This window comes from Sus scrofa, chromosome 2, assembly GCF_054392235.1.
Source record: "Sus scrofa isolate SSC_HxYL_T2T_F1_AM1 chromosome 2, Sscrofa_HxYL_maternal_Yorkshire_Landrace_v2.0, whole genome shotgun sequence".
NCBI lineage: Eukaryota > Metazoa > Chordata > Mammalia > Artiodactyla > Suidae > Sus > Sus scrofa.
In genome coordinates this window covers 8,763,735-8,816,796 of record NC_139384.1, presented here as the reverse complement: position 1 = coordinate 8,816,796, position 53,062 = coordinate 8,763,735, and the positions used below count along the sequence as shown (strand labels likewise).

Below are 53,062 nucleotides of genomic sequence, written 5' to 3'. Positions count from 1 at the left end.
AAATGTGTGAATCTGTCAGATAGAGGACAATAGGGAGTGGTGAGGCCTATGAGGATTTGAACACTCCAGCTCTGCCCCACCAAAAACATCATGATGGGAAAACGAAAGCTCTGTGGGCCAGTTTGAAACTCCCGGAGAAGGCTGAGCATAAGGGATGTGAACTAGTTTCCTATGGCTGTTGTAAAAAATTTCCACAAAACTTAGTGTCTTTAAACAGAACACACTGGCGTTCCCGTTGTGGCCCAGCAGCAACAAACCTGAGTAGTATTCATGAGGCTGCAGGTTCGATCCCTGGCCTTGCTCAGTGGGTTAAGGATCTGGTGTTGCCGTGAGCTGTGGTGTAGACCGGCAGCTGCAGCTGGGATTTCACCCCCAGACTGGGAACTTCCATAAGCCTCGGGTGTGGCCCTAAAAAAGTAAATATAAAAATACACAGCACAAATTAATTTTCTTATAGGTCTGTAGGTCAAACGTCTAAAATCAGTGTGTTGGCAGGGCAATGTTTCTTCTTGAGGTTTTGGGGGAGGATTCATTTGCTTGCTTCTGGCAGCTTCTGGAGGCTGCTTGCAGTCCTTGGCTTGCGGTCCCTTCTTATAGTACTCCAGCCTCTCATTTCTGTTGTGGCATCTCCTACTGTTTACTCAGATTTCCTGCCTTTGTCTCTCTCTTGCTTTTGGGATAAATTTATTTTTGAAAATTAAAACAAATTTTTTGAAGTAGAGTTGATTTACAATGTTGTGTTAATTTCTGCTGCACAGCAAAGCGATTCAGTTATAGGTATGTATGTATATGTATATATACACACATGCATTCTTTTTAAATATACTTTTCCATTTTGGTTTATCATAGAATATTGATTATAGTTCCCTGTGCTCTACAGTAGGACCTTGTCGTTTATCCATTCTATACATAAGAGCTTATATCTGCTTTTTCAGTTTTTTTTTTGGTCTTTTTGCCTTTTCTTGGGCCGCTCCCGCGGCATATGGAGGTTCCCAGGCTAGGAGTCCAATCGGAGCTGTAGCCACAGGCCTATGCCAGAGCTACAGCAACGCGGGATCCGAGCCGCGTCTGCAACCTACACCACAGCTCACGGCAATGCCGGACGTTAACCCACTGAGCAAGGGCAGGGACCGAACCCGCAACCTCATGGTTCCTAGTCGGATTCGTTAACCACTGCGCCACGACGGGAACTCTGGAGCTTATACCTGTTAATCCCAGCCTCTCACTCTATCCTTTCCCCAACTCCTCCCCCTTGGCAACCACAAATCTGTTCTCTATATCCACGAATCTGTTTCTGTTTTGTAGATAGGTTCATTTGTGTCATATTTTAGATTCCACATGTAAGTGATATCATATGATATGTATGTGTCTTTCGCTTTCTGACTTACTTCACTTAGTTTGATCATCTCTAGTGGCATCCATGTTGCTGCAAATTCTCACCTCTCCTCTTCTTTTTTTTTTTTATGGCCACACCTGCAGCATGGACGTTCCCAGGCTAGGAGTCGAATTGGAGTTGCAGTTGCTGGCCTACGTCACAGCCACAGCATCGTAGGATCCGAGCTGCCTCTGCGACTTATGCCACAGCTCAGGCCAACGCTGGATCCTTAACCCACTGAGCGAGGCCAGGGACTGAACCTGCATCCTTGTGGATATTAGTTGGGTTCTTAACCCACTGAGCCACAAGGGGAACTCCCTGCCTTTCTCTTAAAAGGACTCTTGTGATCACATCGGGTCCGTCCAGATAATCCAAAATAATCTCCCCATCTGGAGCTCTTTAACTTACTCACATCAGCAAAGCCTCGTTTACCCATTCACAGGTTCCAGGGATTAGGACACGGATATCTTTGGGGGTCCATTATTCAGCCTACCACATGAAGAGAAAGCTTAACTGGCTGTGCTCTCCAAGGGGCTACGTAACTCCTGGGAAGTGGGGAGAAGAGCCTGAGTTGTGGACGGAAGGAGCTCGGGGTAGACTGAAGCCTGGGCTGCAAGGGTGGAGCCCCGGGACGGTGGCTTCCAGGGAGCCCTCTATCGGGGTTGTGCAGTTGAAGAACCTCCGGAGTGTGCCATCCTGGCCGGGAAGTGCTCAGGGCTGCAGGTAGAGAAATTGAGGGTGACCTCAAAGGCCCTGCCAATCCTGGCTGAAGATAAGACCTGCGGCCAAACTGGGGACAGTGTCTGAGGCCAGCAGGGTGATGCAGGACAGTACTAGAATTCCAGCTCAGGGCCAAGGCAAGCCGAAGAGATGTGAGCCAGTGTCTTGGGGCTGACTCCTTGGGGAGACATGGTCAGAAGTCACCTACGGGTGACTTAAGAGAGGGAGGATGGTAGAATTCCATTTGGGCAAAGGCATGGGGTGAGTGCAGGAAGTCTCAGACCAGGAGTTGGGGAAAATGGCACTTGTGCCCATGGATTAGCTATCCGAGTCAGCAATGGGACTTTACCAGTTGGGGGCATGTGCAGCTGGGGCAAGCCAGCAGGTGGCTCTGGTTGAGGCAGAGGCAGGTACCGGGTGATCTAAGCACAGAGATGACAGACCCACAGGAATTAGAACATGGCAGAGTTGCTAGCTGGATATGGAGACAGGGATAAGCCAAGACCCCTAGATCTGCAGAAGCAGAGATGCCATCCTAGGGGCCTCTTATCAGCCATGAGGGCAATGTTGCCTGAGAAAAAGCAGCAGCCGTGGGGCTGGTGGCTCTCCCACATCTACCGGGTCCTAGGATGGCCAAGAAATCCTTGGGGAGCATGAGGAGTGTCAACACCATCGGGGAACACCAAGGCTTCAGATGGTCCAGGATGTGGGTGAGGTTATGGTGATTTCAGGTCTGCCCAATGTGTCCCCTGGCTCTCTGAACTTCCCTGAGCTCTTCCAGGGCTTTGTGTTTTTTTCCAGGGAGCTGCAGGCCACCTGCCCCTTTCCAAGTTGCCCTGACTTGGCTCCAGCCCTCAAGTCTACCTGGAAGGCCACGTGTACAGGTGGAGCGTGTGAACTTTCCCCAGGGGATGAGGGCTGGGGGGCTGGGTTGGCTGCCGGGGCAGTGTGCCAGCACACAAGCATGACTGAGCAAGTACATGTACTAGAGGGCATGGCTGGCCCCCTTATTCCTGCCACCGGTGGGTGTTAACGGGACTATCTCTTCCTACGGCCCTCAACCCTCGGCTTCCCTGCATCCTGTGCTGATGCAGGTAATCGGATATTCCTCTTTTCCTGTGACCCCTAAACTGTCTTCTAGCCCTCCTTTAGCTGGTTCCTACCATGTGATTCCGTCTTTCCTCCCCCCACCTTCTCTGTCTCTTCTCATCCCAGGAGGGAGGAGTAGGAGAAGCACAGCCCCGGGGGTGGAAGGGGCCAAAGTCTCAGTGCCTCCCAGCCCAGGGCATTCAGGGGTCAGGCACGCACCTGCTAGACAGTTTGCTTCTAACTCTGACTCTGCAGGTTTTTTTTTTTTTTTTTTCTTTCTAGGGAGCAAAAAAAATGGAACATTCCCAGGCCAGGGGTCGAACAGGAGCTGGAGCTGTTGGTCTATGCTCAGGATCCGAGCCTGAGTCTGCAACCTACACTGAAGGTCACGGCAACACTGGATCCCCGACCCACTGAGTGAGGCCGGGGATTGAACCCGCATCCTCATGGATACTAGTCGGGTTTGTTACCACTGAGTCATAACAGGAACTCCTGTTCTTGATTTCTTTGTCTGTAAAATGGGGGATAAGAGTACTTATTTCTAGAAAGTCACTGGGAGCATCGAGTGCGTTAATATATGAGAGTTTAGGAGAGTGCCTGGCATCAAATCACTCAGGACTGGCTCTGGGGCTGGGTTCCACCCTCCTTTCCCTTCTCCATCCCCTCCACCAGCCCTGGGGCTTGAAGGAAGCAGAGCAGCAAAGAAAGGCCAGGAAGTGAAGTGCGGAGGATTAGGGGAGCGAGCGGGCTGAATCTCCAGTTGCAGAGCTGGAAGTGGCAAACTGGACCCTGCTGGAATCCAGAGGAGCAGGGAGCAGCGTCCCGTTGTCACAGAGGCTCTTTCTTCTCTTCCTTTGTTGCCAGAACTTCCCATCCGCTTTCACAGAGGGGGAGGAGCCTGAAACAAAGCCTCTGATTGGCTGCTTTCATTTTAGTCCCTTGTCGATTTCCAGCCTGATGGGGAAGGGGAGGAGTGTAAGGGATTTCAAACCCAGAAATATTTAGATAGGTTAGGGAAGGAGAGAGGGAAGAAGGAGGAAAGGGGAGACTCGGGAGGAGGCTGACGTAAGAGATTCTTCTCCAGTTGCCTCGGATGGTTTGTAAAGTCCTGGGGGTTGAGGGCGGGAACCAGACCCTATGCCCTTTTGGGCTGGCAGCTGACTGATGTGGAGTGGTTGTTACATTTGAGACGAGAGAGACAAAGGGAGACGCTGCACACGACAGACCTTTTAATGATGTGGTCTTCGCGGGTCTCTTCGGAGAGGGGGACCCAGAGAAGGGGACCCCTGATCCACAGCCCCAACGCTTGGGCTACCATCCTCCCTTCTCCCTTCTCTTGTGAGTGGCCCAGGACCTGTGGGACTCTCACTTCCTCTAGGGTGCTGCAAGGCTCCCTTTCCGTGCTCAGAGTCCATTCTTCTCTTATGCTGAGGCTTGGAGTGGGACCATCTGTTTCTGCTGCTCCTGCTGCTGCTTCTGCCTCCTCCTTTGTCTTTTCCTCCTGGGGGCAGGGCGGGGGGCGGGGGCGGGGGGGGGGCAGGAGAGTGGTTCCTTGGGTATGTAGCCTCCGGGCCAGAGCTGGGAACTGGGGGCTCCCAGGATGCTCTTCATTCAGCGGTGCCCAGCTACCAGCTCTCTGTCCCAAGCATCCACCACTCCCTGGAGCCACAAGCCCCAGGAAGAACTCCAGGAGACACTTAGCCCATTGGGGAAACAGGGACAAAGAGCGCTGGCCCCGGGGGAGGAGGTCTGGGTTTGCGTTTCAGTGCCACCCCAGCCAGGATGTGTGACCGCGGGGCGGGGGGGGGGGGGGCGGCATGTCCCTGCCCCTCTCCGGGTGGGGGCCCACCTGCTTTCCACGTCCTGCACCGTGTCTGGCAGTGGCTGGCCCAGGGTCTCCGGCAGGAGGGCAGTGGCAGCGCTGGCAGCCACAGGGACAGCGCCGTAGATGAAGAGAGGCATGGAGGGGTAGAGCTCGGCGGTCATGCTCACCAGCGGGCTCACGATGCTGCCCACTCGGGCCAGAGTGCTGCCCATTCCCAAGCCTGTCTGCCTGTGGGCCCGGGGCGGGGGCGGGGGGGTCTGTTAGTGTTCTGGCCTGAATGCTGAGGTTCCAGCTAAAGTGAGGACCAGGGCATTTCAGGCCCAGGAGACGGCCTGGTGCCTGCTCTGTTCCCTATTTGCCTAGCTAACCAATCTGGCACTTGTTTCGGATTTTTTTTTTTTTTTTTTTTTTTTTTTTTTTTTTAAAGGTTGGGAAGGGCTCTGGCCAGTTAATCAGGACATTGAATTTTGCCTCTGCCCTGAACTTGCCATGTGACCTTGGGGAAGTCTCTGTTTCTCCCTGGACCTCACTGTCCTGAAACATCAATTAGACCATCGAGTTTGGCCAATTGATCTCATGTTACCTGGGGGATTTAATTTGCAGTTGCCCCAACCCCACACAGACCTATTGGATTAGAACCCCTAGGGGAAGGAGTTGGAAATGTGCATTTTAAGCAATGTCGAGAACATTCTTTATGAGAGCAGAGGTAAAAGACTATGACTGGAGAGATAAACTGCTTGGATTCCAAGCCAAGATTTCTGACATATAAGCTGTGTGACCTTGGGCAAGTTACTTAACCTCTCTGTGGCTTAGTTTTCTCATTTGGAAAATGGGAATTATCATAGTACCTGCCTTACAAGTTTGTTTTGAGGACCAAATGAGTTGATATTTGGTCAATGGTTGGCAGTGCCTGGCACACAGCACTACTTTATGCTGTTGTTCTTTGAGCTGAAATCTCATGAAGCTACAGGGCACTAACCATGACCCCTTGGGGTTCTCATTCTGAGCAGCGGAAGGTAGCCTGGCATTTCTTTCACATCTCATATGAATACTGGATCTTTTTTTTTTTTTTTTTCTATTTTGGTTGCACCTGAGGAATATATAAGTTCCTGGGCCAAGGTTCGAATCTGAGCCACAGCTGGGACTTATGCCACAGCTGAGGCAATGCCGGATCCTTAACTCACTGTGCTGGGCTGGGGATCGAACCTGTACCTCTGTGTCAACCCGAGCTGCTGCAGTTGGATTCTTAGCCCACTGTGCTGCAGCAGGAACTCCTCCTGCATCCCGTTCTTAACATAGGTTTCTTGTGTCTTAATGCAAAAATGCCCCTCCCCCAACGCTAGCACTCGAAAAAGCTGTATGATATTTATCCATACAACTACCAGTACCACCGTTATTAAGTGTGGCTCTTGTGATAAAAAATTACTTTTGGAGTTCCTATCGTGGCCCAGTGGAAACAAATCTGACTAGCATCCATAAAGGCGCAGGTTTGATCCCTGGTCTTACTCAGTCGGTTGAAAATCCAGTATTGCCATGAGCTGTGGTGTAGGTCGAAGATGCAGCTTGGATCTGACGTTGCGGTGGCTCTGGTGTAGGCCAGCGGCTACAGCTCTGATTTGACCCCTAGCCTGGGAACCTCCATATGCTTCGGGGGCAGCCCTAGAAAGACAAAAAGAAAAAACAAAAAACAAAAAACTGCTTTCACGTTTGTGGTCTTCAGTTTCAGACATACCACTTGGTTTAAAGATGGAATTTAGATTCAGTGGCAGCTTCTAACTTGTGCTTTGGAGATCAAGGGGAGACTTCAATTACTTGCCTCGGAAATGTGTCTCCTTGGCTCCCTACCCTGCCCCAGGGTGGCTCCTTTGGAGAACTTTTCTTCAGGTCACATAAGGGTGTAGGGGTGGCCTATGTGTGTACCGAGTGGCTGTTGTAGACCTTTCCCTGCTGGGTGCTGGTGGGGGGCTGAGCCACACTGGGCTGTGCTCTGGGGTCCAATCTGGGTGTAGGGGGAATGTTTTGGCCCCAAAGCCCCTCCCATTAATTTCCCACTCACCGGATCATTGTGGGGTACAGCTCCCCAGTGTAGAGGAAGATGCAGTTGAAGGAGGCAGCCAGGCAGCCCTTCCCCAGCACAGCAAGGGCGGTTCGGACAACGGACTGATCTAGAGAGGAAGGAGGGAGGGCGTCAGCGGGATGCGGGGAGGGAAGGCTGAGAAGTCGGGTCACGTCTGGGGATGCGGCTGACGACAGGGACCAAGAGGCTCGTGGGTGCTCACCCTGGGGTACCACCCCATTGATCAGGATGCAGATGCCTGCCAGCAGCAGTGAGGCCATCTGGGCAGGCCGGCGGCCCATGGTGTTGATGACAAGGAAGCCCACAAGCTTGGCAGGCAGGTCCACAGCACCAAAGATCACCTGGATTAGGTAAATGCTGACCCCAAAACCCTGGAGGTCCATGACCAGCCCGTAGTAGGCAAAGCTAGTGGCAAACCTAGTGGGGAGGGATGAGGGGTATGGAGTTTGTTAGGGAGGTTAAAGGGTGAAAATACTTATCCATACGGGGGTGAGCTGCACGGGATGCCCTGCTTGAGGCTCTGGCATCTGCCTGGGCTCTTGTTTCTTCTGGCAGTGTACACTCTTAGTTTTGGGCTAGTCCTCCAAACCCCCAAATTTCCCAGTCTCCTGATAGCATCCCACTGTATCAGGGAATGTTCACTGAGTGGCTAGGTAGGATTTACATAGTTTTCCTCTATTGAGATGGGAAGGCAGGTGGATCTCCAAGTCACATCTTTAGGGCCAAGGGGTTCGGAGAGGCCAGAGTTCTCCAGGACCTGCCTGTGGTTCTGGGATGGGTGTCGTGCTTCTTGAGATGTCAAGAGCCCAGAAAAAAATAACACCCTGGGTATCGAATAGGCCCCACAACCTGGGGTGAATCCCAAGTTAGAAGCAAAGAGTTCCCTGGGAGGAGTGTGGCTTGCGACCGTGTTTCTCTTCCCTGTCGTGGGGCTGCTGTGGGGATGGGCTGGGGAGGGTGGCATGTAAGAAGGGTGGGGGGGAATGTTGGGATGGGAAAGGAGGAGTTTGGGCTGATCTCAACTTTGACCATCGTGTGCTTCAGAGAGGAGATTTAGGCATCGTATTCCCTGTGCCGGTGTTTCTGGCAGGCACCACAGGGCCAGTAAACTCTCTGAATGTCTTGCAAGCCAGTATGGGCTCTGCCGGCATGACAGAATTCTGTCGACTCTGGGGCCCACCAATCCGGATGAGGTGTTTCCAGATTGGAACAGAGCTGATACAAGGAGAAGAATGTGGAGAGACAGATGCCCAGCTTGGGGACCGGAAGTGAAGCGAGGCTTCAGGTCATCTGACTCTTTAAAGACCTTCTCTGGGGAAGGACTCTTGCCCCTCACAGCTATTCTGCTGACTTCCTCCCCCTTGTCTGGCTTCTTCCACCCACTCCGTCTACTCTCTCCCCAAGCAGCCTTTTGCCTCTAGGTCTGTCTGTCTGGGCCTACCACAGCAAGGAGAGGCAGAGGAAGAGGCGGCGAAGGACAGGACAGCGCAGCAGCTCCATGGCCGAGGCCTGGCCCTTGTCCATGGTCAGCTCCTTGTTCAGGCTGGCCCGGAGCACCTGCCGGGATGGACAGGGCTCAGGGCTTGTCCTCCCCCAGCGGAGCCCCTCCCTCAGAGAAGTCCTCTGCGTCCTAGTTTAAGGATGGAGCCCTGCTGGGGTGTCCCCCGGGGGTCCCGGGGGTCTCACCTCCATACTTAGACTGGCCCCCTCTTCCCGCTTCCCATTGATCCAGGCCACTCTCTGCAGGGCCTTCAGGGTGAGGTCCAGTCTCCCAGAGGAGGAGTACCAGCGGGCCGATTCGATGAAGAACCTGGGAGCAGGAGTGCGCATGGTGTGGCTTCCATTCCAGTCCTTTGGGCTGGGGGTAGGGTATGGACTTCCCAGAAGCCAGCAGGGGGATTTTTCCCCAGGACTTGGCCACATCCCCTCTCCCTGGGACCACAAAGCAGTGCCTGGCTTGGTGATGGTTACTCGCCATCACAGGAGCTCAGCTCTTGGGTGCTGGGCAATGGGAGCAGGGCAGGCAGGCTGGAGAACTGGGGGAAGCTGGAGAACCGGACACACTGGGGGAAATCCTTCCACCTCATTCCGTGTCCCTGGCCTGGGTCTGACCCTCTCAGGTTCTGTGGGGTGGGGGTGCGGTGAGATCTGGGGGAAGGCCCTCGCATCCCTCTGGGCCCCACGCACCAGGAGTAGATGAAGAAGGCAAAAAAGGGCACGGAGACGAGCATCTGCAGGTGGCGCCAGCGGGGCACAGCGTAGGCCACACCAGCCAGGAGGAACTGGCCCAGGCTGTAGACGTAGCCTATCAGGGTGCCCACGCAGGCCCGCGTGTGGATGGGCATCCACTCCACATCTGCAAAGAGGGTTAGAACAGAGGGGTACAACGGACTGGATGCCGGGTGGGTGGAGACCCCCGGGCAGGCCAAGACCCCGCTCTCCATCCAAACCTGGTCCCAAGGCTCAGGGGAAGATGCATCGAGTGAGGTTGGATGTTACGGTAGGAGGAGCAGGGGGCTGGGGGCGGAGGCGGTGACGAGGAGGGAGCTCTGGAGTCCCCAGGAGTTGTCCCCCGTCCACTCCCCTGCTGTGAGTTTTTGCTTCTCCCCAACCTACTGTCCTGGCCAGGTCCTTTTTTCCCTTCGGAGCATCTCTGACCACTCCAGTCCATCCTCAGCAGCAGCTGCTCCTCTGCTCTTCCTCAGCCTGGGCTGGATTCCAGCCCCAGTGGCCAGAGCAGCTCAGAGGAGGCAGTGGCCTTCCTCGGTCCTGGCGAGTGGAAGTGGGGGGTGGGACCACCTCTCTGCCGACGTCTGCCGAGGCCCAGCTGCCTTCCTTGTGAGCTCCTCATTCAGTAGCTGGGGCAGCAGCTTGAAAACTCAGACTGGGCTTTGGGGCTCGGTTCTCTAGCAGTCCCACCCCAGCCCTGGTCCTGTCTGGTTAATTCCTTTAACCTAGGGAATCTTAAATCCCTGGATGCCCCTCTGGGCTTGAGGAATGACCTTGGATAACTCCTTTCTCTTCTGCCGAGTCTCAGGTTCTGGAGAAACAGGAGGAGGGGGACCTAGCAGAGGATTCACTTACGGTGCGTGGACAGGCCATGCTCAGCCCATAAAAGTGTTCGGTTTACATAATGCTGGCTTGGCCTGTGCTAAAAACAGGGGCATTAACTGCAAACAGTAAAAACTGGGATGTTGGAAGTTCCTGTTGTGGCTCAGCAGGAACAAGCCCGACTAGTATCCATGAGGATGCGGGTTCGATCCCTGACCTCGCTCCGTGGGTTAAGGATCCGGCATTGCCATGAGCTGTGGTGTAGGTCGCAGATGCGGCTCAGATCTGGCATGGCTGTGGCTGTGGCCCGCACCTGTACCTTCGATTCAGCTCCTTAGCTGGGAACTTCCATATGCCATAGGTGTGGCCCTGAAAATAATAAAAAAAAAAATTGGTATGTTTTAGGAGTTCTCTTGTGGCTCATTGGGTTAAGGATCCGGCAGTCACTGCTGCTGCTCAGGTCGCTGCTGTGGCATGGGGTCTATTCCCTGGCCCAGGAACTTTCACATGCCATGGATGTGGCCACAAAGAAAAAAAACTGGGATGTTTTTACATGAATGAAAAGGAGGAGGGAGACCTGACAGCCTGAGACTTTTTGCCTGGAGTAGCTGAGTGGCTGTGGCCCCCTCTGGATGGCTGTAACTCTCCTTTGAAGACAATTCTCGCCACTCCCTAATGCCTCCTGTCTGCTCTCAGGCGTTTATGGGAACTCCCGGACCCTAACAGTGGAGTGTGCAATCCCACGTCTAAATGAGAAGTCAGGAAAAAGGCTGTGATGGGGCTGGAAGGGCAGACCCAAAGGACAGGCCGAGTGCAGGGAGGGTGGGCTGGGAGAGGAGGCTGCAAAGGGGCTGTGGGGTGGGGTGGGAGCCGAGAGTGGGTGGTGACCCGCCCTGCCCTCCGGGGCCTCCCTCACTCAGTGTCATGCAGCTGAGGGAGATGCCAGCCAACGACATGCCGGAGAGGAGCCGGAAGGCACAGTAGACGGGGAAGTTGGGGGCGAAGGCAGCGCAAGTTCCTGACACAGCCGTCTGCAGGTAGTTCAAGATCAGCACCTTCCGGCGGCCCAGCCTGTCGGGGGAGGGACGCCCTGCAGGGGCCAGGCTCTCGGGGGAGAGGGCGAGGCCCTGGGGCGGGGGTCTTGATGGCTGCAGGTTCTCAAACCAGCCCCAGCTGGTGATGCCAGCCTCCCTGAGCCCAGCCGAGGAGCTCCCAGTCCCAGCCCGGCTCCTTGGCCCTGCCCAGGACTGACCTGTCTGCCAGGTACCCGAATATCATGGCTCCGAGAAGCACCCCCACCATGTACAGGGACTGGGCCAGCTGGCGTAAGGCCCTGCGAGAGCACACGAGGTCCCACTGCAGCATGGAGTGGGGGCAAGTGTCAGGCCGAGGTGAGCCTGGCTGCAGGGCAGCCCCTTCCCCTCCATCGGGCTGGCCTTCTGAGGCCTGTGTCACCCTCTTCCCCCGACACGTCTCTTTGGTCCCAGGGGCCGAGAGACTTTTCTTGACCCTGAAACTCCCACATCCCCCTTTTCTGCAAAGGACCCCATCTTGAGGCCCTTTCTCCATTTTCCCATCTTGGCCTCTGGAGAGCCAAGACTGTGTGTGTGTGTGTGTGTGTGTGTGTGTCAGAGGGCAAGGCACAGCCTGGATGGTGCCTGGGGGGGCCCAGGGGTCCTCACCTCAGTCACGATGGTGGAAGGGAAGGTGCCGGGGTCATAGATCCAGCCATTGGTACAGGGCTCCGTGGTCCCCGTGCCGTTGGTCCCTGTGCCATTGGGAAAGGGCGGCCCCCGCTGGGGGGACGTGAAGCGGAGACAGGATGCAGGCCGCCCCTGGCTGTCCCGGGGCAGCCAGGCCTCCAGCTCCGTGTCCCTGCTGAGGTTGGTGTCAGCAGGTGGGCGGCAGTGGTGGGCGGGGATGGCGGCCGTGAAGTTCTGCAGGGTGTTGTGGGAGGCCATGAGGAGCAGGGGGAGAACCACCAGAGTGACCTGGATCTGCTGGAAGCGGCCGACTCCCCCCACCTGCAGCAGGAGGTCATTGAAGGCCATGGGGCCAGGCCTGGCCGAGCGGCTGGGGGCGGAGGGCATCCAGTCCCAGGCTCTCCGTCCGTGTGTGTCTGTGGGTCTGTCTGCCCGCTGCCCTTTGCTGGAGGAGAGGGGCTGCCGTTGCTTCCGCGACCGAGTTGTTCCTGGATCTGAAGCTGGGCTGGCTCTGTGGGGGGACAGCGCGGGCCAGGTGGCCCCTCCTTCCTCCTCTCCCCGGGTTCTGGCCCTCCCTTTCTTTGCAGCCTCTCCTCACTTGGTGGTGGGGTTTGCTCAGCTTTCAGGGTCTGTCACAGCCCTGACCCCTACATGGGCAGTATTTAATCCTTGGCCTGGAGGGAAGGAGTTAAAATGTGACTTGGTATCAGAAGGATTAACCCTCTGAGTATCCCTCTACCTGTGGAATTTCTCCAAGTGGGTATAAAGGGCAGGAGAGGGTGGACAGAAGTGGGGGTGGTGGGAGGGGATGTGCCCGAGGGTCCACCTGGGCATCTGGGGGCAGAAGCGGGGGCCCCATTTATTTTCCTTTTAATGAAGAGTCTGGGCTCTGGGAAGTTGCTGGCCTCTTGTGGGGCTTCTATCCCTTTTAGTGGACAGGATCCAAATGGACTGTCTTTGGGAGGGGTTACCAGGGAAAATTCAGGATGGCCATTGGATTTTTCAGATCCACAAAGACAAATTTGTTGTTTAATATAAGTATGTCCCTAATAGTAAATGGGATGTAATTATACTAAAAAACATTCATTGATGTGAAATCAAAGTTAACTGGGAATCTTTTTTTTTTTTTTTTTTGGCTCTTTAGGGCCACACTGCCAGCATTTGGAAGTTCCCAGGCTAAGGGATGAATCGGAGCTGCAGCTGCCAGCCCACGCTGGGATCCGGGCTGCGTCTTTGACCTACACCACAGCTCAAGGCAACGCCAGATCCTTAACCCACTGAGCAAGGCCAGGGATCCAACCTGTGTCCTCATAGATACTAGTCGGGCAGGTTACTGCTGAGCCACAATGGGAACTCCATACCCTGCATTCTTATTTGTGCATTCTTATTTGTATCTTCTTCCACGTCAACAATCTCAAGTCTTTTTCCTGGAGGCTAAGAATCTTCTTATCGCTTAGCTGATTTTCTGGGGGTTTTCCTTTCTCCCTCATCTGAGTTATAGTTCTCTGTCTTTTCATTTTTATAGGATTTTGGTGTGGTGACCTTTTTTGCAGATGATAGAGTTGTAGCCTCTCTTTCTTCTGGTGTCTGCCCCCCTTGTGGCTGAAGTCGGTATGGGGAGCTCGCTGTAGGCTTCCCGATGGGAAGGGCTGATGCCTGCCCCCTGGTAGGTGGAGCCGATTCTAATCCCTCTGGTGGGTGGGGCTTAGTCTCTGGGTGGGATTAGAGGCGGCTGTGTGCCTGAGGGGTCTTTAGGTAGCCTGTTTACTGAGGGCTGGGGCTGTGATCCCACCTGGGTTGTTGTTTGCCCTGGGGCTTCTCAGTGCTGATGGGTGGAGCCAAGTTTTCCCGAAATGGCCACCTCCAGAGAAAAGCAGGCTGCTGAAGATTCCCGAGAGCTTTGCCTTCAATGTCCTTCCCTCATAACAAGCCACATTCACCCCTGTTTTCCCAGGAGGTCCTCCGAGAACTGCAGTCAGGTTTGACTCAGATTCCTATGGAGACTTTGCTTTGCCCTGGGACCCAGTGCATGTAAGTCCGTGTGGCCTTTTAAGAAGGGGGTCTCCGTTTCCCCCAGTCCTGGGGAGCTCCTGCACACAAGCCCCACTGGCCTTCAGTGCCAGATGCTCCAGGGGCTTTTTCTCCCAGTGCCAGGTCTCCCACGTGAGGGTTTGATGTGGGGCTCAGAACGCTCACTCCTGTAGGTGAGTCTCTGTGAACCAGTTACTTTCCAGCCTGTGGGGCTTCCCACCCGGGAGGTCTGGGGTTGTTTATATCAGGAAATCGCCCCTCCTACCTCTTGATGTGGCCTCCTCTTTGTCTTCTGGAGTAGGATATCTTTTTTAAGGTTTCCGGTCCATTTGGGTGGAGAGTGCTCAGCCTTTAGTTGTGAATTTTGTTGTTTTTAGGAGAGAAGTTGAGCTCAAGTCCTTCTATTCCGCCATCTTAATCCGCTCTCTCCAGGGACCATTCTTCTTGCAAAATATCTAGAGCTTGTTCTGCCAGTTCCCAGTGGCTGATATTTGTCTTCGCCTTGCGGAGCCCTCATTTGTTAAAATTGGCCACCTTGGTCTTTGGTCTTCTGGAGACAGCTTACATCTTATAGGACCATGGCTTTGTGCAATTAGCGACAGTAGATGTCAGAGGCCGCTTTTGAGGCAGCGGGACCTACGATCAGCATCATACATGATGCAGATTGATTCTTCCAAGTCTTAGCTTTTGTCTTCTTGCTTATTCTGATTCAGACCCCCCCCCATTTTTGCTTTTTTTGCTTTTTTTCAGGGCCTCACTCTGAACATATGGAGGTTCGCAGGCTAGGGGTCAAATCGGATCTGCAGACACCGGCCTATGCCAGAGCCACAGCAACGCGGGATCCGAGCCGCGTCTGTAACCTACACCACAGCTCATGGCAACGCCAGATCCTTAACCCACTGAGCAAGGCCAGGGATCGAACCCGCACCCTCATGGTTCCTAGTCAGATTCATTAACCACTGAACCATGACAGGAACTCCGCAACTTCTCTTGTAAGGTGTCAAGATCCTCTGTCATCATCACGCAGTGACACAAACTACTCTTTTGTGCATTAAGTTGGGAGAGGGTTTGTTGTCTATCGAGGTCCTGGGGTGCATGAAGTCTTAGACTGGTTCAGACTTATTCTGTCTAACTTCAAATCCAAGTTCTTATTGCTACTCTAGAGGTGTGGACTGTCCAGCTAAAGAGGTCTTGGAGACTCTGTGTCCTCCTATGTACAGAAGAGCACAGGAGAGGCCCAGAGAAGGTTATGGCTCAGCCCAGCCTCCCTCCTCTCACCCAGTGTTGGTTCTGGGCTGGGACCCAGTGGGTTTCCAGATGCCTGACAACATTTTCCATGCCAAGGTATATAAGAGCCTGGTGGCCTGTGAGGACAGCTGGACAAACAGCTTGGGGGTTCTGGGGTCAGTCTCCTGCCAGGACCTGAGGCCCTCATGGGGGAGTGGGTGGAGGGCTGAGGGCAGTGGGGGAGATGGGGGGGCCCCTGCAAGCTCTCTCCTTTTCTGAGCGTGTGTCCAATCCTTCCTGGAAGAAGAGCTCCCTTCCCAGTGCCTGACCAGTGCCAAGCCAGGCTCACTCTGGAAAAGGCTCAGTGGGAAACTCTAAGGACCGAACCGTGGTGGGTTCCTGGGAGCAGCTGGCTAGTGGGGGGATTCCCCAGTGCATGGAGATCTTTCTAGATGAAAAGATCTTCCAAGGTTCCCATGGAAAGGGATAGAGCCAGAAACTATCCTTCAGGGACTTTCTGGGTCACTAAACCCTGTGCTGCCTGGATTGTGGACTTAAGTTCTGGCCATGCTCCCTGAGAAGGGGTCAGATCTGAGGACTTCCGATTGGCCAAGAGCCCGGAACCACATGCTCTTGGAGATGAATGCAGTCACGCGGGTGAAAACTCACTGTGCAGAGAAGGAGACCGAGGCCCAGAGGAGGCAAGGGATTTGTCTGTGATCCCACAGCAAGCTCAGCCGGAACTCAGCCTTCTTGATTCCATCGCTCTTTCTATCCTATGAGCAGCCATCATATAGCTCAGTTTTCCTGAGGCATCCAGATGTTGTACAATTTTATTCTATTACATAAATGGGATTTAAGGTGTGTAACTACCTGTGATTTTGATTTTGATTATTTTGTGAGACTTTCCGAATAAATAATTTACAGGTAAAGAAAACACTCTTGCCCAGATGACATGCCCTGCATGTGAGTTTGGAATGATTGACTTTGGAGTTCCCGTCATGGTGCGGTGGTTAACGAATCTGACTAGGAACCATGAGGTTGTGGGTTCGATCCCTGGCCTTGCTCAGTGGGTTAAGGATCCGGTGTTGCCTTGAGCTGTGGTGTAGGTCACAGACAAGGCTCGGATCTGGTATTGCTGTGGCTGTGGTGTAGGCCAGAGGCTACAGCTCTGATTTGACCCCTAGCCTGGGAACCTCCATGTGCCGCGGGAGCGGCCCTAGAAAAGGCAAAAAGACAAAATAAATAAATAAATAAAAATGAAACGATTGACCCGGACAGAAGTCTGGTAGACGCCAAGTGCCTACCAAAGCTTCAACAACATTCTGAGCCAAACTGTGAGCTTTATGCCTTGTGGCCTGGCTCCCCTGGCCAATGGGTGGTACCAAAATGAGAAATTCATCCAAAGACTGCCATTTAAAGGCTGAACGTGAGTCTAGGAACCAATGAGGTCACAGTATGAGGATGCTGCCCAAGTGGGGTGCTCCACCTTGGATGGAAATTCACAGAACCAGCTGGCAGCCCAGCTCAGGGACAGAGAGAAGGGAGCAGGGAAAGCAGGAGGAGCTGGTGTTGTAGAGGAACAAGCAGAGAGGGAGGCAGGGTGGACTCCAGATGGGGGATTTGAGAATGGCAAGAGGACTGGGTCCTCGGGGGACAGTACCTCCTGACCAGCACCCATTTCACTGGAAGTCCTGAACCTGTGACTTGGAAGTGCTTTCCTGGGCCCCTTCCTTGGGTGTCTTTGCAAAAAAAAACCCTGATAAGCAGTACAGGAATGCTCATAGCTAGGACATCTTGGAAGCCCCCCTGAATGCTGGACAACTGAAAGATGGGGGTGGGGAGAGAGCACCAGTGTTCTTCAAAAGCCCAATTCATCTCTCTCTCCAGCTTGAGACCCATCAAGCCAGGGAAGGCACTGGGGGTCCCATTGTCAGCCCCCCCCCCATGTGATGGGGATGGGGTGGGAGAGAAGGCAGGTGCTAGGCATGCATGAAGGGCAGGCATAGAGAAGGTGGTGCAGCCTAGGAACTGAAAGAAGTGAAAGGAGGCTGGATTTCAGGGTGCAAGGTGGAGGGTGTGAAAAAACGGAAGCCCTTGAGAACCCGGTGGGGCGTGATCATAACGGGGCCTTATAACAGTTTTCATGGTATCCCAATGGGATGTCACCAAAAAAACTGAAGCAGGGGTGCAGTGTGATCTAGTTCATGTTCATTAAGCTTTTTCTCACAGATATCTACCTACAGGGAGTTGAAATGAATCTGATTAGGATCCATGAGGATGCGGATTTGATCCCTGGCCTCGCTCAGTGGGTCGGGGATCCTGTGTTGCTGTGGTTGTGGTGTAGGCTGGCAGCTGTAGCTTCGATTTTGACCCCTAGCCTGGGAACTTCCATATGCCTTGGGTGCGGCCCTAAAAAGCAAAAAAAAAAAAAAAAAAAAAAAGATATCTACATATAGATTTGAGCGTAATTAGCTCTCTGGCTGATAAATTGAAACCCTGCCATGTGTCTGAATATGGTATGGGAGCTGCTAGTTGCTACTGGACGCTTGAACTGAACTAATCTGAATTAAGACAGGATGTGAGGGTAAAATACACATTGGGTTTTGAAGACTTTATGAATTAGAGGCTATAAACTACCCCATTGATTACTTTATATTGATTACATGTTGAAATGGAAATATATAGATATATTGAGTTAAATAAAATATATTATTGTAGTACATAATATAGTATTAAAATTAATTTCATCTTTTTAACTTAAAAAACAGACTCTAGGTTTTTTTTTTTTTTTGTCTTTTCTGGCCCACATCTGAGGCATATGGAGGTTCCTAGGCTAGGGGTCGAATCAGAGCTATAGCTGCCGGCCTACACCACAGCCACAGTCACGCCAGATCTGAGCTGTGTCTACAACCTACACCATGGCTCACGGCAACACCAGATCCTTCACCCACGGAACTTAGCCAGGGATCAAACCTGCGTCCTCATGGATACTAGTCAGCTTCCTTAACCACGGAGTCATGATGGGAACTCCTAGGAATTTTTAAACTACGCAGGTAGTTTGCATTATATTTTCACTGGACAGTGCTGGCAAAGAAGAGGTCCCAGGAAAGGGTTTTGAGAAATGTCGGCGTTAAGAGATGTTAACGGAATTGCTTCTTTTTTCCCTCTTTATTTATTTATTTTTCCTACTGTACAGCAGGGTGACCCAGTTACACATACAGGTATACATTCTTTTTTCTCACATTATCATGCTCCATCATAAGTGACTGGACATAGTTCCCAGGGCTACACAGCAGGATCTCATTGCAGGAATTGCTTTTGAAATTGTTTGGTAATAAGGAACAGAAACTTTTGAGCTTAGCTTTTTTTAAAAAAACGTTGTTGATTCAGAGACTTCAAAATATTTGGAGAACTCAGAGGGCAGAAAGTCATCCAGGGCTGAGAGGTAACTGGGATCTGGAATCCACACACACCACTGTATGAAATAGGCAATTAAGGAGTTCCCGTCGTGGTGCAGTGGTTAACGAATCTGACTAGGAACCATGAGGTTGCGGGTTCGGTCCCTGCCCTTGCTCAGTGGGTTAAGGATCTGGCGTTGCCGTGAGCTGTGGTGTAGGTTGCAGACGCGGCTCGGATCCCGCGTTGCTGTGTCTCTGGCGTAGGCCGGTGGCTGCAGCTCCGATTTGACCCCTAGCCTGGGAACCTCCATATGCTGTGGGAGCGGCCCAAGAAATAGCAAAAAGACAAAAAAACAAAAAACAAAAAAACGGCAATTAACAAGAACCTACTGCATAGCATGGGGAAATCTACTCAATAGCTTGTAATAATCCATTGGAAAAAAGAATGGATATATATGTATATAATATAGGTATAACTGATTCACTTTGCTGTACGCCTAAAACCAATACATTGTAAATCAACTATACTCCAATGGAATTTTTAAAAGCAGAATCAATGCAAATGGTCTCACCGTTTGTTTATCTGCACCCACGTTGTCTCTCTTCTGTGCACCTGCTCGATTCCTTCTCTGCAACTGATTTTCTCTGTTCTGCGTTCATCTGGGCCAGCCCACCCTCATGCTAACTTGTCTTCCCAGGGCAAGAAACAAGAGATGGACCAGAACCTCCATAACCCAAGTCCCAGCCCAGGAGGGACCATGGGATGAATTGAGATTTGGATCTGGAGGGCCCTCTGGTCCAGTCGATCATGACCAGAGGTGCAGGGTCATGTTAACCGTTTACTTAGCAGGTGCTGGGGAATGTAGGTCCTTGCGGAAGGGCTGGGTGCAGGACAGATAGACGCCGTAGCATGTACAGGAAACCACAAAGCAGACTGAGAGGGTGCAGCCAGGGTGTGAGAGGCATCTGCAGGCACATGGCGTCTCAGAGACCAAGGAACGAGAGCATGGCTGATAGACCCAAATCTGATGGGCTGTCAAGCAGGAGGAGGGATGACAAGTGGCCTGTGGACTGGCACGCGGTGGGGGGGCGTGGGGCGGGATGAATGTCAACAATGAAACAATTGCTGACAGTTTCAGAGGGAGGTGGGAGCCAGAGCACAGCTTGGGTGAAGTCAGAAAATGGAGGCAGGCGAGGCAGACAGCAACTTTGTGAAGTCTGGCTGCAAAGGGGAGAAAGAGACGGTGTGGCCCCTGGAGGGAGATGCGGCACCCAAGGTTTGGTTGGTTTGTGTTAAGAGAGGAGAGGCTTGGCTTTATTTAACTGTTGATGGGAAGGAGCCAGGAGAGAGGGATCCAACACAGACCCAAGGGGGAAGGCACGTGGCTGCTAGCAGGAGAGGCTGGATGCAGAGCCCATGGGAGGACTGGACTTTCTGCTGCGACTGGGGGATGCTCTGGAAACATGGGGGCGGACATCGACAACCTTCAGTCATGGCTGTATTCTTGCAGTGAAATCGGAGACAAAGCTGTCTGGTGAGTGCAGGGCTGGGACATGAACCGGAGACTGAGGGCGTATAGCCAGAAGGAGTTTGGAACTGGAGGAGCCCCCAGCTTCCGTCTGCAGCCACTCTGGGCTTGTCCAGTCAAGCGTGCACATGCACAATGGGACACGTAGGTACACATGTGGCACTTCCATGCACAGGACTTGTTATAGACTGCTTGGTATCCCTGCCAGATTCATACACTGAAGCCCTACCCACCCCACATGTGATGGTTTTAGGAGGTGGCCCTTGGGGAGGTAATTAGGGTTAGATGAGGTCACGCGGGTGGGGCCCTTGTGATAAGGTTGGTGCCCTTATAAGAGGAGAAACCAGAAAGCTTATTTCATCTCTCCGTCTCCCACCATATGAGGATGCAGTGAAAAGACATCTGACTGGCACCTTGATCTTGGACTTCCCAGCCTCCAGAACCATGAGGAAGAAATTGTTGAAGCCATCCGGTCTGTGGCATGTTGTTACAGCGGCCCAAGCCGATTAACACAGGCTTGGTGTTTACCCATCTCTGCATACTTACACAGCACACACGTGTTCACTTCAGCCCAGCGTGCATGTACCCGTGTGCCCATTCCTGCATGTGCATGCACGTGCAGATGGACGGATGTCCCTGGTCACCTGTCCACATGGGGGCTTCCCCCGCCTTTCCCACTTGCATCCCTGAGCAGCGTGGCTAGAGTTCTTCACCACCGTTTATTGAAATCTCCCATTGGAGAAAGGAGTGGACTCCAGAAAGGGAAGTGGGTGGGAGCAATGGCAGGAGGAGCTGGACAGAAGAATGACAGGGCCTGGGCTGCGGGAAGGGCGGGGGCCAGGCAGAGTGTGTGAAGGCCTGTGGCCAAACCTTTGAATGGGCCAGTGCTGGGTGGGGGGGCTCCGGGGCTGATGGAGACGCCTCCATCAAGCTCTCAGAAGACCCTGTTCTATGGGACCATGGATGTGCCCGGGGCCTCCCCAGGGGGCCCACGGAGCCTCAAGACAGGCAAGGACCTGGCTGGGATTCGTCTCTGGAGGGCAGGGAGGGGAGGGCTGTTGGTCTCAGCTGGGGCCCGGGCCGGGTTCACAAGGCTGCAGAGGGATCCTCTGGGATGACTTTTCCGCTTCTGGCTCTGGCTTTGGTTCCTTTGCCCGCAGGGACCTGGGGGAAAGAGAGCTCAGGAAAAGCCCTGGGCCTCCCCACAGAGGAGGACGGGGTGGCGGGGTGGGGGGGGCAAAGGCAGGGGACTGACCAGGTTTCTATGTCTTCAATCGTTTCTGGCAAGGGCCGGTTGAGCGTTTCAGGCAGGAAGAGGGCTGCACTGCCTCCCAGGAGGGCGATGGTGCCAAAGATGATGTTGGGGATGAAGGGCTGCAACTCCCCCGTGATTTTCACCAGCGGGGCGGTCATGCTTCCCACGCGGGCCCACAGGTTACTTGCGCCCATCCCTGTTTGCCTGGGAGAGTTCAGAGCAGGGATTGACAGCCTGTGTGTGTGTGTGTGTGGGGGGTTCTCAAAGAACAGGGGACCCCTGGGCAGGGGTGCAAGGATGCCACCAGCCCACCTGCTGCTGTATCCTTTGGCTGGGCTGACCGCTGACCCAGCACCTACCGGATGACTGTGGGGTATAACTCGCTCGTGTAGAGGAAGAGGCAGCTGAAGGAGCCGGACAGACATCCCTTCCCGAACACAGCCAGGACTGTCCTCAGGGTCATTAAGTCTGCAGAGGAAAGAAAATGCAGTGGACCTTGGGGCCCAGGAGCACCTGCGGGTTCTCACGCTTCGGGGGACCTGGTCTCCTTTTTGGCTTTGGCTGCTGAACAGCTCAGATCCAAACTTAAAAGCCGAGTAAGAGCCCCTCCGCTGTTCCTAGTGCTTCGCAGGCTTGTGTCCTGCTGCATATGGGTTTTCTCCTGGCTCTGGTACCCTGTTCTCACATTTCGTTGCATCTGTTTTTGTCCTAAACTGTCTCAAGTTCTTTTGGAAGGATATGGGTTGTATGAACCCGCAAACATCTATATAAGGGGAAAGGGGCTTTTCCAAGGTCTTGGTGGAGTAGGTTGGGGGAGTGTTCCTTGAGCACCGAGGCTCTGATGTCTCCCCATCTGAGCTCCTTTTCTGCAGCAATGTCACCCAGGCAATGCCCACACCCTGAGAAATTCCTAGCCCCGTGCAGACACCACCTTGCTTTGCCCAGTCCGAGCCAGATCTGGAAACGATCTTTGAGATCATCCAACCCAACTGAGCTATTTTCTAGACAAGAAATCTGAGCTCCAGCGACCACAGTGACCTGCTCGAGGTTACACCATGACTTAGAGGCAGAGTCAGCACACCCAGAACCCCTGGAACCCCACTCCCCAGTTGGTGAGGCCCACAGACACACTGGCCCCATGAGTCAGCCTTTTTCAGTGGGTTCCGAGGTGGCCCCAGCTTCTCACCCAAGGGCACGAAGATAAGGGCCAAGATGCACCCTCCTGCCAGAAGTAGAACAATGCCCTCCGTGATGTGCCGGCCCAGATAGCTTATGGAGAGCATGGTGATGAACTTGGCTGGGACGTCCACCCCACCGAAGATGAGCTGGAGAACGTAGAGGTTGACTCCAAATTCCTCCACACCCATAGCCAAACTGTAGTAGGCAAAACCAGTGGCAAACCTGAGGGGCAGAGAGTGATTGATTAGGACCCACAGCCAGGCTGGGGCTTCTCCCCACACTGCTCACTGGGTCACCAGGATGATGAAGAATTTCATCCCTTGTCCCATCTGCAGCTGATTGGTTGGGGCTACTCGCGTGCCCTTTTGAAGTCTCTGTGATTGTGTCTGGGATCACGGAAAGAGTGCTGAGATTGATTGGTCATGTCTTACATGGTCACGGTCTAAGGCAGAGGGGCAACGATGCCATATAACTGACTCCAGAGAATATCGGGAGCAGAAGGACTCCTGGAGACCAAAGGAGGCAGTCGATGACATCTCTTGGTTGGGTAATGGTTTAGCATCCAGAGCAGGTGAGGTGAAAGTTGAGCTGGGCACATGGGTCTGATGCCTCCCCTCCCCCTCTCAGAATCATGGAATCCCTTTTGTAGAGTCTGGACAAAATGAATCCTTTTTACGTGGGGATGGCCAGGATGGAAAATGGCCTCAGAACCAGGTCGCATAAAGGGCTTTGAAGGAGCGGCGGATGTTAGACCGAAGAGAAGACGTGGGAGAAACATGATTTCTTTCCTTAAGTCATGGAGCCTCGAGGGCCAGCCTTGTTCTGTGGGGCCCCAGAGGACAGAGCTGGACCAGGAGGGAGCAGGAACTGAGAGGCACAGCCTGGGGAAACTGCCGTGGTAGAGGCGTGAGCTGGTGAAGGGGTTTGGGTGAGGTGCGTGTGACCCCAGAAGGAAGCAGGGTATGACCCTTTGTGTGGGGCAGGAATGCGGGAGATTCTGGAGATGGGGCTGGGGCAGCCCAGAGGAGGGGATCCCTCCCCTCTTCTTGCAGGTACTTAGGCTTTGTCCTCAGCTGAGGCTGCCAGAGGTCTTGTTCACCATCCCTGCCTTGGCAGGGGTGCTAGGGTACGGGCACGGAGGGTGGTGGGTTACCAGGCCAGGGAAAGACAGAGGGTCACACGGCGTAGGACAGGTGTCCGGAACAGGTCTGCTATGCCGTGCCTGGCCTTGGCCAAGGAGATCTCCTTCTGCAGGTTGAGTTTGAGCTCCTTGGGGCAGAAGAAGGGGAGAGGTGCCATTAGTGACCAGCTGGTGGGCAGGAGGAAGAAGAGAGGGAGGTGCCGGCCTGGTGCCTTTAGACAAGCTTGCTTGGGGCCTCAGATGGGAAGTAGGCTTGTGAGCAGGGGAACCAGAGGCCAGAGGAGGGGACAGCCCAAGAGTAGAGCCCAGCTTCTGGCCCCAGACTACAATCCCTCTTGGCCTCTACCTCCAGGCTGAGTTTTTCTCCTTCCTCCTTCTTGCCATTGAAGATAGCCACCTGCCGTAGGGTCTTCAGGGCCTTAGAGGACTTTCCAGACAGGACCATCCAGCGTATGGACTCAGGCAACCACCTGGGGGGCCAGAATCAAGTCACAGTGGGCTCCCCCGCCTCCCCGACCCCCCAGGGCCAGAAGCCCTTTTGAGAGGCTGGAAGAAGATCAAGAGCCAGGGGCAAGGGCTAAGAGGTCCAGAAACCTGAGCTGCCTTTCTGTAGATTTCATGGAATTTACACTTGGCCAAGTTTGGCACCTGGGCTGTCTGCAGCCAGAACAAATTCCAGCGTTGTTTGCCTCCCTTTCCAGAAGAGCCATTCCCCTGCCCCCAGCTTGGGCCGCTTGTTATCCTTGGGTGTTTCTTAGCTGGGAGCCTTGGGCCCTAGGCCAAGGCAGGTGGGAGAGGACAGCATGTCTCAGGCTGGACCACTGGGGTTGTGCACGTCCACGGCCTCAGCCTTCCTCAGGCTGCTTTCCAGGTCCTGGGTGAAGGGCGGCAGGGCTGTGGTCCCGGGAGGCAGCTTAGGAAGGGGGCTAAGTTTTGGGCTGTGGTCTAGGGAATGGGACTAAGGACCCTTTCACTGATTCTCTCTGCAAGAGGCCAACTCTGCTTGGGGTGGGGGTGTGTGAGCACAGTGGGGATCTTGGGGTTGGCAAATGGGTGGCCAACCTTGCTGCCTCCACCCTCCTGCTTCCCGAGCTGTACTTTTGGGGTTGGTTCACCCTGAGCAATCCCCGAGGGTCAGTAGGAGAACAGAAATGGAAGAGGCCTCGGTGTGGGGAGACAGGAGGGTGCTCGGAAGAGGGTGGGCCCAGGGTGGGTCTGCTCTGGCTGTGGTCGCCACAGGCACCCAGGCCCTGGCTCCAGCGAGGCCCTCAGGGGAATAGACCTTGGTCACCTGGCCTCAGACCATTGGTCCAGCTGGTAGTGGTGGCCTCCTGGGCCCATGGCTACCTGCCCTCCTGGCCTTGTGGTCTGGTTTCTGCCCTGATGGCCTTCTTGACTTGTTCCCACCAAGATGATCGGTGATTTCCTCTCCAACGCCATAGCCCTGGCCTGGATTCCATCCTGCTCTCCCCAAGAATGACCCCAAGGGCTTCCCGTTGGTGAACTTGCCCGTGGACCAGGCACATGGAACTCTGGGTGATAGGCATGAGTATCTCCATTTTGCCTAGAAGAATCCTGAGGCTCAGAGTGGGGGAGGCTTGTCCCAAGTCACACAATGAAGGGGGCTGCTGACCATCTGTGCTAATGTCGCCTCCTGACGCCGGGCTCCCCTCCTAGGCTGTAGGAGGTATGCCCAGCTCCACCCTGGACCCTCTGACCGTCTCTCTCACTGCAGGCTTGCCTGTCTCCTGGGGAGCTTAGGCTCCTTTTCTCTTCATTTCTTCTAAAAAAATTTTTACAGCTGCACACGCGGCATATGGAAGTTCCTGGGCTGGGGGCTGAATTGGAGCTGCAGTCGCTGGCCTGCGCCACAGCCACAGCAATGTGGGATCGAAGGTGCATCTGCAACATATACCGCAGCCTGTGGCAACGCCGATCCTTAACCCGCTGAGCGAAGCCAGGGATCAAATCCACATTTTCGCAGACATTTTGTTAAGTTCTTAACCGTCTGAGCCACAGCGGGAACTCCTTATTCTCATTTTCAAGCGGATGCCCCATTCCAGTTGTGCGTCTCCTTGTGTAACCTTGGGGGATTGTGTCACTTCTCTGAGCCTCAGTTTCCTCATCTGTACACTGGGAATACTAAAGGCCCCTCCACACAGAGGTGCAGTGGGCATTGAGGTGATGTAGGCTGATGCCTGAACAGGGCCTTGCCCGTAGTGAGTGTTCGATGCGGGGTCCCTCTAAGACTTGGTTTCTGCCCCGGGCTTATTCATCGTTTCTTGTTCTCTGGCTTCAGCTACTGTCTACCACCCAACAGCTTCACTTCCTGCCTTCACCATGTCCTTGCTCAGGGTCTCTGCCCCACACCCATCGATGCTTCCAGATTCTCAGGTCTGAGCTTTCCTTTGCTTTCTCTCTCAAAGCCAGGAGTCCCCAAGCTCTGAGCGCTTTTCCTTCCAAATGCCTTGTGTCCCCCCCCACACACACACACGCGCACCTCCCTCTGCCTCTTGTCCCCTCCCACTTGGGTCTGTCCTGTGAATTTTTGTCACAAACAGAAGTCTGGTCCAGTCTTTCAGCACCTGCGGCCTCCCTGGCTTTCTGTGCTGGCCACAGCCTGGCCCCATCGCGCCACCTCGACTTGGCGCATTTCCCACTGCCGGGGGCCCCCTGAGCGCTCCCTCCCGCTGTGTGCGGTTCCTCCACCCTGGAATGCCCTTCCTGACTCTGGAACAGGGTGTCTCGGGACAGGCAAAGTCAGCCAGCCTGGTCAGGCAGGGGTTCTCCTGTCTGGCCCCGGTGGGCCTGAGGAGGGGGGCTGAAGAAGAGGGGGCCACATACCAGGACAACAGGAAGAAGGTGAGGAAGGGAACGGACACGGTGAGCTGGAGCCAGCGCCACTGGGGGATGGCGTAGGCCAGGCCGGGCAGAATGAACTGGCCAAAGGTGTAGAAGAAACCAACTGCAATGGACTTGATGGCTCGAAACCGGGTGGACACCCACTCCACATCTGCAGGAGGAGCCCAAGAACAAGATTAAGATCCGACTGGGCCCCGGGCACCTCCTGAGAGGGTGCACCAGCTCCTGCCTCTACAACTGGCTCCTTTTTTTTTTTTTGTCTTTTTAGGGCTGCACCCATAGCATGTGGAGGTTCCCAGGCCACAGGCTGAATCAGAGCTATAGCTGCCAGCCTACACCACAGCCACAGCAACACCAGATCCGAGCCGCGTCTGCGACCTACACCACAGCTCACAGCAACGCCCGGATCCTTAACCCACGGAGCAAGGCCAGGGATCAAACCTGCAACCTCATGAATACGAGTTGGGTTCATTAACCACTGAGCCATGATGGGAACTCCCCGCCACTGGCCTTGATCTGACCCTGATCCTTAGATTTCTTCGTGTCCATTTTAGAAATGCTGTGAGTGAGGCTGATTCCCAAGCCCACACTCCAGTGGCAGGTGGCTTCCTATGTTGTGCCTCAGTTTCCTCACCTGAAAAATCGGGATGATAGGATTACCTATTGAGCTTGTGTACCCAGCTGGTGCAGGGGCCAGGGTCAGTCCTCAGTATTGAAGCTGCTGCCCTTATGCTGGTTGTTAACGTTCGGGGGCGGGGAGGGGGGTGCCCTCTGAGGTCCTTCGAGGGGCAGTGCCTTGCCTGACCGAGGTCACCCGCTCCCCTTGGCTGGGCCAGGCCCAGACCCCACTCTTGGCTTCAGGCTGGTGCTCCCCAAACTCCCGTTCCCTGCCCGCACCCCTGGGGCTCACTCAAGATTGCTGTGCTCAGGGAGATGCCTGAGATGCTGAAGCCGCACAGGAAGCGGAAGACTGCGTAGATGGAGAAGGTGGGGCTGAAAGCTGCGCCCGAGCCGCTGGCGCCCAGCAGCAGGTAGCTGAAGATCAGGATGGGCTTGCGGCCAAACCTGCAGCTCAGAGAAGAAGAAGAGGGTGATTTAGCCACTGTGAGCCAGCCAAGGAGAGTGACTCTGCAGGCTTTGGGGCAAAGGGCTGGACCCCCCACCTCCCGGAGGGCCGGGCAGGGCATGTAACTCCCTCCCCAGAGAGAACCTTGCTTGTAATTGCTATTTTTTTCGTGTTTTTGACAAGTTTGCAGTTATAAGTTTGAGTTAATGAATGATCACCTTGACCCCCAGCTCAGCTGCCTGAGCAGGGGTCAAAGGACCCCTCATCTCCCAGCCACGTCCACGGCCACGGCCACACAGCCACTCTTGTGTCTGAAAAGCTTGAGGCTTTCCCCCCAGGTCTGGGGAGGCTGGACCCAGCTTGCAAGGGTTTGGGGGTAGAAAGGGGCTGGCCACACAGCAGGGACCATCTCTCCCACCTCCCCCAGCTCTTTGCATCTTTGGGGTGCAGGGGCGGAACAGAGAGGGGTGGGGATGGGGGTCTCCATGGGTTGTGCCTCCCGTGGTGAGGCCCCAGCCCCTCACCTGTCAGACAGGGCTCCCAGCACGAGCCCCCCAACCAGTATGCCCGCCATGAAGACTGACTGGGCCATCTCCTTCAGTTTGCTGGAGCTGCACACCAAGTCCCACTGCACAGGAGAAAAGGGGCGCCAGCTGGGCTCAGTCCAGATCAGCCCTCTCAGCTGCTCCCACTGTGCCCCCCCAGTGTGTGCCCACTCTCCCAGCATCCTCGCTTTTGTTTTCTGTCTTTCTAGTGCCGCACCCGCGGCATATGGAGGTTCCCAGGCTAGGGGTCAAACTGGAGCTGTAGCCACTGGCCTATACCAGAGCCACAGCAACGCAGGATCCGAGCCGCATCTGCAACCTGCACAACAGATCATGGCAAGGCTGATCCTTAACCCAATGAGCGAGGCCAGGGATCGAACCCGTGTCCTCATGGATGCTATTCGGGTTCATTAACTGCCAAGCCACGACGGGAACTCCTCCCAGCATCCTCTCTTGACTGGTCCCTACTCCCAAGTGCCGTTTCCCCTCTTCAGCCTGGCCTGGGGCTCCTGGGGTCCCTGACCTGTGGTTGTGTATTGATGACATCTCTTAAGCATGTGTGGCCTGCCATATGGCTTCCGAAGTAGGCTCAGCTGTCCCCCTGAGGTCTGGCCTCAAGCTCACCTGCATCCTGGGGGCCCCTGCTCACACGTCCAAGGTCAGTCCCTCTGCTGCATCCTCTCTCCTCCAGGGGACGTCACTCTACTGCGGCCACCTCCCTCCATCCCCCACCTTCAGTCTCTCTCTCTCTCTCTGCTGACTCATCCCCACTGCATCTGCCTGGGCTCCAGTCCCTGTCTTAGAGCCTCTTTCCTTTCCACATTCACTCCATTTCTGCCTTTCCTTCAAAGCCCAGTCTCTTGAACCAGGAGCCACCTTTGCTGTCACCCCATCTTCATGTCCCACTCATTTCTCAATTCTGCCCCCCGCCACTCCACTGAAACTCTGCTCCCCAAATCCAATGGAACCTTCTGTTTCCTGACCTGACTTCCCTCCTGTGGCCTTTGACCCCGCTGACCTCCACCCCAATCCCCCGACTTCCACCTTTTCCTCTGTGGGCTCCTTTCTCTCTATCCCTTAAAGGTTCCCCAGGCTCTTCCTGGATTTTCCTCTTTTTATTCCCTAGAAAATGCCATCTATTCCTATGGCTTCAATTATTATTTTATGGTGAAGACCCCAATCCCTATCTTTAGCCTAACTTTCTTCTGGCCTTGAGACCAGTGGATGCAGCTGCCTCCTTGAAATCTCCTCCTGGGGGATGTCTTGCGGGCATCTCGGAGTCAATGACACCTGTCACCCCCTCCCTGTAAGGTCTCAATGGCAGTCCCTGGCAGTCCCTTTTGGACTCCTTCCTATCCCACGTTACAATTGCTTGATCCTCCAGTTTCTAATCCTCCCCCCCCAACTTGTGGCATGTGGAACTTCCCAGGCCAGGGATCGAACCCGAGCCATCACATTGACAACCCTGAATCCCTAACCCCTAGGCCACCAGGAAGCTCCATCTACCTTTGTCACAGTTCTCGAATCTGGATCCTTGTATTTCTGCTACTGCTGTCTTAGTGCAGAACGCACCGTCTTATGCTTGGAGGAAGGATATCAGCCAACATTTATCAAGGGCTTACTCTGCACCAGCCACTGTTCTAAATAAGCAATAATCCTGTGCGTTAACTTTTTCAATGGTCACGACCACCTTGCGATGTGGAGCTACCACCATCCTCATTTTACAGATGAGGAAACTGAGCCCAGGGAGGATTCTTACAACCATCTTCGGAAAGGTCTCTCAGCCTGGACCTCTGTCCTGCTACCCATTCTTTCTCCGATAACCTGAATGGCTTTCTAAAACCACGTGCCTAAAGCACTCCCTGGCTTCCTCTTGTCCTCTGGGTGAAGAGAAAGCTCTGTTATCACAGATTTACACAGCCCCCATGCACTGGCTCCTGCCCACCTGTCTGGCCTAATCTCCCGCTAATCCCTGACATGCACCCTTTGTCTAGTTACGCCAAATTACTCATGTAATGAAGTGAAGAATCTTATTTATGGGAAATGTCTCATGAGAAGGTTTTGGAAGTAAAACAGGGTGGGGGAAAAAACCACACATCCCAGGGGGATCTTTCTGCTTTCCTTGCGGGAAGTGAGGTGGGTAGGGGGAAGGCAAAGACTCTGGGTCCTCCAGCAGGTGCAGAGGGGCCCCGTGTGGCCAGCAGGACAGTGGGCTCTTCTGGCTGCCTGGTATGTGTGTGGGGTGGGGGAGGGGAAAGAGTAAAGGAGGAAAAGATGGGTCGTGAAAGAAATACCCCAGTGGGGGTCTAGAGAGACTTCTAGTCCTATGTGGCATCCTGTGTAAAGTGACAGGCCATTCTGGAGCTGGGTGGGGCCGGGAAGTTCTTGACAGTGACATGTGTGCGGAAGAAATGGATGCTGCTTCCATTTCATTTAATTAAGGGGGGATCCCTGGCCTGGACTTGCATGCTTTCTCCCTTCCTGTTGGTGAGAAGGGTGATAACTAGAGTGACACTGGAAGACACATGTTGAAGAGGGCAGAGTTGTCTGGGTCCCTGAAGGACCTAGGAACGAGGTTGGGAACCTAAGAGCATGGCAAAGAGAGGACCATGGATGGAGAGAATTGGGGAGACTTGTACAGGCATCCTGCATTTTGGGGGGAGGGAAAGATATTTTGAGAGGCTTTGGGCATGCTTTCTGTGCAATTGGCTATAAAGAAAACCTTTGGCTGCAGCCTCTATTCTTCAAGGTGTTGTGAGTGTGATTTGTGCTTCCTTTGACTTTGACTCTATGCACAGGCTGGGCCACGTGGGGTCCGTGGTCTTAAACGGGTTACACTAGTGACTCTATGAAAGCTTCAGGCTATTGTGCTTCTTTTTGCTCGTGTACTTGATGTGTTCCCCTTATTCTAGCAAAGTTGGCAGTCCTTTGAAACACATGTCAAGATCATCTCTTCTGAGTGTCAGGAACATCTTTTCTGAGTGCCTGGCACAAGCGGGTAATCGGTAAATATTTGTGAAATGGATAAATGGCTGAGAAGCCCATCCAGACTCCCAGTGTAATTTCTCCTTCCTCGCTCAGCATCCTGTCCTTATCTCCAAGAGGACACAGATGACAGAGCATTCTGCCTACTTACTTGTCTGTCTCTCCTGTAATCCATGACCTCACCGAAGGCAGAGGCAGCTCATTTGACTCTTTATCTCTAGCAGCTAGCAGAGTAGTTGGGGCACAGTAAATGTTCGTGTTTGTCCAATGAATCAATATTCACATTTTATAGATGAGGGCCAGAGAGGTAACCTGCTGATTGGAGGGAGCTGGTCACTCAGCTTCTATCTGGCCCTCGGCGTGTGGGCTGACCTCTTCTTGTTTATCAGCTTTTGGCAACTCCACATGGAGTTCTTGCTCCCAATATCCTATCCAACGTTCCTGGCCTTCTTTCCCCTTTCTTGGAATGGTTAGTCCTTAGGGAGCTGGGTTTAGGAAAGGAAGGACAGGAAACCATGTCTTCCTGAGTGGTGATGTATCGGGAAGGTGGTGGAGGAGAAACAGAAGGCTTACTATGCTCAGGAGCAAACTTTGCAAATGATGCCATAACAATCCTATGAAGTGGGCACTGTTTTTAGCTCCATCTTACAAAGAACCTAAGGCTCAGAGAAATAACCTGCCCAAGCACAGTCTGGTTCAATTCAAGGCAGAAACTCAATCCCGGGTCTGCTGGATTCCCAGCAGTGCTCTTGACAAAGGGTCCCTGACCTGTGCTCTGCTCTGAGCCCTGAGTTGCCAGAGAGAAGGCTCAGTGAGACATTAGCACAGATGAGTTGGAGGCAGGATTGGGGAGGCAGTCAAGGCCAGAACCAGGCCCAAAGAGGGAGGGACGGGCGTGGGAGTGGGAGCAGCAGCAAAATCACTGGCCAGGGGGCCCCTCTGAGGGCAAAGCAGAAGGTGTGTTGTGCAGGGTCAGGGCAAGCCACGCGGGATCAAGGATGGGGACCCTGCTGTGTGTGTACGTGTGGACTGACCCTGCCAGGGGACCCCACACTTGGTCTGCACTCCCCCCAGAGCAAGGACCAGGGACACAACCTCCCCTAGATCCCATTCTGACCTTGGGGAGAATTGCTATGGCCCCTGTCTATGCTTGGACCCCTGATGGCACCAGGGCTGGGGCACATGGGCCAGAGAGCCAGGTACCTGCGCACACTCAAAAGGGCATGAGTCTCCAGTTCTGCCACCTAGTAGCTGTGTGTCCTGAGCCATTTACTTAACCTCTCTTTGGCTCAGTCGCCTTATCTATAGAATGGCGGTAATATTAATTCCCGCTACTCAGGTTTGTCAATAAAATAAGGAATGAAGAGCCCCCGGCACTCTACCCGGCACACAGTCCGTACTCTGTGTGATGGCTGTTTTATTACTATTGTCACATGTCATTGTAAGGCCTGTGCTCATGGGGACACGTGACGCAGTAGAAAGGATATGGACTCTGGAGTGAGGACTCCCGTCCTTCTTCCTATAAAAGCTTGACTTCACTGTCCTGGTGTCAGAGAGCCAACTTTTGTCTTTTTTTTTTTTTTGCCTTTTCTAGGGCTGCTTCCACGGCATATGGAGGGTCCCAGGCTAGGGGTCCAATCGGAGCTGTAGCCACCAGCCTACACCACAGCCACAGCAACAGGGGATCCGAGCTGAGTCTGCAACCTACACCACAACTCATAGCAATGCCGGATCCTTAACCCACTGAGCAAGGGCAGGGATCGAACCTGCAACCTCATGGTTCCTAGTCAGATTCGTTAACCACTGTGCCACGACGGGAACTCCAGAGAGCCAACTTTTGGATCGAAGTCCAGTGTATCCCTCTGTAAAAAGGGGTGACCTTCACAATGGCCATAAAAGAAGATTCTCAGGGTGATGAGAGCAGGAATGCAAAGCACCAGCCTGGGGCCCTGCACACAGTAGGTGCTCACGGAGACAGTCCCTGACCCTGGAGAGCCCCTGGGACAGCCCCAGGCTCCTCCTGCACTGGATCCTGGCTTCCTTGGCAAGGGTCGGCCGAGGGGTTAGATTGGAGGCTAGGAAAGGGGAGGTGATGGGAGGGGGGCAGGGCAGGGTTGAGGGTGAGCAAGCAGGGGTGAGGCGGGAGCGCAGCTGGAGACAAGAGATGGACAGGTGGTCTGGGAGGTGGGCAGCCTGGGGCCTGGGGGTGGGGAGGGAGGAAGACCAGAGACTCGGCAGAAAACCTCCCAGGGGGCGGAGATCCACTCCCAGGAGGACCAGTAGCCAGGCTCGCTGCTTCTCCGGCAGCTGACCCGGGGCCTCCAGGAACCTGTGTGTGTGTATTGGGGTTGGGAGGGGGCCGGATTTCTGTGGCCCTGGAGACAGGACAAGAAGGCTCAGGGCCAGAGAGGAATCATTGAGGCCTTAGAGGGAAGGGCCTGCTCACCGGAGGGCTGCAGGGGTGGGTTTCAGCTGCCCCCCAGACCAAGCTGGGCACCCCTGGCTGTGGGCTCTGGCTCCTCCCCAGGGAACCCAGAGCCCACACTCCACACTCCCTACCCTTCCCAGACTTCAAAGAAAGGCCTTTGTTTCCTCTGAATGTCCTAGTAAAGCTCCTTCTGAAAAATTCCACCCTTGTCTCTGCTGAGCCCAGAGAAAGGAATGTGTCCCCCCTCGGCCAGGGGAGCTTATGGGATCAGAGGGAAGGGAAACTCCTCGCGCTCCTGGCTGGAGCCGGTGCAGCCCTCCCACTCCGGCCTCCTCTGTGGGGAAGGTCCTTATTATCCCATTCTACAGCCGAGGGGACTGAGCAGGGAGGGAGACAGCTCACCAGAACCCGGGCTGTGGGGGTGGAGCTGCCCCCCCCCCCCCGACCCCTTCAGGCCTCGCGCTGTTCCCAGGAGAAGAGAATTGGAGAGAGGCAAAGCCATGTGGCCTGGGTGAGCCAGGAAGAGCTGTGACCGCTGAGTCCCCTGTTACTGGGGGTCCCCCTACTCTTCTGTGGGGGGTTAACCCCCTAGTTCTCAGAACACCTCTTTTTTTTTTTTTGTCTTTTTGCCTTTTCTAGAGCCGCTCCCATGGCATATGGATATTCCCAGGCTAGGAGTCGAACTCGGAGCTGTAGCCACCGGCCTATACCACAGCCACAGCAACTCGGGATCCGAGCCGCATCTGCGACCTACACCCCAGCTCACGGCAACGCCGGATCCTTAACCCACTGAGCGAGGCCAGGGATTGAACCCGCAACCTCATGGTTCCTAGTCGGATTTGTTAACCACTGCGCCACGACGGGAACGCCAGAACATCTCTATTAACAACGACAGTCACGGCAATGACCGCAGTGGTGACTGGTCATGGAACGCCTTGCAGGCGCCGGGCGCTGTGCAAAGGCTGTCCTTGCACGATCTCTTTTCATGTTCACACTCGCTTTCTTCTTCCATTTTATGGATGGTAACGTCCCCATTAAACGGCAGGGTCAGGATGTGAACTCTGCCGCTTGGGTCCGGCTCCTGATTCCGAGCCGTCTTCCTGGAAGACGGCCTTTGCTTACTAGCCAGAGTCACCTGGGTGGAACTGGCTGCCAGATGCTGCCTTCCTCATGACCACCCCGCACCCCTCCCCTGGACTCTCCCCCTCCCTGCCCGGGGCCGGTCCAGCCAGTGCCCTGCCTCCACCCCAGAGACCCAGCCCTAGGAGAGGCCCAGCCCCCCCACCAGGTGGGTGCCAGATCGCCACCCCCTCCCCAAGCAGATGGAGCATGGATTTGCCATGACTTCTATCACAAGCACACAAGGGGGTTTGACCTTGCTGGCCTGCTACCAGCCCCTGGCTAGGGCTGTCCACTGACCCTGGGCGGGGACCCCGATAAGGGGCTCTCATGGCTGGGAGTCCCCAGGGAGCCAGGGCCTGATCCAGACCTGACCTAGAGGAGGGTACAGACCCTGAGGCCTGATGAGAGAAGCTGCGTTTCGTTGGGGATGCAGATGGACCCAACTGCTCTTAGGGTGACTGAGAACTCAACTGGCACAGATGGGAACTGATGCTTGACGGGGTCCAAGACCTGCATGCTCTGCTCTTGGCCAGGCTCCCTGGAGCCTATGGTGCACCCTGGAGGGAAGCCGCTTCCCGGCAGTCAGCAGAGTCTGAGTCCCTCCTGCCGGCTCTGAGGGGCATGGCCTTCATTCAGCATTAACTAAGTGCTTCCTAGCACCGAGCCTGGCTGCAGTGGAAGCAGGGGGTGAGGGAGGAGGGGGAGGGGGAGAGGTGGCTCTGGAGCCCTGCTGCCTGACCTTGACTCCCAGCTCTGCTACTGCTGAACTGGGGGTGCCTCGGGCCCGTGACCGATACCTTGGTTTCCTCATCTGCAAAAATGACAAAATATGGGTACCAACCTCTGAGAGGTGTTGTGAAGATTAAACGAGTTCATGTGAGCATCTGGCGTGGGGTAAGCACACAGTAAGTGGTAGTGATGGCTATTACTTAATTGCTCCTTATAGGATTTTGGTTTTCTTGGGTAGGTTCTGTGTTTTGGAAGACGTAGAGGGTGGCTCTACCCCTCCTTTCTGTCTGTCTTCCCAGGGACCAGATACAGCGAGTCACCCATACACCTGGAAACTTATTTACAGGTATCAGGGCATCTTTGACTCCCCCATCCTTTACTCTCACGTCCCTTTGGTTCCCAAGTCCCAGAGATTCTGACTTCCTAACCTCTCTGGAATCTATTCCGAGTGCCCCTGCTATCTGCCGTCTTTGTCCTGGGTCCCTGTGGCAACCCGCTAACTGATCTCCCTGCAGCTGGACTGAAACACCTCACAAGCTACTCTCCGCTCCGTAGCCAGAGTGACTGCCCTCAGAAGGTCATCTGAGCGTGCCACGTTCCTGTTAATATCACTCAATGGCTTCCTGTCACCTTCAGGACAGAGGCCACACCTTCGCCTCAGCATCCAAGCCAGACCCTCCTACTGTCCCCTCCTGCCCTGTCTGGTGGCCTGTGCACCCCATGCCCGCCTCTCCAGCCTTCCTCAGTCTCTGGGGGCCCTGGTTCATTTGCGCTCTTCCTGCTTCTCGGACTGGACATCGGATGCCACCCACACTGATCCTTTTGCCTGGGGTGCACTTGTCCATTTCAGCCTTCTCCCTAACCCTCACCCCCCCTTCACACCCAGTGTTGGTGTTGCGGACTCCAGCCAGCTCTCCTGGGTTCCCCCTCCAGGCTGGTTGAGATGGCCCTCCTCTGAACTCCCCGAGCCCCCTGAGTTTATAAAGCTCATATCCATCCATTCCACAAATATTTATTTCACTCTTCGGTGCCAGGCACTGTTCCAGCTGCTGGGGATACAGCAGAGCAGCTGAACACCCCTGCCTGGGGGAGCATGCAACCCCACCCACCCACCCACCCACGATGCTGGTGATTCTTGAGGGTGGGGCTGCCTCCTTCCAATATGTGAGCTCTGGGAGGGCAGGCAGGGCTCACGGATTCAATGCTCAATATCATGGGCATGGCTCTCAGTAAATGTTTGTTGGGTGCTGGATGCATTTCAGGCACCGTGCTTGGTGCTGGGGAGAGAAAGTGCATAGGACAGGGAGGAAATATCTAGGGCTATGAGAGTTAGCAGCTGTAAGGGTTAGGACCCTGGCTCTGGGGCCAGATGCCCTTTATTCAGATCTCGAATCTGCCTCTTTTTTTTTTTTTTTTTTTTTTTTGCTTTTTAAGCCCGCACCCTTGGCACATGGAAGTTCCCGTTAGGGGTCGAATTAGAGCTACAGCTGCCGGCCAACATCACAGCCACAGCAATGTGGAATCTTAGCCGCATCTGCAGCCTACGCCACAGCTCATGGATCCCCAACCCATTGGGTGAGGCCAGGGATTGAACCGGCATCCTCATGAATACTAGTCAGGTTTGTTTCCGCTGCGCCACAACAGGGACTCCCCTGAATCTGCCTCTTACTAGTGGTATGACCTTGAACTAGCTCCTTAACCTCTCTGTGCTTCAGTTTCCCCATTGCAATAAGGGGCTTATCATACCAACTGCCTTATAATGTTGTCAGGAAGGTTAAAAGGGTTCCTATTTATAAAGAACTTAGTGCCTGCATGTACTAAATGCTTTATATGCAAATAAATACTCATTAAACAAAGGAATGACAATCATAAACATACAAAATCCTGGATTCAAATCTTTCCGCTGCCAGGTCCTCAGCGTGTGTAATCCTGGGAAAGTTGTGGAACTAGGCTGAGCCTCAGTTTCCTTGTCTGTGAATTGAAGGTACTGACAATACTTTCCTCACTGAGATGCCACTTGCCAGGGTTCCAAGAGCCCATGCTCATCATGTGCCCAGAGAGGACTGGCCCTGGGTAAAGACTCTGAAATGCATCTTTTCTAAAGAGGCAAAAGCAACATCCTGCCTTTGAGGGGCTCATGGTCCCCCATGTAAAGCATGAAAACAAACCCTGGCTTCCGCTCACCACTCAGACGCCACCTCCTCCAGGAAGCCTCCCTGGAATCCCATGGCTCCTCCCTCTTTTGTCCTACCATAAATGCTTGACCCCGGTGCCCCACATGGGCTTTCGCTTTAAATTCCAGCCTCCAAACTGACAGCTGGGTGGTACTGGACCATCCCTTCCCTTCTCTGAGTCTTAGTTTTTTTTTTTTTTTTTGGTGATCTGTAAAAGGAGATCAAATCACCTTCAACAGGATATCATTGTGGGGATCAAACTGCGGGAGACAAGGTCGGCCAAACTCCAAGGTGTGCCTGGCCATTTGTGGGTCCTCAATAAATGTCAGTTCCCGTTTTCCTCTTTTCATCTGACCCCAGCGAGGTCTCCAGATCATTCAGGAACCTGCTTTAACTCTGTAACTCCTGGCAGGTCAAAGGATTAGCAAACAAAGGAGCCCGGGAATGAGGGGGCGGTGAACACAGGAGTGGCTCGGGAAGAGATGTTTCTGGATCTGCTTCGGCATGTCCCAACACTCCCCTCTGTCTGTGCACCCTCCCACCTTGAGGCCTTTGCGCAAGATGGAATTTCCCTCCTCTCCTCCGCTGCCTGGACAACACTTACTGGACCTTCCTATCTCAGCCCAGGGTCACTTCTTTAAGGAGGCTTCCCACCCCGCCCCTGCCCACAGCTCAGGGGTGACCTGTGAGTCCAAGGCCCCAGCCCTCAGTACTTGGAAGTTGTAATTTGACACGTCTTAGTGTGGTACTCTCACTAATTGATGTGACCCCCGCTGGGCTGTGGACCCCATGGGGACAGGAGTGGAACATTTTTGTAACCCCGGAGCTTGGCACTGCACCTGCCATAGAATGGGCTGTTTGTGGGGAAAAGGTTGTACCCTGAACGTGAAGGAAGGAAACCTTTTGGGTGGAAGCCCCTCGTCCTTCCTCTTTGCCTGCCCCGCGCCCTGTCCCCGGTCCTAGGGATACCAGCCCCCCAGCCTGGTCGCCTGTCCACGCGTGGGGGAGCTCGCGGGAAGCGCAGGGAGGGGTGGCCTCCGGGCGTACCTCAGTCACAATGGAATCCCTGTCGACGATGTTGTAGATCCAGCCATCGAGGCAGGGCTCGGTGGCCCCCCGGGTGTCATTGGGCAGGCTGGCGTTGGGCGGATATACGAAACGGAGGCACGTCTCGGGCTTCCCGTTCAGACCCGTGGGGAGCACCCAGGGCCCTGCGGAGGCGTTGGGTGGCGGGCGACAGTGGTGGGCGGGGGTGGGCGCTGTGAAGATCTGTAGCAGGTTGTGGTTGGCCATGCCGAGGATCGGGAGGCCTAGCAGGACCGTGTGTAGGAGCTGGAAGGGCCCCTTGCTGCCCACGCGGTCCACGAGCTCGGCGAAGGTCATGGTGCCGGGCAAGATGAGCCAGAGCTGCGGGCGGGGCACCAGGCCGGGGAGACGGGGGGCAGGTGGATGGGGGTGGAGGCACAAGGGGGAGGGTGTGCCCAGGTGTGTGTGTGAGCTCGAGGGTCTGTATGAAGGTGTGAGGATGGGGGCTTCAGCTGTGCGTACCTGCAGATTTATGGCAGGAGGATGCACCCGACGGCCTGTACAGAAGTGGGGTCATAGGTGTGGTGTGTGGCCAGGTGTGTGTCCAGAGGGGTGTCTGGGGGGATGTGCGCTTTTAGCCTGGAGTGTAGGGGCCCGGCTGCGTGAGCTCGGGCGTGTGGCTGTATGTGTGCGAGCGGGGACTTGTGGGTGCGCAGATATATGTGTTCAGCCAGGCTGATCACACACAGGCTGCAGGCATGGGGTCGTGCAGACCACACAGCTGGGACCAAGGGACCCTATCTTGGAAGTCTCCCCAAGCCTGTGCTGGCTTTTGGCTGTCCCCTGGGGCAGCAGAAATGCCCCAAGTAGGTTCCGGAGGGCATAAGAGACTTGGCCAGCTGCGCTGTGGAAGCAGGGTCTGGCCTTGGGGTCTTCCCAGGGGTCCCTGGGGACTGGGGCTGGGGGGGCTGTGTCCTTTCTCACCTGGTGGCTGGGCCTGGCTGCCTCCGGTGGGGCTGGTGGTCGATGTGGCTGGAACCCTTGCTCAAGTCCCAGGGTCCGGCAGCTGCTCTAGTTTGGCAGCTCAGCTCCAACAAGCTGTGTTTGTGCCTTCCCCAGGAGGGCTTATATAAGGAATAAGCTGTTTCCCGGGCTAATGTTTGACTTTCTTTGGGGATTAATGACACCGGCAGGGAAATTGCTGTGGACCCACTAAGCCCAGCTTTCCTCAAAGGGCTGCCTCAGCAAAGGCTGGGGTGGGGGGACAGAGGGCTAGGGGCTCTGGGCAGGCGTCTGGGGCGGGGGCAGGGGGGCTGGTTTGAGTCCTGAGGGCCCAGGATCCTCTCTGAGCTGCAAATAGCTGGTGACTGCTGCCCATGAGCGGGCAAGACCCACCCCAGGGCACCAACTCCCCTGCCTGGTGCCTCTTGTCTCCTGGGAAATGTCACCTGCAACTGTTCCTGAGGGCTCGGGGCTGTCCCCTGCTGGTCCCTGGGGCAGCCAGGGCTCCCTTATCTGAGTCTCGGACCCAAGGGAATACCTCCTTCCATCTCCACACTCAATGGACCATTTTTTTGTCTCATCAGCTGCTTCCCTTTAAAGACAAATCGCCATATGATATCACCTATATCTGGATTCTGATATATGGCGCAAATGAACCTTTCCTCAGAAAAGAAAATCATGGACTCGGAGAACAGACTTCAGGGGTTGCCAAGGGGGAGGGGGAAGGAGTGGGAGTTTGAGGTCGATAGATGCAAACTATTGCCTTTGGAGTGGATAAGCAATGGGATCCTGCTGTATAGCCCTGGGAACTATGTCTGGTCACTTGTGATGCGGCATGATAATGTGAGAAAAAAGAATGCATCCATGTATGTGCGACGGGGTCTGTATGTAGCAGAAAATTGACAGAACGCTGTAAATCAGCTATAATGAAAAAAATAAAAATCACTATAAAAATTGAAAAAGATAAAGACAAATCACAGTTCCTGTGGTTCTACTTTTTTCTTTAGTCTTATTTTAATTATATAATAAAGTGTTTCTTGCATAAAATATAGGAAATGCAAACAAGCCAAACAAAACAAGGCGGCCAGTCTCACCCGACAGCCGGCCCCATGAATGATCTGATGTATGTTCTTCCAGCCTCATCAGAGGTGGTGGTTTAAGCCCCTCTTAACCCCCATTTAACCCCCACAGCAGCCCTGTTACTGCTATTCTAGCATTATCGCAGGAAATTAAGGCACAGAGAGGTTAGGTAACTTGCTCCCTGTTCCTCAGCCAGGAAGTGGCAAGGCAGAGTCAGTGTGGCTCTCAGCCTACTTCTGTCTTGTCTCTCTCTTTTTTTGGTCTTTTTAGGGCTGCATTCGTGGCATATGGAGATTCCCCGGTCAGGGGTCGAATTGGAGCTGTAGCTGCTGGCTTACACCAGTCACAGCAACACCAGGTCTGAGCCGCGTCTGCGACCTACACCACAGCTCACGGATCCTTAACGCCGGATCCTTAACCCACTGAGCGAGACCAAGGATGGAACCTGTGTCCTCATGTATACCAGTCAGATTTGTTTCTGCCACGACGGGAAATCCTATCGTGTCTCTTGGAGCCAAGATTTCTGCAAAGTCTCCATGGCACTCTCCCTTAGCAAAGTCATCCAGCCTAGTCTTCAGCATCACTCCTGCCTGTCTTTAGCTCTCGGGTTCTATCTCCAGGACCTTAGGAACTGCCCCTCCTGCCTGCTTTGGAGGCTAAGGAGAAGCCCACCTAGGGCTCCCTTCTCGGGTGGGGAGTGGGCTTCGTGTCTATTCCTTGGCTCCCATCTCCACCAACGCAGCCTCCAGCTCCTGGGGCTCAGGCTGGGCTCTCTCCCTCCCCCTCCCCCGGCCCCCCGATGTCTCCTCCAGCTCTTCCTCCCCGACCAGCCTTCCCAAGGGCAGGGTTAGCTGGTCACCCTGGGCCAGCCCCTCCTCCCTGCTCCCTACCCCCCAACTGGGCCCAGCAGTAATTGATGTGCACACAGTGGCCCGAGGCAGGGCAAGATCCGGAGTCATCAAAGGAAGATTAAATTATGCTCTGAGGCAGCCAAGGGGTTGTTTTAGGAAGGTTTTTGCCTGTGAAGCTTGCAGGGAGCTGGCCCTCCACCCTGAGCTCACACCCTCTGTGAGATTTTTCGGCTCCTAATTGGGCCTGAGTTATCCGTCTGTTCCTGTCCTGGTGGAATGTTGTTTCAAGGAGCCTGGCGACTTCCCACTGTGGCTGCTGGAGGTGAGCCAGGGTATAACCCCGTTGGGGGGCAGCGCCCCCAGCCCCTTTCAAAAGAAGTGCTTGGATTCCTGAATCTGAACCCAGGAGTTCTGTTCGGCAGGATTCTGTGGATGCACTTGTACAATCCTGGGCAAACCGCCTCCCTCTGGGCCTCTTGTTTCTCTTCATTAGTTAAGTGGCTTAAAACACACACACACACACACACACCCCAGAACTCTGATTCAAACAACATATTGGGTTCATAAAATCAATTTATAATCCGACGTAGAGGAGGAGGCGGTCTGGCTGAAGTGGTGAAGGGGGTGGAGAGAACCCCCCTCCAGCCCCCCCACCCCATCCTTCCCTTTGCATCTTCTGCCCCAGGCCATCCCTGCTTGAGGCGGCTCCTTGATAGCAGCGATCCACCACTTCTTAGAGCCTGCGGCCTGAAAGTCAATATGTTGAAATTAACTTTTTTTTGAATATGATGCATTTGGGAAATCTTACACCCTCAGTGTGTTTTTAATTTGAGGCAGGAGAAAACTGATGTTCTTTCTTTCTTCCTTCCCCCCTTCTTTTTCTCTTTCTTCTTTTCATCATTTGTCTGACCTCTTCCAGAGTCTCCTTTAAGCCGAACTGGGCTCAATCGGTTTCCCTGTTCTTTGCTGGGTCTGGTGACAGGGATGGAGCTGGCGAGTTATACAGGTGGTTTGCCGACGTCCCAGTAGGGGACCAGAGATAGAGAGGGAAACCTGGGGAACTTTGGAAGATCACTGTAAGTTAATAATTGCTCAAGAGAGCCGACAGAACGCTGCAGCCTGGCCTGACTAGTGGAGGCGTGAGATATGCCGCAGGTCATTGGGGGGGGGGATGGGGTGAAGCCTGCATTCAGGTGAAGAAAGGGTCTTTTCTCACCCTCCGGTCCCTCGGATGATAAAACTGTAGCCCACCTAACCCTTGGGGCAGAGCCTCTTTGCCCGCCCACTTGCAACTCTCACAAGCAGTCCTATCTTAATAAATCGATTTCTTGCCTATCTCATTGGCTTTGATGAATTCCTTTCTGTGCCTTGGCACAGAGAACTTGAACCTCAGTAAATCCAGACACGGGTGAGTGAAAACCTCTGGGTTCAAGTCTCAGTCTGGGTTCTGGCTGGGTTCAGGTCATAAGTGCTGTCAGTTGCACCAGCACGGACACGTGCTTTGTGCTGGAAGAGGTCAAGGAATCATCTAGTCCCATGAGGTCCAGAGAGGGAAGGAACAGATCTGACTCCCAGCGGCCCTTGCAGCTCCACACAGCACAATCTCGAAATCTTTCATTGAGGCAGGGGACAAGTGACACAGGGAAATCATATTCCCCAGGAGGGGAAGTCTGGGTGTTCTGGCCAATCACAGAGGCCATACTGAACTTTCTGTGGGCCACTCACCTTCCTATCCACCTATCTGTTCATCTGTTCACCTGTTGATCTCTCTCTCCATCCTTCTGGCACCGGAAAGATGATACTGGAATTCAGGTTCTTGTTCACGGCAGCCGAAGAAGGAACTCTGCGAACACACAGGCAGCAAGCAAGCAAAGTCTTGGTTAAAGAAAAGCAAAGAGCTCCCAGGACGGCTGGGGCCATGAGAAGAGCCCCCTTTCTTTATGGTCCTATAGGGGTTTTTATTCTTTAAAGATGGGGGGTACCAACGTGGGCTCCAGAAGGATGTGGATTTCTCCCATTGGCCTTGCTCAATGACTCATGTCCTTCCTTGTCCAACAGGGGTCTTAGGGTTGGAAATGTCCTGTAAGTTTTGTGGTTTCTTTGTCCTTTTCTTTCCTTAGATTAAGTCACCATGCCTCTCATTCCTTTTTTTTTTTTTTTTTTGTCTTTTGTCTTTGTTGTTGTTGTTGTTGTTGTTGTTGCTATTTCTTGGGCCGCTCCCACGGCATATGGAGGTTCCCAGGCTAGGGGTTGAATCGGAGCTGTAGCCACCGGCCTACGCCAGAGCCACAGCAACGCGGGATCCGAGCCGCGTCTGCAACCTACATCACAGCTCACGGCAACGCCGGATCGTTAACCCACTGAGCAAGGGCAGGGACCGAACCCGCAACCTCATGGTTCCTAGTCGGATTCGTTAACCACTGCGCCACGACGGGAACTCCTCATTCCTTTTTTATCAGTTGAGGACTGGGCTAGAGATTCACATTTCCTGTGGTAAACAAGGCCTGTGGAGGTGTTACCCCCTGGAGCCCTGAAGTCACAAATGTTAATTAATATCCATATCAAAGGAAGGTATCCGAGGAGTTCCTGTCGTGGCTCAGTGGTTAACGAATCCGACTAGGAACCATGAGGTTGCAGGTTCGATCCCTGGCCTTGCTCAGTGGGTTAAGGATCCGGCATTGCGGTGAGCTGTGGTATAGGTTGCAGACTCGGTTCAGGTCCCGTATTGCTGTGGCTCTGGCATAGGCTGGTGGCTACAGCTCTGATTCGACCCCTAGCCTGGGAACCTCCATATGCTGTGGGAGCAGCCCCAGAAACGGCAAAAAGACAAAAAAAAAAAAAAAAAAAAAAGAATGTATCCGAGCCCATGCTCCTACAGTTAGTATTCTGTCTCACTTCCATCTCTCTATCCATCCATCCTTCCTTTCTTCCTCCATCCAGCCATCCTTTCTTCCGTCCATTCATCCATCCTTCCTTCCTTCCATCCTTCTTTCCATTCAGTGTGTCTCAGGGCTTGTGTGTATGAGGCCTCATGCTAGGAGCTACGGTGCCTGCTGCACCTTCCAGTCTGCTTGTCAGAGACGACAGCGACTTAGGAATAATTGCAGCACAAAGGAGGCTGACCTCAGTGCCATGGGAGAAGGCCACACAGTTCTGGTGGTCTCAGGAAAGGGAGAAAATGACCAGCTTTGCGGGATCCAGTTGCCCAGAGAGGGTGGGGTTTGCACTGGGCACCGATAAGCTCCAGGCAAAATTGCGGAGGGACCTGCAGACCCAGTGCCGTGAGTACAGGGCGTGGTGGGAAAATGGGAGCTAGAGTGGCTGAAACAGCATGGACAGAATCTCCCTTCCTACCCAGGGCAGTGGCCTTGGTCACATCGCTGGGATAGTCTCAGAGGAACGGGTGTCCCTGGGCATCTCTTTCCCTCTGGGTGGGAGGGGGGAGCTGCGGAGGCTGCGGCTCGCTGACCGAGTCAGGCTCAGGGGTGCCTAAGCTCACTCTGCACAGAATCTGGGTCTCTTGCTCCCCATCAAGTTCCCACCCAGTTGAGTGGGCCGTTTGAACCCTCCAGGAAATACCCCAGGGCCAGGGGCTCATCCTTCCTGGTGGCTGTGCTGAAGCCCTGAGCCTCTAACACCAATGATTCTGCTCCTGTCCTCGGGTGGCTCCGGCAGAAGAGGGGGCTTGGGGGGGGTGGTTCAGGCAGGACCTGAGCACGGGATTGTCCTCAGTGTTCAAATCATAACCACCTGCCCTCCCCCCCAACCCCATAGGCTGATTCTAAAATTTCCTTGATAGGAACAGAGCAGGCCAAGGAAGAGAGTCCCCACAGACCTGCTAGTTGCTCCACCACTTGCTAGTTGCTGTTTGGCCTTGGGCCAGTGTGTCTAAGCCTCTTTAAGCCTCAGCTTCCCCACTTACAAAATGGGGAAATTAATACCTACCTTGCAAAGTTGTGGTGCCAAGCCCACGATACTCAATTTGAGGATCAGCCCTAAGGGAACAGCAAGGCTGAGCAGTGCCAAAAGAGGAGGAAGAGGAGGTTGGTTGGGAGAAGGGAGGACAGAAGTGGTGCCCTTGGACCCCTGAGTCACAGGCCAGAACGGCTTCAAGGTGGGTGGACCTCTTGAGGCTGCCCTTGGGCACCTGGTGTCTGTCCTGGCCCAGCCAATCACTGCCGAGCCCCTCACGTTGCCAGCCAGGCTGGGCCTCGGCTGTCACCCCAAATGAGAACGGGCAGGGACCCAAGATCATTCCGGGACCCAGGACGACCCGACCGAGGAATTACTCTCCAGCAACTGGAGCCCTAGCCGCCCAGCAGCATTGAGGGCACGGCTGGGAGAGTCGCCCCCTGCTGGTGCACTTTGAGAACTGCATCTCTCGCCTCGACGGAACGGTTTCGGAACCCTCCCGCCGGCTAGCTACCCAAACCCAGAACCCCGCACAGCGAACGGGCTGATGAGGACTTGCAACCACTCCCGCACACTGGTCAACTGCCCTAAGAACCTGAGGGGGAGGACCTCAGTCTGACTCTCCTTAGCTGTGGGCTGATGCGACAGATGCCACGGTCCCCATGTCTCCTGCACGGCTTTCTGCTCAGCACATCTCTTACACCCAGGATGGCCGACTCAGATGCCCAAGGGGCCCGTGATGTGAAGGAGGGGGGGGGGTGGGCTAGGCGGCGGCTGCAGCGATCGGCCTGCGCAGGCGAAGTGCAGAGCGCATGTCCAGTTACCAGGGCGGCTCAGCACCAGCTGGCGTTGCCATGGGGATGTGCAGGCTCGGGGTTGCCAGATCTTCAGATACTTTAAAAATAGCTTGAAATCTGGACTTCTGTGCGAAAATTTCCAATTGTGTAGGCGACCCCTCCTCCCACATTCTGGAATCCCTTTGTCTTTTCTGCTTCTACCACCTATGGGAGCCACAAACTCCATCAAGTGATTCCTTGTAGAAGAAGGTAGGGTTTCCTGGGGCATCTCCTCACACTTCCTCCTTGCTGGCCCCCAGGACTGGGTGAGCAGGGCTTTCCGGAGTTTGTTCATTGGGCAGACATGTATCTGGAGCCAGGCTGGGCGGTGTGCAGAAAGGTGTTGAAGATGCAAGGAAATGAGGAAGACCCAGAGCCTTGCTTGGGGGTGGGGGAACCCCTGGAGGCATCCACGGAGCTCTGTGCCAGGGTTCAGGCCCCCTGAGGACACGGCCCCACATGCTTTCCCACTCAGGCCTCATCTCCGTGTCACGTGTTTCTCTCTGTGCCAGCATCTGCGATGGGGGTGGGTGGGTTTGGCACCATGTCACACTCATTGTCTTTCTGCATCTTTATGCTCGTGGTCCCCAGGGCCAGCTTCTTCCTGGCTCTGCATATATCACCCCTTCCGAGAGGCCTTCCCAGACCACGCTAGCTGGACTGGCATCCTCAACTCTAGTCGCCCCTACTCTATCTGGCATCATGCTTTTCAGAGCACTGATCACTGCCTGAAGTCGTGGGCTGGCTTATTCTCTAGCGTCCCTCCCCCTCAAAGGGAGGCGATGAGGGTGGGGCCTGAGTCTGACCAGGCTTATAAGGAGGGGCTCGCCGAGTTCTGATTCGGTAGACGCACTCTCATTACAAGTCCTTGATGTCTTTTCAGGAAGCAGCCTTAGCCGAGGTAGTGTCCAGGCCTGGATCCCCCTGGCTGGGCACAAAGAAAATAGTTCCAACCGTTGTAAAGAGGGTGGGTGACGGGTCCTATGAAATGGTAAAGCCCAGACCCTGTCACGGGGTGTGGTGTCCCCAGATCCTGGCTGGAAGCTCGGAGCTCATTTCACAGCTGCCCCTCTGCACAGCCCCTCACCCCCCACCCCCCGTGAGCAGTGTTTTACTTTGCTTTTGCCTTCGTTCCTGCCCACAGCCCTCGCCCAGGCCTACTCTGCAGTTGGTCTCCCTCAGCTTGGCAAGAAGAACTGAGCGAAAAAGATGAGCTGAGCCTCTGGGAGCAGACGGAGAGGAAGACGAGAAGCAGCAGACGCAAGAGCGGGGGCAGGGATGCTCAAAACTGAGAAAGCCCAACTCAGCTGCCCTTTCCTGGGCCTTGGGCTTCAAGCCTCCCTCTTGGGGAAGGACTTTGGCAGATGGAGCTTTACCATGAGGCAGGCAAGGGCCAGGCACAGCTGGGCTCCTGCATGTAGAGGACTTGGCAGCAGGGACTGGTTTGATGGCGAAGATGCCAACAGCCAGGTCCATAGATGCTTGGGCAGGGGAGTGAGCCTGGAGCTGGGGCTGGGGCCGGGGGAGGGAGAAAGGTCAGGCGGCTTTCAGTTGGTGTGTTTGTATCTGCTGAGCCCGCGGGGTACAGAATCATAGGCAGCTGGCCCAGGTGAATTCATCTGAGTTTCATCCATGCTGTTGATGAAATTCAGAGAGGTAGTTTATCATGTTTACAGAGAATCCAAAGCTGGGACAGAGGGTACCCACATAGGAGGAGAGAGCCAGCATCCAAAGCCACTGGAGGGCTGAAGGCTGGCTGAGCCTGCCACTTTGCAGGTATGCCACTTTGCAGGGATGCCACATTGCGGGGATGCCACTTTGGACAAGTCACAGGAACTTTTTTTTTTTTTTTTTTTTTTTTGCAGCTGCACCTGCAGCATATGGAAGTTCCCAGACCAGGGGTCCAATCAGAGCTGCAGTTGCAGGCTTGCGCCACAGCTGCAGCAATACCAGATCTGAGCCACATCTGCAACCTATGCCACACCATCAGATTCTTAACCCACTGAGAGAGCCCAGGGATTCAGTCCTCCTCCTCACAGACACTATGTCAGGTTCTTAACCCTCTGAACCACAACGGGAACTCCCAGACAAGTCACAGGAACTTTTTGAACCTCGGCTTCCCCATCTACAAAATAGGAGCAATGCCACCTATCCTGCCATGCACCGAGGGTCAATGAGACAAGCTCCATGCAGCCCCCAGCATGGTGCATGGCCCAGAGGGAGCCCCTGATCAATCGTTGGTGGCGGCTGCCATGATTAATGACAGCATGAGCTCCTCAAGGGCAGGGGATCTGTCTTTCTGTGCTGTATCCCCAGTGCCTGGTACGGCGTGGGCTCTGAACAAATGTTTGTCAGATGAATGAACAAGATGAAATCTGACAGGGATAAATGTCAGTTCTTGGACTCGCATCCAAAGACCCAGCTGCACATGGATGCACTAGGGGGAGAAACGGGTTTGCAACAAACAGCACATGTGATAAAAGTTGAGGGATTTAAGCTGCTAGAAATGTGGGATTTAAGCCAGCGTGAGGTGGCTGCCAAAACTAGCCAGAGCAAACTTGGGTGGCATGATAAAAGGCCTAATGCTCAGAAGGAGGGAGGCCACGGGGGTCAGACCAGCCTCAGGAGCCACATCCCATTCTGGACTCCCCCTGGAGAGAGACGGGTCCACAAGAGCCAAGTGGAGAATGAGGCCTAAACCACACTGAGACGTGGTGGAAGAAACCAGGGCACTGACCCAGGTGAGGAGAAGCTCACAGGACCCTCCTGGCAGCAGGTGTTCAGATCTTGCCTCCCCTGATTGCTCTGGACAAGCAGTCAATGGCTCCGAGTCTCAGTTTCCTCATCTGTAAAATGGGCAAATCACAGATTGGAGTTCATTGGGCAAGACTGGAGAAGAGCAGGACTGGAGCCCAGGCCTCCCTGGACTTGCTCCCTCAGCTCCTCTGCTGAGCTGTTCCTGCTGGAGGCTGGCTGGCTGGGAAGCTGTGAGTGGCCAGCATCGACATCCCTTTTGTGGACTGGCCCAGGATGACAGGTGTGACCCTTCTTACCCCGACTTACCCCCTTTCCTCCACTGGAGGCCGAATTTATAGTTGGGTAGCTTTTCCTGCAGCCCGCTTCCCTCTCATCAGCATGCTTCTGGGTGTCCGTTGTGCTGTTGTGCCTGGTGCGTGCGCGCAAGAGGCTGAGCTCCAGCTCCCTCTTCCTCCCACAAACCGACCCCTGGTCCCGCCTGGGAGTCTCTGTGCGCCCTCTGGTGGCCGCTAGGGGCACTGTGCTGGGCTCAGCGCCAACCAGAATGGGGTTGGAATCAGCCATCTCGGTACGAATCCCAGCCCTCCATCAGCGGATGAACCTAAGCTTAAATACGACGTGGTACCCGCACACAATGGAATATTATTCAGCCTTAAAAAGGAAGGACATTCTGACACATGATACAATGTGGATGAGCTTTGAAAACATTATACGAAGTGAAATAAGCCAGACACAAAAGGACAAATGTTATATGGTCCCACTTAGAAGTATCTGGAATAGGAAATTCAGGCCCTCTATGACAAGCTGCCAGGGACTGGGGTAGAGGGATGGGGAAGCTATTGCTGAATGAGCACAAAGTTTCTGTTTGAGATAATGAAAAGTTCTGGAAATGCATAGTGGTGATGGTTGTGAATATGCTTAATGCCACTGGATTGTACCCTTAAAAGTGGTTAAAATGGTAAATTTTATGTTATGTATATTTCACTACAATTAACTCCCCCCCCCCAAAAAAAATCCTGGACCTGCCACTTAAAGCTGGAATGATTTTGGTCAAGTCACTTACCTTTTCTGAGCCTCAATTTCCTTACCTTTAAAGGGGGGTGGGGAACAGAAATAGGGAGTTCCTGTTGTGGCTCAGCAGGTTATGAACCCCACAAGTGTCCATGAGGATGTAGGCTCAATCTCTAGCCTCGTGCAGTGGGGTAAGGATCCAGCGCTTCCGTGGGCGGTGGTATAGGTCGCAGACACGGGTTGGACCTGGCATTGCTGTGGCCGTGGCATAGGCTGGCACACCACAGCTCTGATTTGACCCCTAGCCCAGAAACTTCCATATGCCCCAGGTTTGGCCCTAAAAAACAAAAACAAAAGAGTGGGGGGCAGTACTACCTGCCTCGGGGTACCACTTTGGTCCAAGCCACCATCCTCCTTTGCTGGAAGATTGCACACAGCCTCCTCCAGGGTCTCTGGGCTTCACGCTTTGCTCTCCCACCAGGTGTTTTTCACCTGAGCAGCCAGAGTAACTAAAATTGTACGTCCGACCAAGTCACTCTCCTGCTTAAAATTCTCTCGGAATTCCAAGATCTGAGCTCTGACCCCTTCTTGTCCTGTCTTTTTCCACCCGCTGCGAGTGCTCCCTGCTCCTCTGGGCTTCCAGGCCGGTGGCCTTGCTCTTACCTTGACCACGATATTCCCGACTGTCTCGTGTTTCTGACTCCTTGTCATTCAGCTCCCAGGTCAAAATTCACCTTTTCTTCCTGAGAAGTTGACGCCTTGCCATGCCGAAGTTACCCGTCTCCCAGTCTTACTCTCATCGCCTCTGTCCTGTTCCATTTTCCTTCTTCAGAGCACCTGTCATTATCTGAAGTGGTCTTATCTTTGTTACGGAACTAGTTTTTTTTTCAACCGGCTGGACCTTGTAGGGTGCAAGCAGGGAATAGTGTAATTTTTCTGCACCACCATCCTAGCCCTGGCTCTGCTGCTTCTCTCTCTCCCCTCCTTGAACATAGGCCACCTAAATATGGGTTTATTAATTTCCTTCAGGTTAGATCACTTTCAATTTCAGGCTTTAAAAAGCCGATTCTTTAGGAGATGTACACTGAATGGTCCAGGAGTGAAGTGTGATTTCTGAAGCTTGCTTTCAAATGGTTCATCTGAACCGTGGAGACACACACACACACACACACACACACACACACACAGAATCAACACATTTTGAATCTAAGTGGTGAGTATATGGGTTTACTGCCTTATTTGTTTAACTTTTCCATGTGTTTGAAAATTCTTATAAAAAGTTTGTTAAAAAAGAAAAAAAATTTAAACCAAGTTAAAAAATAAGCCCCGTTCCCATCTAAGTAAGAATCTTTTTTTCTTTTCTTTTTTTTTTTTAGGGCTGCACCTGCTGGAAGTTCCCAGCCTAGGGGTCCAGTCTGAGCTGTAGCTGCTGGCCTACACCACAGCCGCAGCCACGCCAGATCCAAGCCACATTTGCGACCCACGCTTGCCGGATCCTTAACGCACAGAGCCTGTGGGCTCCGATCTGCATCCTCATCGAGTTCTTAACCTGCTGAGCCACATGGGAACTCCGTAGGTAAGAATACTTATCTCCCAACCAATGTTAAGTGTCTCCTATTCAAGCTGATCTGGTTTCTGGGTGGGGAAGGTGGTGGCAGCTGGTGGGAGGTCGTGGTAGGTGGCTTTCTTTGATTCCTCTGCTCCCCAACTGCTAGCAGCTGCTTTCAGGCTCCTTCAGGGTCCGAGAAGAGAAGAGGGATGAAAGGCAACGGGTAACCGCTGGCTCCTGCGTGCTCCTTGAGGGGCGATGCTGCCACACATGCACAGTGTCCTGGTGGTTTGGCCCCTCCACAAACGCCACTGGCATCTTTCACACCTGCTGCAAATACCTTCTCACCCCGTGCGCTTTGCTCCCCACAAAGCCCCTTTCTGTGGGATGGCCTTGTGCCCGCAGGCGGCCCCTCCACGTGAGGTCCCATCAGGATCGCTCTAGCCCAGCTCTCTTCCTGAACATCCACTCTGGCCATGGGCATCTGATCTCTTGCCCTGCCACTGGTGGCACGCAGGTCACTCCCACTGCAGCTCTCTGTCCTTCGTCCTGCCAGTCTTGACACTGTTCCAGGTTTCCGGTCCTTTGTTTTGCTCAGGTGGCAGCAATGGCAGGCGCCTGAGTGTCAGCTGCTCAGCGGTGAGGGGTGGGGCCGGGGGGGACCCAGGTGCCAGGGTCCCCTCTGGTGACCCTCTGTTCTCCAGGTGGTGTTCCTGAGTCCCCCTCTCCTGGCTTGGAGGAGTGGTTCTTTTCCCATGTGTGTAAACATCACTCCCTTCTTCCTCCTGGTCTGGCGACCCTCGAGGAGGAAATTCTCGCACAGAAGAGTCTCTTTCGAATTTTTCAGCCCCTTTTCCATAGACTGGGCTGAGAGAAAGGGCTAGGTTTTATTACATCACAGAGCATTACGTCACTGTCCAGCACAGAGCCCCGAGGGCAGGAAACGTCCAGTGCAAGATCCCGTCCCCTCTATTAACTCATTATGGTCTCCATAGGCGGCCAGCACAGACCGGGGACATGCTTTATTAAAGTCTATCAATTGAAGGCGAAGCCAGACAGTGGCCAGGGTTTTGTTGGGCAGGGGGCTGGATGCATGCATCAAGAGTTCACGACAGGGAAGCCAGATGAGCTCAGGTCCCTGGTCCTGCCCAGATTCAGCCTCAGCCTTGCTCCCCCAACCCCTACAGAACTAGCCAGACCCAGTTTTTTTTTGTCTTTTTATGGCCACGCCCGCGGCATGTGGAAGCTCCTAGGCTAGGGGTCAAATGGAAGCTGTAGCTGCTGGCCTATGCCACAACCATAGCAACACCAGATCTGAGCTGCAACCGTGACCTACAACACAGCACTGGCAACGCGGGATCCTTAACCCACTGAGCGAGGCCAGGGATCAACCCTTGTTGGGATACTAGTTGGGTTCATTACCGCTGAGCCACAGTGGGAGCTCCCAGAGCATTCGGTTTAGAAACCCTGTAATTGTAAGCTCTGCCTCTTTGAAATGTATGTAAATCTTTCCAAAACCTGAAT

At 54.1% G+C, this 53,062-nt stretch overlaps 2 protein-coding genes and 2 long non-coding RNA genes across 17 annotated transcripts; 1 reads left to right on the top strand and 3 right to left on the bottom strand.

Annotated features, from left to right (window-relative positions):
• Positions 1–4,391: 4,391 nt before the first annotated feature.
• Positions 4,392–12,336, bottom strand: SLC22A6 (solute carrier family 22 member 6). Of its 3 annotated transcripts, NM_001001261.1 has the most exon segments (10): positions 4,607–4,685; positions 5,034–5,237; positions 7,066–7,174; positions 7,289–7,503; positions 8,528–8,643; positions 8,773–8,896; positions 9,274–9,442; positions 11,054–11,208; positions 11,390–11,493; positions 11,820–12,188. In NM_001001261.1, coding segments are annotated over 10 exon segments (1,644 nt in total).
• An 8,392-nt stretch (positions 12,337–20,728) lies between these two features.
• Positions 20,729–39,644, bottom strand: SLC22A8 (solute carrier family 22 member 8). 11 transcript variants are annotated; one of them, XM_085009727.1, is made up of 12 exons: positions 39,525–39,644; positions 39,063–39,156; positions 38,562–38,921; positions 28,056–28,159; positions 27,376–27,530; positions 26,448–26,616; positions 23,950–24,073; positions 23,616–23,731; positions 22,470–22,684; positions 21,643–21,751; positions 21,284–21,487; positions 20,729–21,192 (listed from the first exon to the last, which is right to left on the bottom strand). In XM_085009727.1, the coding sequence occupies exons 3-12, from the start codon at positions 38,895–38,897 to the stop codon at positions 21,093–21,095; spliced, it is 1,632 nt and encodes a 543-aa protein (XP_084865853.1). In that variant the 5' UTR covers positions 38,898–38,921; positions 39,063–39,156; positions 39,525–39,644; the 3' UTR covers positions 20,729–21,092.
• A 2,424-nt stretch (positions 39,645–42,068) lies between these two features.
• LOC110259245 (uncharacterized) lies at positions 42,069–49,434 on the bottom strand. 2 transcript variants are annotated; one of them, XR_002341459.2, is made up of 4 exons: positions 49,285–49,434; positions 48,959–49,067; positions 43,199–43,316; positions 42,070–42,220 (listed from the first exon to the last, which is right to left on the bottom strand). It is a non-coding gene; the product is annotated as an uncharacterized LOC110259245 (long non-coding RNA). The 2 variants fall into 2 exon arrangements; XR_002341458.2 differs by lacking the exon at positions 48,959–49,067 and having other exon boundaries at positions 42,069–42,220.
• LOC146405065 (uncharacterized) lies at positions 46,256–50,012 on the top strand. Its single transcript, XR_014836578.1, has 2 exons — positions 46,256–46,431; positions 47,366–50,012. It is a non-coding gene; the product is annotated as an uncharacterized LOC146405065 (long non-coding RNA).
• The last annotated feature ends 3,050 nt before the right edge of the window (positions 50,013–53,062 follow it).

What these genes read in the sequence shown, in the direction of transcription:
- SLC22A6 (XM_085009686.1), bottom strand. Translation starts at nt 11,093, where the DNA reads ATGTCGTTGGCTGGCATCTCCCTCAGCTGCATGACACTGA. An exon ending in GCCTTCTTCATCTACTCCTG is followed by an intron (nt 8,897 to 9,273) that starts GTGCGTGGGGCC and finishes TCCTGCTCCCAG; the next exon opens with GTTCTTCATCGAATCGGCCC. An exon ending in CAATGGGGTGGTACCCCAGG is followed by an intron (nt 7,175 to 7,288) that starts GTGAGCACCCAC and finishes CTTCCTCTCTAG; the next exon opens with ATCAGTCCGTTGTCCGAACC.
- SLC22A8 (XM_085009730.1), bottom strand. Translation starts at nt 38,897, where the DNA reads ATGACCTTCGCCGAGCTCGTGGACCGCGTGGGCAGCAAGGGGCCCTTC. An exon ending in GGGATTCCATTGTGACTGAG is followed by an intron (nt 28,160 to 38,561) that starts GTACGCCCGGAG and finishes TCTCCTGTGCAG; the next exon opens with TGGGACTTGGTGTGCAGCTC. An exon ending in CTCTGTCTTTCCCTGGCCTG is followed by an intron (nt 22,685 to 23,615) that starts GTAACCCACCAC and finishes TCTGCCCCTCAG; the next exon opens with GTTTGCCACTGGTTTTGCCT.